We start from the raw sequence: 72,089 nt of genomic DNA, 5'->3' as shown, positions 1-72,089 counted from the left end.
TCATTTTATCTTTAGCATGCTCGTTTTGTACTTTAAAATGCTTGTTCTGCACTTTAATATGCTCATTTTATACTTTAAACACATTTGTTTCATCAAACACTTTTAATTTAAGCATATTCTTTAATTAACAAACTTTTTGAGCTTTCCGCTTGCCTGATAATGTGGTTTATGCCCTTGTAATGCCTTTTCTTGCCTCTTGCATTGAGTAAATAACTTGTGTTGCTTTTCATTACCTTTAATTCCTTCTGGTTATGTTCACAATGTTTTCTCTTGGTTTTACCTGCACTGTTGCCCTTACATCTCAGGACTCCATATGTTTTGTTCCTTTCCATCCTGGTTCTGGCATCATGTCACTTTTGTGTTGGTACACAAATAAATGAGTCTTTGTGGGTTCTGTTTAAGCAGCTTTATTCTATACAAAAGCTTATTTGACTACAACTAAGTAACTTCTATACAAACTAACTGCTGTGATCATACATGTGCATTGACTACAACTAAGTAACTTCTATACAAACTAACTGCTGTGATCATACATGTACACACATGGGCTGCTTCTTCAGAATGGCACCAGAGATTGCACGTGTCTGGAATTTATAAGTGCATGCACAGCCTTGCATGTTTCTTAAAGACACAAAGCACATATGCTACACTGTGATCTACATCCGCCCTCCAGATCAGATCCGATGGCTTGACCATCTTCAGCGCAGACTCTTTCCTTGGTCACTTTGAGTCTGACTTTTTCTGGGCTGTTTGGACCTCGGAGACAGAAGCTGTTGTTTCCAGGTTGGGGTTGACGATTCCTGTTTTGGAATCATCTCTTCCACGTAGGGCTTCAGCTTTGAACAGCTTGGATCCAATCTCAATATTGAGGTTAGGTGTGGCTCCCTTGTAATTGGGGTTATCTCTGGTAATTTCAGGTTCTGGGACCCTTTGCCCCAAGAGGTCAGCTTCAAATGTTGTAAAGACATTATCCTCTCAGGAGATGGATCAGATCTCTCCAGCTGGTGTCCCTTCCCTTTCTCATCAGTGCCTGTAACCAGTCATCAGTCTGCTCTGGACAGCCTGCATCAGCGAGGCTCGAGGCTCTCTGACTCTTTCTGTTCCACCCTGGCAGAACAGGAGGTTTTGTGGAAGAGAAAGTGTAAGCGGAAACACCTTGACTCCCTGAAGGAGTCTCTAACTGAGGATACAGAACTTGAGGAAGGAGAGGGATCCCCTAAGTCACTGTGGGAAGACTCCTCTTTTGGCGACTTATTGGAGCTACTTTGCCATGACAAAAACTGGACCACTAAAGCTCCCTCTCCGGAGGAGTCGGTGTTTTTGGATGCCTTTGACATACACCCATCCATGCCTTGGGTGGTCACCCCTCAACACTGTTTAGACCTAATGCCCTAAAGGGTGTGGAGGGAATAAAGGGTGTGGAGGGAATGCAACATGGTGGTGCCTATCCTCAAGAAGGTGGATAGGCCACATTGAAGTAAAGGTCTGGATGTCACTGTTTTTGTGTTGACAGCAGCCGCCAAGAAGATTTCTGAAGAGAGCACCTTGTTTTATCTCCTGAACAGGGAGTATCAGGCTTTGGATCATTTAGAGAAACATTCCTATGCCTCAGACACTTTTTCTCTGAGAGCTCTTATCTGTCACACTTGACAGGACTTACAAAGGGAATGAACTGTCTGAACTGTCAAGAAATCTCAAGACCTAGCAGTCTCCAGAGATGCAGGAGATACTGGAGACTCAATTGTTTACCTTACTTTCCATTGCTAATGTTTCCATAAGACTCATCTCAAACGCTGCTGATGGAGCATCTTGAGTATCTGATTCTGGTATTGCCATGGGGTGCCACGCTTGGATGTATTTATGTAACTTTAAGGATTGCTTTGAGGCATCCTTTGTCACTGACCCTTTTGACAGGTCTTCCTTATTTGGGCCAAAAGTTAAAGATACTCTTGACGAGGAGCAAACAGGATGGGAAAACACTGTCCACCATTGGAGTGCACCTTGCCACTTCTCAGTGGACCTTTTCAGGGAATCAGGAGGTGGGGTAAGCATCTCTTCTTCAGAAAGTCTTTGCAGTTTTCCCCAGGACTCTCCTTCAGAGGATTCCTCCTGAAGACAGTTGAGTCATAATGGATGCTGCCCATGGGGCAGAGGCGGGCTGCAGACTCAGTGTTTCCACAGGACTTTCTTTGACGAGCCCTTTTAGTGACACTAAACAGTTGCCAACTGCTGTTGTCTGGAGGCAGCTGGGGGTCATTTGGCTCTTCACCCAAAAGCTTGGGAGGCCATCACCTCAGATGCATGAGTGTTAAGTGTCGTCATTTTCACAGGTTATTAAATTCCCTTTTCAAAAGTTCCAGTTTCCAGACTGTCGTCAAAGATGCCTCGCAGATGTTCCACCCCATCAGAGACTATATGCAGCTGTAGAGATTCGCAGGCTGTTTGCATATCGAGCCATCCAGGAGGTCTCACCAGAACAACAAGGATCCGAGGTCTATTCCAGGTTCTTTTTCATGCCAAAAAAGGCTAAGAACCTCAGACCAATTTTTGGATGTAAGCAAATTAAATCAGTTTGTCAAAAAGACCAAGTTCTGGATGGTCACAGTGCAGTCCATCTTGCATCTTCTGAGGAAGGACAATTGGATGTGCTCAATAGACCTCAAGGACGCCTACCATCATATCAATATATACAGGTGCTCCAGGAGATTTCTGTGGTTCTGGCAGGGTGCCAATCATTGGCCCTGCCATTTGGTCTCACCACAGCCCCCTGGGTGTTTGCCAAGTGCACAGCAGCCATTGCAGCATGGCTCCAGCTGCAGGGATTTCAGGTCTTTCAGTACTTGGATGATTGGCTCCCCAACAGTGCTGCAAGAGCACCATTGACTACTGCTAGGGATTCCATGCTCCAACTGTGCAACCATTTAGGCATCACAATCAATTATCCCTAATCGGGCCTACAACCTATACAAGTTTTAGAATTCATGGGGTGGTGCTTGAGCACGGTCAACCAACTTGCCAGGCTTCCAAATTCTAGAGTTTTTAGCCTTCATGCTTAGGCCTTGTTGGTACATGCAACTTCAAAGCCCCTGGCTCACACAGTTACAAAACTGTCATTTGGCAGCATCTATAGGGTTGGTTCCTTTAACCAGATATGTGAGGGTTCTACTGTGGACTCTGGCTGCCCACTGGTAATTCTTTACTCCTACATTGGACTTTCCAATATGGTTAACGAAGGTTTATCATGACCAGATTCGTTGGTGGTTGCAGTATCCCTTAGTAACCAACAGGAGAACATTCGTAATTCCATCTCCCTAGGTTAAAATCACCAAGGCTACCTCCCTCCTGGGGTGGGGGCATTTCAAAGTGAGATTGGTTCAAGGGCCCTGGTCATCTACAGAAGACCATATTCACATCAGTGTTATAGAGATGAGAGCAGTCCTTAAGTTGCAGGCCTTTCGGGATGCACTTCCCAGAGTTGTGATTGCAATACAGATGAACACTGTTTGTTGTCTGGTATCTTAACAAGGCAAGGGGGGTATTCATCAGGAGGCCATGAGGGTCTGGCAATGGGTGATCTCTTCTCATTGGATTGTGGTAGCAATGCACATCCCAGGGATATCCAGCATTCTGGCCGACAACCTCAGCAGGATCATTCTGTTAGCTCACGAATGGTCCTTAAATCCAAAGGTTGCAGCTCAAATGTTGTGGCGTTGATGCACTCCATAGTGTGACCTTTTTGCCTTCCTGTCCAACACCAAGTGCAGCAGCAATTACGCCCTAGTTCCCCATTTGGGGGAGTTATCTAAGGATGTGGTGTTTGCTTGGGCCCCTGGGCTTCTGTATGCTTATCCCCCAGTTCCTATGATAACATTTCTTCAGAAAACAGCCCACTGCAGAGCTACTGTGATCCTCATAGTCCCCTTCTCATTTCTCATCCAGCAGGTCTGGATCCCCCAAACTTCAGTAACGCAGATTAACTGCATGGCTTCTCCAGTTCCTTTAATCGCCAGAAGTCCCAAGCTTTCACAGGCTGTTGCTCAGATTGTCATCTCAATACCAGTCTACTAGGAAGGTGTATTCCAGTAATTGGAGATGGTTCAGTATGTGTGCAGACTGTCAAGGGCTGGACCTATTTTCCACCCCTTTGGAATCCATTTTGGATTTTTTTCTCAGTTGTGTTAGTCAAGATTCCTATTTTTCTATGATTAAAGTGTGGTTGTTGGCTATCATTGACTTTCATTTCGGCAAGGATAATGTGCCTGTGGCTTCCCTGAAGATTTCCAAAGAGTTCCTCAAGGGTACTGTTTTGCTGTATCCTCCAGTTCGGGATCCAGTTCCTCCCCAGGATTTGCCTTTTCTCTTACATGTCCTTACAGGCCCTCCATTTGAATCATCAGCTACTTCTGACTTGAAGCTCTTATCTTGGAAAATTTCATTTTTTGTAGCCGTTACTTCCACAAGAAGGGTTTCAGAGTTGCAAGCTCTTGATTCTTCACCTCCTTATTTGGTTTTTCATAAAGACAGGGTTTCTGTTCATACAAACCCTTCTTTTCTGCCAAAGTTAGCTTCCAAGATTAACCTTAACAGTTCTATTCATCTTCCTGTGTTCTTTCCCAGTTTCTCCAATAAAGGTGAATACCTTTTGCATTGTTTGGTTGGATGTACACAGGCAATTGAGATTCTGTTTGGACCATGCCAAACCTTTCAGAAAATCCAGTCAATTATTTGTCTCCATTTCAAAATCCCATCTGGGCTGACCTGCATCTAAAGCAACTTTATCCTAGTGGCTGTCGGACTGTATTTTGTTTGCATATTCATTGAAAGTCAAGACTTTCCACAAAAGCCTAAGGGTCATTCATCAAGAGATATTGGCTACTTTTACAGCTTTCTTTTTGTTTGTGCAGCTGCTGTTGGCTGGGTCACTACAGTCTAGATCCAGGGCTTTCTTTGGCTCCACTGTGTTGTGGAATATCCTTCCTTAGTTCCTTCCAAGGAATTTTTTGTGGCTGGGGACTGTGTCCCACTGGTTGAAGCCAGATGGAGCAGACAGCATCAGATATGAAAGTTATGTACTCACAATAATGATAGATCCTTATTATCTGTCTCCGTGTAGTTCATCCTCCCACCTCTAACTTTTTGTTGGCATGTCAAGTCATCCTCTGTGAGATGACCAGACATTGGAGGTCATTTGTTCCTGATCTCTGGAGTCCTGCATCCTCCTTGGTTTAAGAATATTTTTTGAGTATATATCTAACAAAACCAAGAAAAAGCAAATAAACTAATAAAGAATAATAACGAGTGCAGTAGCAGCAAAGAGAATTTATTAAACGGATGAATAAAATAGTATTTAAAGCGCTTTTTCGTCAGCATGAATAGCTACGTACGGAGTATGTCTCTTTAAATAGAATGAGAAGGAGGTTCAGCATTTTACGTAGTAACTGGTACTCAATTTCAAATGTTTTTAAATGTCTTGTTGTAGTCTACCTTTTAACATTTCTGAGGAAGTTAGCTATTCATGCTGACGAAAAAGCGCTTTAAATACTATTTTATTCATCTGTTTAATAAATTCTCTTCGCTGCTACTGCACTCGTTACTATTCTTTATGAGTATCTACATATGTATATAAAAAGTGGTTGTAAATTTATACGCTCCTTTTTTCTTTGAGTTACTTGTTTTTGCATACATGCATATTCTTTTTGTTTCTTTCACTGGTTTTTGCATACATGCGTACCACAGTATTTAGCTATTGTGATCAACTAGTTGGCTATGGTATCATACTTCTTCTTCTTTCATCTTTTCCCGGTTAGGGGTCGCCACAGCGGAACACCGGTCCGCTAATGATTGGCAGTTGATTTTTACAGTGCCAAGGTGCCAGCCCAACCTTCAACGAAGGCACACCCATCCACGCAGGTCTATCGAATACCACTCTACCGCGGGGAGGACATGCAGACTTCACACAGAAAGAGCTCCAGCCGAGAATCGAACAGGAGAACCTCTTGCTGTGAGGAGACAACGCTACTGCTGCACCACTCCAGCTTTTTATCGTACTGAGTACGATAAATACACAGAGACCAACTGCTTCACTTAGCAATTTACTGTTAGAATTCTTTTCATCTTTACAGAATGTGGTCAATACATTCAGCTCTCTATGGCAAATTCCCTCCAGCTTATTTTTACATTCTTAGATTTATACAGTCTGATGTTTAATGTTTAACAGTCTCTTTGTTTCTAATTGCCGTTGATCCTGCTGATGTTCCATTTGTTCATCTTGCATGTTCTTATCCTGCTGACATTCTGTTTAATCATTTACAGCCACCATCTGCACACAGCTGATTTTACAAACTCTGTTTCTCAATAACACTCCTTACACATGCCAATTATCTAAATCTAAGCTATTTTTCCAGCACATTTACAGCTTTTAAATTAACCTTTTACATTTCATTCTGCTCTATATTACTCTCACAGTTCCCCCTTCTTATATATATTTTTTAAGGGAATGGACTAAACTTCTGTTAAAGAAAAGACTGCATTTGTTTCTTCAGTATTGCTATTTACAGCATTTACCACTTTATTCATACTTACAATCATAACTTACTGAGTAACTGCAACTCTTCACAACCAGCAGCATATACAATTGCACACAGTCATTATTATTATGAACCCTAGAACTACCAGTACAGGGTGTATTAACCAATTCAATAGTTTGCTTCCAGATGACGACCACCCTGTGAATATGTCCCACCAATTATAGGCAGTGTCAGTTTCTGTTTTTTCAGCTAATTTTATTAAAATTTGTCTTTTACTATTATACTATTTGCTTCATGCCGTAATATGCTGCGGTTACAGTGATCCAAATAGGTTTTGAGATTGTCTGTGTCTTTCATAATTTTCTTAACTTGTCTAATGAAAGGTAATGTTAGGAAATTGAATCATTTCATATTTCCACTGAAAATTTACCATTTCTTTAGTACTGGTGGAAAACACAAGTTTCATTGTTCTATGTTATGTGTAATATTAATGATCCACCCTATGAAGGGTATTTGTTGGTGCCTTAACACTGGTTTATTTAAAACTGCACATACAAATTGTGGTGCCACTTCGAAAACTTTTTAAAATTTGAAGGCAATATGGTCCATTTACACAAATTTACAGAATGTTGTAAAAAACAAAGTTTGCAAATAGGAGAATGTTGTCCACATATTAAACCATTTATAGTTTGTGTACAATTCTGTAACATATGCATTTTACTATCTGTATCTATGTCATTTCCTTCCAGTTGAGGTAACCAAAGTTCAGTATCGTTATATGTAGACTAAAATATAATGGGTAATACCATAGATTGACAAATCATTGTTTGTTTTGTTATATTGTAATACATACCTTTTCCAATAAATAATCTTGCTCATACTGAGTCCGCTCTGCGAACAATCTTATCCAGCTAGTGGACGTAATCCACTTGCTGAACAGTTGTCGCCATATATATTCGTTTTTTAACACGAACTTTGTACCTCATTTTGTTGTATATTAACCTACAGTGATTGTAAAATACACTTTGTCCAGTTTACAGATTTAGATACGTTTGTATCAAACTGTAATCTGTCTATTAAAGATACTTAATAATGACTTAAGAAAATATCTTGATATCGTACATTTTATGTGCATACCAAATTGTAGGGTTCCATTGTGCTTGCAAATGTACAATTTTTGCTGTGTTCTGTCCTAGTAATTTTAATTTACTTTGTAAAATTTCAACAGCCACAGCATTTAGGGTTCCCAAACCTGCTCCTACTCCCCCTAAAAGTGGGTCATACCAAACTCTTTTAAATCTGCATTCCATATGTTTAAAACTTGGAAACATAATATTGAAATGCAGTATTTTTTTTTTTTTTGGTATTGTTGTCATACCATAGTAGAAGTTGATGGTATTTTTACCATTTGATCCATATGAGTTACTGGTTTATTACCCAGAATGGTAAATTTTCAAACCCATGTTCCTCTCCCTTGTATCTCTGTGTCATTTATACAAATAAACAAAATATCGGTAGGAATTATACCACTTTCTTCCCTTGTTGAATTTACTTTTACTCTTGTATTATTTTTTGTACATTGTGATTTTTTTTTTGTATTATGTCTTCTTGTATCCGTTTAGTTACATCTTCAGAGATTAGTGTGCAACACCTAATATAAACTGAATGAACTATTTATGGAAATGTTTGTCAAACCATGGTTCTTCCAATTTTACATACATTCATCCTTTTTTAGCTAACCATGTTGTTATATTAAACGTTATCTGCCCAAAGGTACATTTTGTTCTTACCTTACAACTAAAGTTGTCCTGTGTTCTATTTCATGTGGCATTTACCCAACTAAGTGTTATTCCCCGATTGCTGTAATAAACAACCTTGATTCCTTCTGTTTGACCTTCTACCAAATGGAGTCCACTGAAGTCCACCGAGTACAATACTTACAATAACAGTTAAACTTTTCATTTTTATTAAAACTGGTTTGCCCTAACCACTTCTTTGGGAGTACTTTCAACAATCTTTGCATAATGCTTGGCATTCAGTCTTCTACATTGTTTCTAAAACACAGACTTTATTGAGCATCTGCTTCCCCTTTTTGTAAAGACGATGCAATTTATTGATGTTTACTAAAAGCAGTGACTCTTATTTGATCCCTAGGAACTAGCAACGTTTTGTTTTTCTTACTCTGACCTTGTATACTAAAGGTCCTATTTTGAAGTCCGCCGAGTACAATACTTACAATAACAGTTAAACTTTTCATTTTTATTAAAACTGGTTTGCCCTAACCACCTCTTTGGGAGTACTTTCAACAATCTTTGCATAATGCTTGGCATTCAGTCTTCTACATTGTTTCTAAAACACAGACTTTATTGAGCATCTGCTTCCCCTTTTTGTAAAGACGATGCAATTTATTGATGTTTACTAAAAGCAGTGACTCTTATTTGATCCCTAGGAACTAGCAACATTTTGTTTTTCTTACTCTGACCTTGTATACTAAAGGTCCTATTTGTTCCATTACTTTGAAAGGTCCTTGCCAATTACTATCCCATGGACTGTTCTGAAATGTTTTAACTAATACCTTTCTTCCAGAGGAAAGGTATTGTTCCTGTGGCATTATTGGAACCTTTTTCCATAAATGGAATGCTTGCTCCCTGGCCAAGTAATCACATCGTTCTGTGATATCTTTTAACCATTTTTGATGTTGTGCTACCTCTAACAAAAGTCTATTATGCCCAACTTCTGGATCAAAAGGTAACTGTGTGGGCATTTTTCTGCCTGTCATGATTTCAAATGGTGAAATCCCTGATTTGTTATTTGGGGTAGCTCTTACCGCTAACAAAATTCCTGGCAAATGTTGCACCCAATCCCATCCTTTTTCCAAACGTGCCTTTTTTAATCTTTCCTTAATGTTTCTGTTCATCCTGTTGACTATTCCATTGGACTGTGGATGGTAGGATACAGGAAATCTTTATTCTTTTCCTAACAAATTACACAGTTGTTTAATTATCAGACTGACAAATTATGGCCCATTATCAGACTCGTTAATTCGTAGCCATTCCCAATGGCAAAAAAATATTTTTCCACAAAGCTTTTGCTGTTGCCTTGGCTGTCATTTTTTGGTAGGAATTGCTTCCACCCACTTTGAAAACACATCTACTGCTACTAATAAGTAGCGAGACCCTCCTTTTGCTGGTGGTAATGGTCTTGCATAGTCTATCTGAACAGCATACCATGGTCCGTCTGCTGGCATGACCCTGTGCAACTGAGGCATTTTACTTTTGGAATTAACCTGTAAACAGATTAAGCATTCCTCTAAAACTAAACACAAGTAAACAGCCTTTGGTGTGTGCGACCATGCATCAAACTGGAAAATAAGGATATTTAACAGAATGTGACATATGTACTTCATTTTATATAGGGAAAACCAACAGGTCTTTTAGAACTTGGATTAGAGAACATTTGTATGCTATTAAAGTAAAATATCAAAATAATGCCTTAACCAAACACGTTTTGATGTTTGGCAATCAACATACATTTAAATTCATGGCCATAGATGCTACATTACCCATTATTAGGCAAGGTGATATTAGGAATAGCACGGAAAAAAGAGAAATGACATGGATTTTAAAATTCAGAGCAGACAGAGGCCATGGTCTTCATGAAAGGGCATCTCTTAAACCTATTTTGAAAGCCCGTTAATAAGTTATATATACATAAATTTACACATGATAATTTTTTATGCATAGAAGTTAATTGCATCTTTTAAAGTGAAGTATCTATTTATTTTTATTTTCATATATATATTTTTAATATATATCTTTTGAAATATATTTAATAAGATTTAACAAAATCGATGCAATACAATAATTTTCACAGTTTAGATATGCTTTTATATTTTAGTATTTCATTTAGGTCTATGTAATAAGAATGCAAGTGTTTTCTGATGCAGTGAAAAATTTTCACAGTCAATATAGTGTTAATAATTCATTTACATCATGATTGCCTTAAATATATATAGGTGTATTAGTAAATGTGTGCTGTTTGGTCTGATGAAGCTGTTGTGAAAGCGCTTACCTGTGCACTTTATTAAATTGTTATTTATGGAAGAAGAAGTATCGTTTATCCCTATTTTCCAGTTTGATGCATGGTTGCATACACCAAAGGCTGTTTACTTGTGTTTCATTTTTACTTATTTATTGATGTGAGGCGTTTACTCCGTTGAGTGTATTATTCTTTATTCCTCTGAAACTAGCTTACATAACTTCTTTAAAGCTGGATTCCAATACTTTTCTTTGACTGCTGGTCATAATTTTTCATTACCTAAATGTTTTAAATGCACCCTAGGGGTAGTGTATTGATTTACATTTCGAAGATCTATGACAAACCTGTAACTACCATCTTTTTTCTTAATTGGCCAGATGCGTGAATTTGTTGGAATTTCACCTTTTACTATTATACCTGCCATTTCCCAGTCCCCCATGCACTTTTGCATATCTTCCTCTGCTTCTTTTGGCACTGGGTATAGTTTTTGGAAAGGTGGTATAAAATCCAGCTAGTTTCCTATTCCTACTGGAATTTCCAGTTTTACACAATCTGTCGGTCCCTTTCACCAGAGAAGTGGAAACTGTGCTTGCAAAGACTGCCACGCATCCTGTGCATCTGTGTGTACTGTCCCTTGCAATTTCTTGTGTATTTCATCTATTTGTATAGTGCCATATGAAAATCCTTCTGCGCTTTTCCATATTATGCCATTTGGCACATCTGTGACCGATCCAATTTTATTTATAATATCCATACCTATAATGGTTGATGCATATGAAGGGTGCATTAAAAAAAGATCCCTGTATGCCGTCATCATTTGGTGTAAACCATATCGACACATTTTTACTACACACCACTGTTCAATCAGTGCCATTGAAACCTGAAATGCATGTTCTTTTTTTAGGATCTGGTGGGAACAATCGGCTCGTAACTGAAACAGCTGCTCCCGTATCCAGTAACACGTCTTTTCATAGGGACCCCTCTATCCAAATGTCAGTTAGGGGCCTTCCATCCTACCCCTTTGTAAAATATGTCAAAAAAGAAACTTGGGTAGGGGGGCACACCCCTATTGTATATTTTCCCAATCATCTGTATCTGACAATTTTTCAACTGCACACAACTGTAACTGTACCATCTCCTCTTCACCTTCATTGTCATCCCCCTCACTATCATCTACATACTTGTAACTTCTGCTTTCAAACTTTCTGCATGTTGTGGATTTACAGGTGTTTGAGCCTGAAAATCTACCAGACATACGTCCCCCTATGATGTCATTCGTTTTACCTTATAGTTATCCTTTCCCTGGTTATAGGGCCTTTGCACCTTTACTTGTTTTCCCATGTTTTCATCTGCAGTTTGCTTAGTAAACCTACCCTTTCTTTCCTGTGCTTCCCTCCATTTCCTATAATATGGGCAATCCTTTTTGACATGACCCTTTTGCTTACAGCAGAAACACCGTGGAACTCTCCTTTCTCCCCCCTGTCCTTCGGCGCTCTTTGGAGCCAGAGGTGCAGAAGCCACTCTCTGCTGCCATTGTCATCCTTGGTCTATCCAATGGCCTCTACCATGCCCTTTTGAACTAACTTCTCCAACCTCAAAAGGTCCTATGTCTTCATCTACTGCGAAGACATGATGAGAAAAAAGATTGCCATCATCACACATTGTCTTACCTCTCATTAATGTTTACACTAAATTATGTAAATCCTTTGAGGTTTCCTGATAAATGCACTTAATGTCACCTGGAGCTCTCTTCACTTTCTCTAAGAAACAGCGAATAAGCTGTTTTTGAGTGTCCTCATCTTTCATATCTCTGTCAGATTTATTGAACACAATTTGAAAAGCTAGCTGAAAGAGTTCAGCCTGTTCTAACATTTTGTCTGAGATGATAATGAAATTATCTAACAACCGAGTGGTTAACGGTTGTCCTTGTGTATACGCCTGTAATGCAGCTGCCATTCGATGCAGCTGAGTGTTAAGAAGATAGTTCTTTAGATGAATAAACATTTTGAAACATTTAGGAATAAATGTCCAAAAACACTTGGTCAAAGAATTATTCCATGCATCTGCGCCTGCCGTGTAACTAACCCATTCCTCAAAAGCTAACATATTGTAGAATATACCTTTTTTATCATTCCACTTGGGGAGGGTTTGTAATGCACTCGATTGCTGAAATAAATCTGTAGGGGTGCTGCCCCTATAATATTTATGGGCTGTTTAAGATCTTCCCATGCTGCACTTTCCAATTCCTTAAGACATTCTTTTAGAACATTTACCTCCTCGTCTAATGCCCTGAGCTGTTGTGTGTGTGCATCTATCTAGGTCGTACTGCATTTGCTTACACTTTTTATCTTTTTCTAGCCCTTCCTCTATCTCACGCTTTAAGACCTCAAGATGTCGTGTGCACTGCTTTAAATCATATTCCATTTTTTGATACTGTGCATTTTTTTCTTTCTCTTCCTGTAGTTCCCGTTTAAGTAATTCATACTTTACTTCCCAATCCTGGAAAGTTTTATCTTTATGTTCACTTGTTTCTAACCGACCTTCTAAGCTTTCCAAACATTGAGATAACAATGTTGCTATAGACTTACAGAGCACATTCCACTCCGTTTGTTTATCACTTTGAAATTTCCTGTACTGTTGATTTAATTTTTATTGAGTTTCTGATGATGAAGCCGAAATCCAATCGGAACAATAAGTAATGAAAGTAGTTACCAAATCAATGTCTGGGTCTTGTATGTGCTTATTGTTGAAATCAGAAATGTCTTTTAAAAGGGTCCCGACAGTACATACAGGAGAAGTGAGGAGGGTCTCTGGAGCAGGATACAGAGAAAAATATAAGGGCTGTCTGTCAGGGGATTTATCCCTAGATGTAACACGTGTGACAACCTTTCTGTTGTGTACTAGACAAATAGATTTATCATCACTGTCACAAAACACACACCCCTGTCAATATTTATAAACTTTGACATTAGATATGTACCAATCATAGGTAAATATCCATTTACATAAGGCATTGATATCAACTTTACCTAGTAAAGTACTACATGTCCTACAGTTCTTTTTATACCATTCTCTAGAACCTGACCATACATGTGCTGGACTATCATTACTGTCTACTTGAAAAGTAGTCTTACACGTAGCACTATGCTCCTTTATGGCATGCATGCTGTAGAATGAGAAACAAAAACAGAATTACCAGTTTCATATGTGGAAGGTGGCCATATCTTTCCATTAAGAAAGCGTGAAAAGTCTCTCGTTGATTCTCTCGAAAAGGTGGTCAAACGAAACTGGCAGATGCAGAAAAGGAATTATGTCAAGACCGGTGGAACTTGCAGAGATAAGCAGTTCTGCGAATGAATCCTTCCCTGAAGGATATAACAAGAAGGCAAACATTTGCACTGTAACTGGATTGGCTAACTGAATGAAAAAGAAGGCATAGTTGTTACTATAAAGGAAGCGGTTCATCAACTGTGGCTCACCATTGTAAATTTATAAGCTGCTGCTTCTTTTTGTTTCTTTCAGTTACTTGTTTTTGCATACATGCGTACCACAGTATTTAGCTATTTATTGTGATAAACTAGTTGGATATGGTATCGTACGAAGTACAATAAATACACAGAAACCAACTGCATGATTTAGCAATTTACTGTTAGAATTCTTTTCAGCTCTATAGCCTGTGGTCAATACTTTCAACTCTCTATGGCAAATTCCCTCCAGCTTATTTTTATACTCTTATATTTATAGAGTCTGATGTTTAATGTTTAACAGTCTCTCTTTGTTTCTAATTGTCCTTGATCTTTGAAACCTTGATGTTTTTGCTTCATCTTGATGATGTTTCATTTGTTGATCTTGCATGTTCTTATCTTGCTGACATTCTGTTTAATCATTTTCCAGCCACCATCTGCACACAGCTGTTTTTACAAACTCTGATGTTCTTCGTGTTTCACTGTTGCAGTCATCACATTTGGGTTATTTGCCTGCAGGTAGTTTTCAGCCGGCCTGAATACCAGAGTCTTCGGATTTCTGCATCTGATGCTGTCACTTCTTCCATGACGTCAGGTCATCAGGGGGTTAAAACATGCAGCCGACATCATTACATCAGTCTTTCTTGACATGCAGTGCCCGAAGCAGAAGCAGTTCGCAAGTGCCGGTCGGCTGACTCCTGAAATTTTCGTTTTCGAGTTTCAGACCTGAAGTCTTCAAAAAGATAAGTACCCTGTTGGGGATCCTTTTTTCTTGCTCTAACTAGTGTCAGAAAAAACTAACAATTGTCTTGCCTGTGGAAAGCAAATACCTCATAGAGATTTTTATTCTTACTGCGTCACCTGTTTAGGCCTAGACCACAAAGTCCCTCGCTGTTGGTTTTGTGCCTTATTAAATGCCCGAACTATTCGTCTTTGGGCTATTTTTGTAGCTAAATATTTTTGTAGCTAAATATTTTTGTTCTTGATCTCCGTACTCCGAAATGGCTCCGTTAAGCCATCCGTCTACCAATCTTCCGAAAAAACATAAGGATAAAGACTACATAGGTCCAAAACTGCCGACAATGCTTCCGACAAGCTAGCCACCAGTCTGCCTGTACTCAGTGAGGCGCTTTTGCAGCCCTGATACCACTACTACAGATTCGCAGGCCTCTACTGAGACCCATTCGGAGTCCGGTATGCCACGAGATGCTTCTTCGACTCTGGAACTTATGGATGCCTGTACCTTGGATGGGTCCGGAGCCGCTGTGTAGACACCGGCTTCTGAGGATGTATTTAGGCCTTCCAATTTTCATATCAAACCGATGACTTCATTTCAAGCTAAGAATACCAAATTCCTCAGGCCTAAGGCTCGCACTAAGCCTAGAAAACTGACGACCAAAGTGCATTCTCAGGCCCATATGCATCAAAAACAAATGATTAGAGTGGCTGAAGACCTTATTACCTTAATTAGGGGAAGATAGCCTTCCCCCTCTGAGAGACCAAGAACTGATTTTCTTTCTGATTTTTCTGATCAGGAATCTGATATCTCTGTTCCTTCTGACTACCAAGATTTACCATTCTCTACTTATGAGGACTCTGATGCAGAGGATTCCATTCCCCCTGCTTCCCCTCCAGAAGATTTTTCTTTTGGTGAAACCTTGCATACCCTTAGGGAGCATTTCTGCTGGGAAAGCCAGGGCTATTCTCAGTCCAAAAAGAGACATAGGGAATTTATAAACGTGCCTCAACACAGGCCTCTAGTTATCCCTCCTTTTCTGGAGATTGTAGATGATGTTTTCAGCCTCACCCTAGAGACTTTGCCTCCAGCTCCCAGGAAACCTGACAGGTAGGAGTACCTGACTCTCACAAATTCCTTTTCAAGAATCCTACTGTGGATCCAGAGACCATTTCCCAAGGACCAAAAGGCATTAAGGCTACTATTGCCAAAAATCCTACCCCTTCTGATAGGGATTCTAGAGCTTTAGACAGATGGGGTAAGAAGGTATATACTTCTGCTACTTTGGCCATTATGGCTTTAAATTGCCAGTTTCATATGTTAAAGTATCAGCAGCATATTATGGGATTAATTAAACAGAAAATTATGTTGATTCCTGACTGTGCTGAACATAAAGATTTACAACAGGTAATGCATTCTGCTGACCAAGTAGGTAAACATAATTTGCAATGTGGTTTTGATACTTTAGAAGAATCTTGCAGGGCTGCTGTCACTGGGTCTGTACTTAAAAGGCATGCTTGGTTTAAGAAACAAAACTTGCCAGATCATGTTAAAGCTAAATTACTGGATGCACCCTTATACCAAGAGCGCATTTTTGGCAACAAAGCAGAAGTCATCCTCAAAAAGATGGAGGAAAAAGCTACATCTATGCAAGCTGTTAAAGATGTCTTACAAGTACAGCCTCCTAGATTCAGTAGGCATTGGCCTTCAAAGAACTGGTCCTTTCCAGTCCCTTTCAGGCCTTCTCAGTCCAAACCCAGGAGCAGCAGACCACCAAGACTTCAGTCTCAGGCTATGTACAGATCTAAGCAGTGGGGGCCCCCCACTTCCAAAGCAGGGAGTAGTAAGCCACCCCCAATGGAAAAATGGCACAATGACTTATCCTTAACTCTACCAAGCCTTGCTCAACTACTTGCTCCCTTAGGAGGAAAGCTTGCCCTGCATGCAAAAAACTAGGAACTCATTACCAAAGACAAATGGCTTTTAAACATAGTTTTCCTAGGATACAGATTCCACTTCCACTCACTCCCAACCTCAAGTGGATGGCCAGACCTTCCCCCAAACAAGTGGATGGAGGCCCAAAAACAAGTGCTCTCACTCCTCAGTATCAGGGCTATTCAACCTGACCCAGCAGAACCAAGGGGACAAGGTTTTTATTCAAGACTGTTCCTGGTTCCCAGAAAAGAAAACTCCTGGTGTCCTATCCTGGACCTTTCTATTCTTAACACCTTTCTGGTGGTTCCAAAATTCAAAATGCTAACCCTTCAGCAGCTTCTTCCTGTGCTAGCCAAGGATGCCTGGCTGGCAACTCTAGACTTAAAAGAAGCTTACCTGAACATCCCAATAAGGGAATCCTGCAGAAAATTCCTACATTTCAGGACAGGCTCCATGCACCATCAGTTCTCGGCACTTCCCTTTGGCTTATCTACTGTGCCCAGGGTATTCACAAAGTGCCTAGCTCCTGCCATTGCATTTTGCAGGCAGAGGAATATTCAGATTTACCCATACTTGGACAATTGCTTGATTCAGGCAGAGAGTCAGGATTTGCTATTACAGCACCTGGCATTTGTAAAGAGACTTCTAACTTCACTGGGGTACACCATCAATGAGAAGAAATCACACCTATTACCCTGCCAACAGATTGTATTCCTGGGAGCAAGCTTGAACACAACTTCCCAGATGGCATTCTTCACTCCAGAGAAACAAGTTCATTTGGCAACCTACTTCAAACTACTGGCCACAAAAACCCAGCTATCTGCAAGGAAAATCCTGCAAGCACTGGGGTTCATGGCCTCTTGCATTCTGTTAATTCCATATGCAAGACTGCATTTGAGGAAACTTCAGTGGTATCTAAAAAGTCTATGGTGTCAGCATTCTAAGGACCTAGAAACAATGATTCCTATTATTCCTTGTCTAAGGGCAAAGTTCCTTTGGTGGGCAGTGTCCTGCTACCACAACAAGGGACTCCCTTTCACTCTACCCCCTGCCGCCCAAACCCTAACAACAGACGCATCAGACTATGTAGGGGGAGCTCACACAGTAGGGCAGTGCATTCACAGCCAATGGAATCCAAAACAGATGCACCTGCATTTCAATCAAAAAGAAATGTTAACTGTACAGAATGCTCTGACAGCCTTCAGAAACCTTATTCTTCTGGGACAACTATTGGTAAAGACAGACAACACCACAGTTATGTGGTACAGAAACAAGCAGGGGGGAACCCATTCCTTCCCACTCTGCAGACTAGCCATGGCTCTGTGGAACACAGCCTTGAGCTACCAAGTGAACCTACAAGCTCAATTCCTGCCAGGCATACTAAATTCACTGGCAGACGACTTAAGCAGAAATCTCATGGACCCACACAAATGAAACTGCAACCCAAAATATTCAAGCTCTTGAGAAACAAATGGGGGACACCAGAGGTAGACCTGTTTGCCCCCCCCCCCACAGAGCTACCAATTGAACAAATTCTGCACCAGAGCTCCCCACAGTCAAGCATGGAAAGTGGATGCCCTGTCCTTTACCTGGGAAAGTCTCTCAGTTTATGCCTTTCCCCCTCTGCCTCTCCTCTTGAAGGTTCTACTAAAGATCAAACAGGACAAGCTAAGGACAATACTGATTGGACCAGACTGGCCACACCAGCACTGGTACCCCCTTTTGTACAGTCTGACAGTGCTACAACCTTGGCACCTGCCTCAGACCCTTTCCCTGCTGTCCCAAAAGGTGGGCCAGATTCTGCACACTCAGCTTCAAATCCTGAACCTTGCAACCTGGCTAATTCCCTAACCTCACCTCCAGCAACCCTCAGTAAGCAGGTGCTGGATGTCATTCTTGAGGCAAGGAGGCCTAGTACTAGAAATCCTATTCAGAAAAGTGGAAAATATACCGTTCCTGGATCCAGGCTCAGAGGATGGGTACAATGGTGCCCAGCTTACCTCATATTCTAGATTAAACAGAAATGCTCCACAAGGGCCTATCTTTCTCTTCACTTAAGATTCATGCTTCTGCCATATCAGCACGTTATAATACTGAGCCACCCCTCTTCTCTCACCCCCTGCTAAGACAATTCCTTAGAGGGGCCAAAAATTTAAGACCCCCCCAGGAGGGCTCCCACTCCAGTCTGGGACCTTAACTTTGTAATGGAAAAACTCTCTCTTTCCCCCTTTGAACCAGCTGCTACAGCAGAGTTGAAATTCCTTTCTTGCAAAACAGCTTTACTTCTAGCCATCACTTCAGCAAGAAGACTGTCTGAACTGCAAGCCCTCATGGCAGTAGAACCCTTCATTATCTTCCATGCAGACAGAATTTCCCTCAGGACTAATCCATCCTTTATTCCCAAGGTGGTGTCTAGTGTGGCTCTAAACCAGTCCATTCATTTGCCTACTTTTTCCCCCTAATCCTCAGAATAAAGGGGAAAGGATGCTACATTCTCTGGATGTACACAGACAGCTTAGATTCTGTTTGGATAGGACTAAGCCTCAGAAAATCTGACTAGCTGCTAGTTAGCTTTGTTGCAGTGGCAGAGGGGAAGGCCATTTCAAAGCAAACCATTTACAAATGTATAGCACAGTGCATCCATTTCTGCTACAAACACCATGGAAAACCTACCCCACAGGGGATAAGAACACATTCCACTAGGGCTGCATCTACCTCTACTGCATTTCTCAGAGGAGTCCCTACCAGGGACATCCTGGAAGCTGCAACCTGGAGTTCTGTGCATACGTTCACCAAGCATTACCACTTGCCTATCTTTTCTAAATCCATAGCTGGGTTTGCCACATCATTCTTACCTGGTCTTATTGCTAGCCCTAATGCTCTTTAACTACTTCCACCCTTCCCTAGCTTTGGGAATCAACCCAAATGTGATGACTGCAACAGTGAAACATGAAGAACGTAGTACAGTTGTGTACACTTACCATAAATGTAGATGATCGAGTGTATTCACTTACAGTCCTGGTTACCCTCCCTCCAGCCCCCTGGCTTCTCTTGACTTTTACCTTTCCTCCTTCTTTGGCATATATTATATCATGTGTATTTGCTTTTTACTGGGGGTGTTCCATACCATATAATTGCTTCCTATTGTGGGGGCACCTGACATCTGGGGCAAGAAAAACTGATGTAATGGCATTGGCTGCATGTTTTATACCCCTGACGTCATGGAAGAAGTGACAGCATCTGACGCAGAAATCCGAAGACTCTGGTATTCAGGCCGGCTGAGGGCTACATACAGGCAGATAACCCAAATGTAATGACCGCAACAGTGAATACACTCGAACATCTTCATTTATGGTAAGTGTACACAACTGTACTTTTCTCAATAACATACTCCTTACACGTGGATGCCAATTATCTAAATCTAAGCTATTTTTCCAGCACATTTACAGCTTTTAAATTAACCCTTTACTTTTCATTCTGCTCTATATTACTCTTTACAGTTGTTATGGGGCAAACTCAATCTGAAGATTAGGGTGGGGAGTTGGGAGGTGGAGCTAAATGGGCTAAAAACTTTGGAATTTTCCAGTGATGGAACTGAGTTAGATCTGGAGACCAACATGTTCAACCAGATGGAGACAGACAACATGGATCTATCATTATGGTGAGTACATAACTTTCATTTTCAATGTCTTTTGATTCTAGGTTTTTAACTTAATTGCGTCATAAATCTTGCTTAGTTATTGTGCATTTCAAGCCATTTGAGTGAGACAGTTGCAAGGGCAATTTGCAAATATTCTATAATGCCTTAAAATGTTTACATATATTTGTGTAATCTCATTAAATGTGTTCATTCCTTGTAGTTGAAAATAAAATAAAATAAAAAAATCAGTAGTTTACATTCACCTGTCAAGTTGAAAAGGCTACTGTCCTGAACTCTTCTACTCTGTATTACAGTATAATTTAACAGGTTGTTCGTATTAACTGTAAAGTGATCTTGTTGTCCTATATGGTTATCATAAATCAATACAAGTGAAATGTATTTCCAAGTGAAAGGTACTTCTCATAGTTCCCCATTTATATATATATATATTTATATATATATATATATATATATATATATATATATATATTTTTTTTTTTTTATTTTTATTTTTGATTTTGTTTTGTTGTTTCATTTGGCAGTTTCTTTTATCATTTTGTGGAGGACAGGGTATATGACCAGTGTCAAAGGACTTAAATTCCTTTCTAAGTTGTATTGAGTTCATTAAGATTAAATGTTTGCTCTTATGGAGTTAGACATGTTCCTTCTCCAGAGACTTTTGTCCTTCAGACCCCTTCACAGTTCTATCTACCTTTTTTTTTTTGTTAATGGAGTCTTGTGTTTATATAAACTGATAAATGCTAAATATATATACAGAAGCATAATATCAGTTTTGGCGAGCTCCCATCTCCCAACTGACATCTCATCAGTGAGCAAACTTAAATTTGCACATTCCAACAATACATTATCTTCATGGTGTCCTGTGTAATTAAGCTATACTTTGCCATAATATAACTAACTACACCATCTCTCCTGATTGTTTGAAGCCACAGTTAGAGCAGAGTTTAGGTGGTTAAAGTTCTTTGAAGTAAATATCATATCAGTTTAGTTTTTCTTTCAGGATGTAGGAGTAGCTGGGAGATGTCATTCTGTTCCAATGTTGTAGTATTCATAACATGAAGGATTCCCCGCCTAGCTGACCTGAATGTCCGTCAGTATACCAAAGACTTAAGCTACTGCTAGGTACATGCGACGTTGCACACAGAAAGCAGCCATGATCCATAAAAGTGATGTCTGCACGTACCATCCTCTGAACTTCTCTACCGCCAGTCTGAACGACAGCTTCTACCATTCATCTGATAGCCAAAGTTACTCTCCATTCAGATAAATGCCCCATTAGGGAAAAGTTTTATTTGTGCTTTTGCTGCTGCATGCTTGTAAGAGGTTAATGTCATCCAAGAAGGGCAAGTGCCATTGTGGAAGACAGATTCCACACAAAGACAACCATGACCATAGTCTTTTCTGTCTGGGTTCTGATCACTACTACAAGGCCATGCCATGTGTCAGCCGTTCTTTCTTAAAACACTCCATAGTCATCTGTCTGACCTTAACATATATCTGGAGAACTGGATCCTAAAAAAACTTGCGCTTGCTATGGAAGGTACCCCAGGTCCATCGGGTGAGCCCCCAAAGGAAAAGGTGAAAAAGGTAAGGCCTGAATCCTCGGCGGCACCTCTGATACCATGTAACTCTCAAGGCCGGTGAAGACCTGGAGGTACATACAGTGCCTGGTCCACCTCCTTTTGCAGGTACTGATTTAAAAGCTGCTATGGAGGGTTGCTTCAGCATGTTTGAAGAGGTATCGCAGATGTCTGCTTTGGATGGCAAGGTGAACCACTCCTTCAGACCTTCCTTGCAGTTCCTCTCCTGCCTTTTTGATTGAGGTGTTACTGATGTCAGGGCCGAGCCAAGGCCTACGTCGGCCCAACCATCCCAGCCTAGAGTAGGCCTTCTACTCAAAAGGAAACACAAAGAAAAGCATGTGTCTCTCAGACAGGATCCTTCCCCAGACTGGTCAGGCTTTTTCTCAAGGAGTAAAAAAAAACACAGAGAAAGCAAAAAACACCAACTGCAGAAGCATAAAATCCAAAATTATTTAATACTTCAGCACTTCGGCTAGCAAGCCTTTCAGAGAGTTAACATCACAGTGGCCCAAGCTTCACTTAAATAACAAATATCACACCATTAATCAATTAACTAAAACAAACACAAACTAATAATTAACAGTTAGTGCAGAAAAGCCTTCCACTCCAGTTCTTTGTTTAAACCTTGAGGCACCAAAGTGCCAAACTTTAAAATACAGACTACTTCTTTATAAAACAGTTTATTTTTAAGTGCAACATCATCCTTAATCAGAACTTGTTCCAAAATACATGCTTTTAAACTGGTACAAGACCCCAAGTGTACTGCATGAAAATGTGATGCCACAGGGCTATCCAAATTTTGATTCTTAATGTCTCTAACATGCACTTGTATTCTGATTTTAAACCTTCTTTTGGTTTCTCCTATGTAGAAGAAACCACAAGGGCATGAGAGACAATAAACCACTCCCTTACACAGGAGAAAATAGCTCTAGGCTGAAAAAAAAATGCCATTTGTTTTATCAAAAGTCCTGACCACATGAATACAGATAGAGCATTTACCACAAGGAAATGTACCAGAATTTTGTAAAGGAATAGTTAAAATTTCAGTAGGCATAGAGAACAAATTATGAACAGCCATGTCTTTTATATTTTTGGTTCTCTTATAAGAGACAGTAAAGGAGTCAGGTAAATTCTTAATCCCAGACTTCCCCTTATGTAAGAATAGCCAGTAATATCTTAAGATTTTTCCTAACTCAGCACTATAAATATTATAAGTAGTGGCAAAATATATATTTTTATCACTAGTATTCCCTGCGTGACACTTATATTTATTCACAGACTTCATATCATTTTAACATTAACCACACTAATGGTATCCCTTCTCAAGCACAACAATTTATTCAAAGAATTAATAAATAATTTATTACTATAGCCCCTTTGTTTAAAGGCTATACAAGAATGCAAAATCTCTTCTTTGAGAGACTGAATGTTATTACACGGCCTATTTATTCTGAGTAACCCATTATAAAGCAAAGCCATTAAAATATAGGGGGGCAGCTCTTACTATCTAAAAAGGAGTACCATCATCAAATTTTTTATGAATCTTTGTAATAATCATATTATCAACAATATTTAATTCCAAATCTAAAAAAACAACAGAAGGGCCTTTTTGTACACCATCACATTGTAAGCCAAAAAGGTTTTCCTGAAGATAATCTACAAAAGAATCCACTAGCCCTGCACCGCCCTTACATAAAAAAAAATAAATCATCAATAAATCTATTATAAAGAACAACATACTTATTAAAAAACTCTAACTCAAAGAAACCCATTACCAAATTAGCATACATGGGTGCAAAGAATGCATCCATTGCTGTACCTTGCATCTGTTGATAGATGCAGGTGTTATATTCAAAAAAATGTATGGGTTAAACAAAAATATAACAATTCTATAAATAAGTACTAACCAGGCTAGTGCCTAGGAAAAACCTAAGAGCTTCAAGTCCCACCTGATGTGTAATACTCTTATAAAGGCTCTTGACATCAAGAACCAGCCAGAAAAAAAACTTCTTGACAAGTGATGGACTCAATAATTTTTAGAAAATGAAAAGAATCTCTTATATAACAGTCTAAACCAACACCATACCTAAGCAAATAAGTATGAAGAAATAGACCCATACTATGTAAAAAATAATTCTCAGCTGCCACAATTGGCCTTCCAGGAGGGGGGAAATCTTTGTGGATTTTTGGCAGGCAGTAAAATTTTGCCAAACATCTGCCTTCCACTTTAAATTTAACTTCCACATCTTGCTTGGAAAAGTAGCCAAGTGTGTAACCCTTATGTAACAGGTCTTTAAAGCTATCTATAGCTGCATAATATTCATGTTCACTAGCCACACGATATACATTACTGTCAGAAAGATGATCCATGCACGTTAAAATATTGCATATAGTGCAACACAACTATTTTTTGACATTTGTCTGAGGGCTTGATAACAATATCCCTCCTAGTACTAAGACATTGCAGTGCATTCCATTCAGTCTTAGTCGAATTATAACATATTTTAGATTTTTCTTTTTTAAAAAATACTCAGATTAACCTCAATAGCATAATTTATCATAGTTGAAAATTCTTGGATGGTATTAACAAAAGGGGGGATGAAATTGCTACTACAATTGGTACCTTAGAAGTATCTAAAAGACAGTAAGCATTAATGTCATCATATGAATCTGTTGATGAATTACATGAGAAAAAATCACATTCCCCATCCTCTTCATCTGTGTCAGTGGAGGGGGCATCCACAGACACAATCTTACTGTTTTCAAAATAATCCAACAAATATAATTTCCTAGACAGCTTAAACAATTCAATTTTACAGACATATAATTGTGGCAGAGATGTGGGAATAAATTTTAACCCACAATGTAATACTGATAATTCTGTACAAAACAAAGGGGTTACCTGTAAGGTTTACAATCAGGTTGTCACCACTGGTAACACTGGTCAATTTTACTATATTACAAACATTAATATAGTCAGTATCTTCTTTTCTTACTGTTAAAGTACTGTCCCTCCTTATTGTTCTGGAAATATCCCCATTTTTGATTATATTGTTGGTTCCTGGTCTGTTGTAACTCCAAAATTTCTCCTGTATATAGTTGGGCTGTTGGGGCTGTTGAAGGGGAGGAAAAGCCCTAGTTTTGTTGCACTACTGTTGACTTCAGAAGAGGCAAAAGAATCATTTACTTGCTGTTTCCACTTAACAGAAGCGGCTCCAGAGCCCTCATATGTGTTTTGTTTAACTGTCTTCTTGAAAATGTTTCCCAAACTGTAATCTCAGAGGTCCCTTATTAAATTTATGAATCTTCCTTTTAATGATGTCACCGGAATTCTCCTCAAGTGAAGCATTCATTGAGTATAGCAACTGCTCAAAACGAGCTGTTCCAATTCGTGCAGAGAGGGTAGAACAAGAGACAAAAATTTCTTCCCTTACTCTTTGTTGTTTAAGAACACCTCTTTCAAGTAAAATTTGAATCCATTCTTTAACACAATGATGGGCAGCCTCTACCCATCTATTTTCAAACTGTTTATCAGCAGGATCAGTAGAGTTAAAAGGAGTAGTGGGGCATTTAACAAAACACAGACCCTTGGGTGTAATATCAAGATCTAAATATCTCTTAAACTCCAGAATGTTATAATAAATCACATTTTCTTTGTTAAGCAGCCTCTCAAGGCAATCAATATTACTACGAACCTCAGTGGAAAAATTATTACCAGCCATAAGTCCACCAACATTTTGAAATGGATTGTCACCTCTCCTGGATGTACCTTCCTCCAAAAATATTTCCCAGGACACAGGAGGCTCTGCATGCTGAGCTGAAGTGTCTTCCAGCACTGCACCTGGTTGTAAATTATTCCTCAGGGAAAACTGAGCAAAAGACTGTGCAGAATCAATAATATCATCTTGAAATAAACAACGCAACTGCAGAAGTGAATTGCTGGTCATGTTCACTTAACAACAAAATAAAAAATTAAAAAAAAATGCAGAGAAAGCAAAAAACACCAACTGCAGAGGCATAAAATCTAGAATTGTTTAATACTCCAACGCCTCGGCTAGCAAGCCTTTCACAGAGTTATCACAGTAGCACAAGCTGCACTTAACAAATATCACATCATTAATCAATTAACTAAAACAATTAAGCACAAACTAATAATTAACAGTTAGTGCAGAAAAGCCTTTCACTCCAGTTCTTTGTTTAACCCCTGAGGCACCAAAGTGCCAAACTTTAAAATACAGACTTCTTTATATGACAGTTTAAGTGTAACATCATCCTTAATCAGAACTTGTTCTAAAATGGTACAGTATTCCAAGTGTACTGCATGAAAATGTGATGAGACAGGGCTATCCAAATTTTAATTCTTATTGTCTCTAACATGGTCTTGTATTCTGATTTTAAACATTATTTAGGTGTATCCTATATAGAAGAAGCCACAAGGGCATGAGAGACAATAAACCACTCCCTTAGACACACAGGAGAAAACAGATCTAGGCTGAAAAAAATGCTATTTATTTTATTAAAAGTCCTGACCACATGAATTTCAAGGAGTCTTGAATGCCTTTTTGAAACTTAGGCCTTCCAATTTGCAACCTCCTACTCCAGCATCTCTCCCCCCCCACCCCACCCAGGAGTGCCACTTTTGAACAAAAGGCCTCTAAAGAAAGTGATTCATCTTCAAATGAGTCTTGGCTTGTTCCACTCAAATTGACTCACCTCCGAGTTATGCCTCCCCTGAACTTGATTCTAATGGTGGAAACTCCCCTGAAGAGGATATTACTTTTGGAAAAATCATCTCCAGAATGAGGGTTTTTTCAAGTGGGAAAGCTCTCAGGTTTTGGAAGTACAAAAGATGTACTATGTCCTCTTACAAATAGACTGTCCTACCCCTTCAGCTATCCCACTTGTTTTACCAGCTTTTCAAGATGTTTTTCTTTTGGCATCCAAAAATCCTGACTCTCAACCTCCTGCACCCAAAAGGCCAGACAGGTTCTATAAAGTCTCCGAATACAGCAGCTATCTGTACAAATGTCCTCCTGCAGATCCAGCTGTGATTTCACACTCTGCTGATAAACCCTCTAAATTACTGTCCTCCATCAACCACTTGCTCTCTGTCAAGGATGATAAAATGATGGAGAGGATTGGAATAAAAGGTCTACACCTCCTCTACTCTGGCTTTATAGGGCCATTAATTATCAGACACACATGTCTAAGTATGTACTGGCCCTACTTTCTCTGGCCTTTTAATTGCTGACAGATTTCCCAGATTCTGCAGCCAAATTCCAGCTATCTTCCCTCTTGACAGTTTATTCCCAGGTTACCAGACACTCCATAAAATGCAGATGTTCTTCATGTTTCACTGTTGCAGTCATTACATTTGGGTTATCTGCTTGCAGTAGCCCTCAGTCAGCCTGATTAGCAAAGTCTTGGGTCCTTCGTCGGTTACTGTCCCTTCTTCCGTGACATCAGGTCGTCAGGTGTATAAAACATGCAGCTGATGCCATTACATCCATCTTTCTTGCCATGTGGTGCCCGAAGCAGAAGCAGTTTGCAAGTTCTGGTTGGCCGACTCCTGAAATTTTTGTTTTCGAGTTTCAGAGCCAAAGTCTTCAACTAAAGCTAAGTACCCTGTTAGGGAAACTTTTTCATGCTCCTTGCCGATGTCAGTAAAAGTTAATAATTGTATTTCTTGTGGAAAGAAAATACCTCACAAAGATTTTCATTTGTAATGTATTCCTTGCCTAGGCCCTGACCACGACGTACCTTGCTGTCAATTTTGTGCCTTATTTAATCAACGCACTATCCGTCATCGGTATATTTTCGCTTCCAAGTATTTTGGTTGTCGGTTCAATTATCCAGAAATGTCATCGGTTAGCCATTCGACTACCGGAATTCCAAAAAAGCACAAAGATAAAGACAGAGACAGGCCGCCAAGGTCCAAAGCTGCCGACGATGCTTTTCCTAAGCCAGTTGCCAGTTCACCGGTACTCATTGAGGCACTTTCGCAGCCCCTGATACCTGTTACTTCTGATTCACAAGCCTCTACTGAGACCCATTCGGAGTCCGGTATGCAGTGAGATGCTTCAACTGTGGAACCTGTGGATATCTCTACCTTGGATGGGTCCGGAGCCGCTGTGCAGGCACCGGCTTCTGAGGGTGTTTTCAGGCCTACGGACTTGCATATTAAACCAACGCCTCCGTCTTCTTTAAGGCCTAAACCTCGAACCATACCTAAGAAACCGATGCCCAGGCCGCATGCACAGGCATCTATGCCTAAAAAACAAATGATAATAATGGCTGAAGATCTTATAACTCTAATCAGGGGAAGCCAGCCACCCCCTTCTAAGAGACCTAGGACTGAATTTGTTTATGAATCTTCTGACCAGGATTCTTATTTTTCTGATTCTTCTGATTATCTGGATTTACCCTTAATCTACTTATGAGGATTCTGATGCAGAGGACTCTATCCCCCCTGCTTCCCCTCCAGAGGATTTTCCCTTTGGTGAAACCTTGCACACTTTAAGGGAACATTTTCACTGGGAAAGCCAGGATTTTTCTGATTCAAAAAAGAGACTTAGGGATTTCTTACTTCTGCCTCAGCATAGGTCTTTAGCTATACTTCCTGTACTAGGCATTGTTGATGATACCTTTTCAGAATCTAGTTTGGCCCCTGATTCTTTGCCTCCTGCTCCCGGAAAACCTGATAGGTATTACAGGGTCCCTGATTCTCACAAGTTCCTTTTTAAAAATCCTATTGCCATCCAGAGACTATTTCACAGGGACCCAAGGGGATTAGGGCTTCTACTGCAAAAAATCCTACCCCCTCTGATAGGAACTCCAGGTCGCTGGATAGATGGGGTAAGAAGGTTTACACTTCTGCAACCTTGGCCATTAGGGTCTTGAATTGGCAGTTTCATATGTTGAAGTATCAACAACGTTATTGGATTGCTTAAACAGAAAATGATGTTGATTTCTGACTGTGCTGAAAATAAAGAATTACAGGATTTAATGCATTCTGCTGAACAGGTTGGAAAACATACTTTGCAATGTGGATTTGATTCATTAGAGGGCTCTTGCAGAGCTGCTGTCACTGGGTCTGTACTCAGAAGGCATGCTTGGCTTAAGGAACAATCTTTGCCTGATCATGTTAAAGGTAAACTGTTGGAATCTCCCTTAAATCAGGACTGCCTGTTTGGCAACAAAGCTGCGGAAGTTCTTAAAAAGATGGAAGATAAAGCTAAATCTATGCAAACTGTGAAAGATTTTTTACAAGTTCAGCCTCCAAGATTTAGTAGGCATTGGCCCTCTAAGAATTGGTCCTTTCCGGCCCCTTCCAGATCTTCTCAATCCAAACCCAAACACAGTAGAAACTCCAGGTTTCAGTCACTAGGTACGCACAAGACTAAGCAGTGGGGGGCTTCTGCATCCAAATCTGGGAGTAGTAAGACTCCCCGCTATGGAAAATTGTCTCAATGACTTGCCTTTAAAACTTCCAAGCACTTTTCAACTGAATGCTCCTTTAGGCGGAAAGATTGGTCTGGAGACCAAAAACTGGAAACTCATAACCCAGGACAAATGAGTCTTAAATATAGTGTCCCAAGGATACAGATTTCACTTCCACATGTTACCAACACCAAGCAGGTGGCCAGATCTACCACCAAATCAGTGGTCAGAGGCCCAAAAGCAAGTACTTTCTCTCTTAAACATGGGGGCTATTCAGTTGGTACCAGAAGAGGAAAAGGGACAAGGTTTCTATTCAAGACTTTTCCTGGTACCCAGAAAAGGCAATTCATGGAGTCCTATCCTGGACCTTTCTTCTCTAAACACCTTTTTGGTGATTCCAAAATTCAAGATGCTGACTCTTCACCAGTTGCTTCCTATGCTAGGTAAGGATGCTTGGTTGGCAACATTAGATTTAAAAGAAGCATGCCTGCACATCCCTATCAGGGAATCTTGCAGAAGATATCTATGCTTCAAAGCAGGCTACACGCATTATCAGTTCTCTGCACTGCCCTTTGCCTTATCTACTGCACCCAGGGTATTCACAAAGTGCCTAGCCCCAGTTATTGCATTTTGCAGACAAAGAAATATTCAAATATACCCATACCTGGATGATTGTCTAATTCAGGCAGAAAGCCAGGACATACATTTGAATAATCTGGCCTTTGTGCAAAGGGTGCTGACTTGTCTGGGGTACACCATAAATGAAAAGAAATCACACCTGGTACCCTGTCAACAAATTATATTCCTGGGAGCAAGCTTCAATACAACTTCCCAGATGGCTTTCCTCATGCCAGAGAAACAGATTAATTTGACAACCTACTTCAAAAAAGTGGCAACAAAAACCCTTGCTATCTGCAAGGCAAATTCTGCAAGCCTTGGGGTTCATGGCCTCCTGCATTCTTCTAATTCCATATGCAAGACTGCATATGAGGAAACTACAATGGTATCTAAAACGCCTATGGTGTCAACACTCTCAGGATCTATAAGCAATGATTCCTATTATACCTTGCCTACGCCTAGCGTTCTTTTGGTGGGCAGAGGCCTGCCACCAAAACAAGGGATTACCATTCACGCTACCCCCTGCTGCCCAAACCCTAACAACAGATGCATCAGACTATGCATGGGGGGCTCACCTGGCAGGGAAGTGCATTCAGGGCAAATGGAACCCAAGTCAAATGCACCTGCATATCAATCAAAAAGAAATGTTAGCTGTACAGAATGCTCTGACAGCCTTCAAGAATCGCATTCTTCCATGACAACTAATGGTAAAGATGGACAACACCACTGTTATGTAGTACATAAACAAGCAGGGAGGTACGCATTCTTACACACTCTGCAGACTAGCCATGGCATTTTGGAACACAGCCTTGGGCTACCAAGTGAATCTACAAGCTCAATTCCTGCCAGGAAAACTAAATACACTGGCAGACGGACTAAGCAGAAACCTCATGGACCCACACGAGTGGAAACTGGAACCAAGGATTTTTAACATGTTGACAAGCAAATGGGGGAGTCCAGATATAGACCTGTTTGCCTCTTCCCCAGAACTATCAATTGGACAAATTTTCTACAAGGATTACCCACAAACAAGCTTGGAAAGTGGATGCTCTGTCCTTCATCTGGAAAAATATATCAGTTTATGCCTTTCCTCCTCTGCCTCTGTTCTCCAAAGTACTACTAAAGATCAAACAGGACAAGCCAAGGACGATTCTGATTGCACCAGACTGGCCACGCCAACACTGGTACCCCCTCTTGCACAGTGTGTCATGGTTGGCCCCATGGCACCTGCCTCAGACACCTTCCCTGTTGTCTCAGCAGGAGAACCATATCCTGCACCCTCAGCTTCAAACACTGAACCTAGCAGCCTGGCTAATTACCTAATCTCTCCTTTACCATCCCTCAGTAAACCAGTGATGGATATCATTTTAGAGGCAAGGAGACCTAGTACTAGGAAATCTTATGCTGCGAAATGGAAAAGATTCTGTGCCTGGAACCAATCTCAAGGGATGAGCACAGCAGCACCCAATTTACCTCTGATTTTACAATACTTAACTGAGATGCTTCACAAGGGCTTGTCCTTTTCCTCCATCAAAATTCATGCCTCTGCCATTTCAGCTCATTATAACACAGAACATCCCCTCTTCTCTCGCCCACTGCTCAAGCAGTTCCTCAGAAGGGCAAAAATTTAAGGCCACCATGGAGAGCTCCAACTCCAGCCTGGGACCTTAACTTTGTCTTGGAGAAACTCACTCTTCCTCCTTTTAATCTGCAGCTGCTACTGCAGATTTAAACTTTCTTTCATGGAAAACAGCATTCCTTTTAGCAATTACTTCAGCAAGAAGGGTATATGAATTACAGGCCCTTATGGCAGTGGAGCCTTTTATTACCTTTCATGCAGACAGGGTGTCCCTCAGAACCAATCCCTCCTTCATGCCCAAGGTGGTATCCAGTGTGGCTCTTAATCAGTCCTTTCATTTGCCAACCTTCTTTCCTAATCCACAGAACAAAGGGGAATGGATACTGCACTCCTTGGATGTGAACAGGCAACTTAGATTCTACTTGGACAGGACTAAACCTCAAAGGAAATCTGAACAACTGCTGGTGACATTTGCTGCAGGGAAAGAGGGGAAGGCTATTTCAAAGTAAACCATTTCTAAATGGATAGGCCAATGCATTCATTTCTGCTATAAGCATCATGGAAACCTATCCCGCAGGGCATCAGACCCCACTCTACCATGGCTGCATCTACCTCTACAGCCTTTCTCAGAGGCGTCCCTACCAGGGACATCCTAGAAGCTGCTACCTGGAGTTCTGTACATACTGTCACCAAGCATTATCATTTACCAATTTTCTCTAAGTCCAGAGCTGGCTTTGCCACTGCAGTCTTGCAGGGCCTTATAGCTGGTCCTAATGCTACTTAAATTCCTCCTCCCAACCTTAGCTTTGGGAATCTACCCAAATGTAATGACTGCAACAGTGAAACATGAAGAACATAGTACGGTTGTGTACACTTACCATAAATGTAGATGTTCGAGTGTATTCACTGTTGCAGTCCTGGTTACCCTCCCTCCAGCCCCCTAACTTATTTTGACTATATCTCTACTTTCCTTTACTATGCTTAAAAGCTTTTTGGTGTATTTGCTTTTTTGTTGGAGGTATATCCTTGTATTTTTATAGATTTAATTGCTTCCCATTGGGGGGCATCTGACATCTGGGGCAAGAAAAACTGATGTAATGGCGTCGGCTGCATGTTTTATACACCTGACGACCTGACGTCACGGAAGAAGGAACAGCAACCAATGCAGGACCCATGACTTTGTTAATCAGGCTGACTGAGGGCTACTGCAAGCAGATAACCCAAATGTAATGGCTGCAACAGTGAATACACTCGAACTTCTACATTTATGTTAAGTGTACACAGCTGTACTTTATAATGCAGCTGAGATTTCTGCAAGATCAACAGCATCTGGTTTTGTTCTCAGGAGGTATTCTTGGCTGAGATTACTCCTTTTCCTGAGGATTTCAAGGCTAAACGCATGGATGCACCCTGGACAATACCATCCTATCTGGTGCTAATGCTTTCAAGAGAAAGGAAAAGAGCTATAGGAACTAAAACATATTTTTGTCTCCTCATTTCCTAAATTCCATAGGAAATACCCTTCCAAGCCTAATTTTGTAAGGAAAAAGACCTGTGCTCCTTCCCATCCACACAAGAAGGGTACAAGCAGGCAGACTCCTCCTAGGTCACAGCCATCATCTGCTCAAAAGGCCCCCTTTCCCAACAAGCCAGGTAGTCTGTGACTACCCAGCCACTCTCTCAGAAATCCCTCTTTCCCAGTGCCTTTCTCATATCCTTTCCTCATGGACAAGCATTACGACAGACAAATGGGTCCTGTCTGTTGTCCAAAACGGCTACTTTATGACTTGGAAAACCATCCCTTCTTTCATGTGCATCCCACAACCTCCAAGGGACTACTGTCATCTTTTCCCACAGGTCATTCAAGACTTGCTATCACAAGGGACCACACAAGTGGTTCCCTCCTTGGAATGAGGAAAAGGGTTCTAGTCCAGGATGTTTTAGTTCCCAGGAAAGATGATCCTTGGGGACCAATTTTAGACTTGTCCCAGCTCAATCTGTTCCTTCAAGTCCCCACCTTCAGGATGCCCACCCTGCAAACCCTGTTTCCCCTCTTGCTCCCTCAGGCTTTCCTGGTGTCCTTAGACATTAAGGATCCATACCTCCATATACCCATCCACCCTCTATTTAGGAAATTCTTATGTTTTTCTGTTGCTTCCTCTCATTTTCAATACTGTCTTTGCCTTTTGGACTCTCTACAGCTTCAAGGATATTCACAAAATGGTTGGGTCCTGTCATTGCCTTTTGCAGACTCCAGGGAATTCTCATCTATCCTTACCTGGATGACCTTCTCATTCAAACAGAACTTCCAGACATCTTACAACAGAACCTTCAAACCACCATTGCTTTACTCCTCAGTCTGGTGTTCACTATCAACTATAGCAAGTCTTCCCTGACTCCTTCTCAGGATCGGGTTTTCTTAGGGTGCAGGGTAAAGACATACCTTATGATGGCCTTTCTGCCTTTGCAAAAAATGCAGTCCCTGCAGACTTATTTCCAAGAGCTGCTTCCTCTATCCTCTATGACTGCCAGGGAATTCCTCAGGATGCTAAGGTTTATGGCTTTAGTTATACCAGTGCTGCCCCTAGCCAGACTCCACATGTGAAAGTTCCAGTGGTACCTGAAAACCCTCTGGTTCCAGCATGCTCATCCACTAGAGTTTGTCCTTCCACTTCTACCCTGCCTAAAAAAGGAATTTTTTGGTGGCATCAACAAATATCTCTGAATCCAGGACTTCCTGTTCAGCCACCTAATCCAGTACAGGAATTGTTCACAGTTGCTTCAGATCTGGGGTGGGGAGCCTAAAGGTCCAAGGCCTGTGATCTCCTTCAATAAGGAAGCTACACATCAACATCAAAGAGATGAGGGCTCTAATTCAGGCTCTTCAAGCCTTCTGGTCATCTCTTCAAACAGGTCCTTTGAAACTGTTCACACACAACACCACAGTTCTCTGATATGTGAACAGACAGGGGGGAACAAAGTCTTATGTTCTCTACAGATTAGCAATCAAAGCCTAGGAGATTGCTCTACAAGCAAAGTTAATTTTGACAGCTGTTTATATCCCCTCAGTTAAAATGTTCTAGCAGATGCACTGAGCAGGCCCATGACACAGGACCATGAATGGATGATCTACCGGGATGTGTTTCTGGACATTCTCCACCGGTGGGGTATGCCTCAAGTAACTCTCTTTGCTTTCTCTATGAACAGACAACTTCCAATGTTTTGTGCCAGAGTCCCACATCCTCTGGGTTGGAAGGTGGCACCATATCATTTTCATGGAACAGGATGTTTCTCTATGCATTCCCCCCTTTCCACTAATTCAGAAAGTCCTGCTGAAGATTCAGGAAGCCAACCCAAAAATCTTTTGGTGACCTCCTTTCAGCCAAGACAGCATTAGTTCCCTCTTCTTCTGCAATTAGCCAAGGACAATCATCACAAGTTACCTCACAGGGTGGATCTACTCATGCAAGACAAGGGATCTTGTATTGACACACATTTAGCAACACTCAAGCTGACTCTCTGGGTGATATGCTTCTGATTCCTTTCAGACACCTTTTCTCTGGGGACTTGCCTCTAGTCCTGCAGGAGGCCAAGAAACCCAATACAAGGAGATCCTATTTGTCCAAATGGAAAAGGTTCTCCATGTGGTGTCTTAATAAGCAACTAGATTCATTTTCAGTGGATATTCCTCTAGTACTGTCTTATTTGTGTGAGCTGATGAAGACTGGACTGAGTTATTCTTCTGTTAAAGTTCATTTATCAGCCATTTCTGCATATCTGCCTTTATCTCCCCTCCTTAGCTTATAGGCTAGAAGTTAAGCTTTTTTAAAAAGGCACCTTCACATAAGACCTCCCAGGAAATCTGTTCCTCCTACCTGGGACTTAAATTTTGTTTTGGAAAAACCCGAGTCAAGATTCCCTTTGAGCCTGCAGCTTCAGCTTCCCTGAAAGTCTGCACATGGAAAACTGTTTTATTGGTAGTCATAACTTCTACTAGGAGAGTTTCTAAACTCCAAGCTGTAATGGCTTTGCATCCCTTTCTGATTTTCCAAACGGACAGGGTCTGTATTCATACCAACCCTTCTTTCATACCAAAAGTGGTAAATGACTGGTCCCTAACTCAATCTACTCACTTACCTACTTTTTCCCTTCTCCTCAAAACTCCAGTGAAAGGGTGCTGCACTACTTGAATGTATATAGACAACTTTGATTCTACTTGGATAAGAACAAATCCATTAGAAAGTCTAAGCAACTGTTTGTTTCCTTTCAACCTAAGGCACTGGGAAAACCTGTCTCCAAACAGACTATTTCATCTTGGATCTCTAGGGAAATTTCTTTCTGGTATGTATCTCAGGGGAAAACTCTTTCTTCCTCTGTTAAAGCCCATTCCACTAGAACTGTACCTTCTTCTGGGGGCTTTTTAAATGTCTGGACACTGCCTCGATACTGGAAGCAGTTACTTGGTCCTCTGTCCATACATGCACAAGACACTACAAGCTGGACTCTGTCTCCAGATCAAGAGCAGGATTTGCCAGGCCAATTCTGCATGGCATCATAGAGAATTCCTGTACTCCTACCCCCCTTTCCCACTTGAGCTATGGTATTCTCCCTCCTGTTATGAATACTGCAACATGGGTGTAGAAGGAAATAGAATAGTTGCGTAAAATCTTACCATAACCATAGATGTCCTTCTTTTCCATGTTGCAGTATTCTATCCCACCCTCCTTCCCCTTTAGTTCATGCTTTTCTTTGGATATTACCCGCTTGCCTCTTAACCTTGGACTGGTGTTCTGACTGGGGCATTCATTTCTGAGCATGGTACATGCAAGATGTTACTTTATGGCTGATGTCTGTTTTCTATGTGCAGCGTCGCATGTACCTAATAGTAGCTTAAGTCTTTGGTATACTGGCTGAACATTTGGGTCACCTAGGTGGGGAATCCCTCATGGTATGACTACTGCAACATGGAAGAGAAGGACATCTATGGTTATGGTAAGATTTTACATGACTATTCTTTTTCAAGCTAGGCTTCAACAGCCATGAATGACTCGTGTGTTTGCTGTTGGAGATCAGCTAAGTTGTTGACTGAACAGATAAGTGTGGAGTTGTCTGCATATTGGACTATTTTGGCATATTTGATGCAGGTGTGGATATCATTGATGAAAATATTGACTAGCAAAAGCCCAAGTAGAGACCCTTGTGAGACTTCCTAATGTTAAGGGGGGGGGGGATAATTCAATTTGCCATTTAACTGCTTGTTCTTATTCATTTTTTATTTATTTGCCATTTGTTAACTGGGTTAGTCCAACTGAGCCATTTGGCTCGTTTTCAGTGGAGACCCAAGGAGAAAAGCTTCAGAAAACTACAAAAACTTTACAGTAATGATTACAATATTGTTACAATACAGTAAGTTATAAGAAGTTAAGTATATTCACACAGTAGAAAAAATGAATAGAGATACATAAAAAATAACGTAGTGATGTAGAGTATACAGTAAAGGTATAGAAGAATCATATATATGCAAAGAAATGCTTAACAAGTTAAAAAAAATATATTTTTTACATTAGAGGTACAGATGAATCCATGTATAAGCAAATATTGAGTTTAGCAACTTAATATGATTGACATTCTCTAGTCTCAAACCACTGGTAATTAAAAGTGAAGCAGTATGTTTTTGGTAGATACTCTACATGGAGAAGTAGTTTCTTGTGTAACACTTTGACAGGGTAAAGCATAGAAATGAAGAGATTATGTATTGAAACAGGTACTTGTGTTCATGGAGGATTCTGGCATCAGCAGATTCTTGAATTCAGGAGGTAGGTTTTGACTTCAGCTTTGAAGCAGGTGGTGCTAGGGATGTTACAGATGTTAAGGGTAGCCTATTCCAGGCTAGGGAGACTGAATGTCTATAAAGGTGAATGTCTATAAAGGAGTTTGCCAGCGTTTTTGTGAGCTTTATAAATATCAAGTAGGTTCTGCTCTGAGCTACAAAATGGGCAAGCTGGAGTATAGTGTGATACTAGTGAAGAATGTGAAGTACAGGTCGAGGACTTGTTTAGTAGGAAGTGAGTGAGCTGTAGCTGAGAGAGAAGTAGGAGCTGGGGGAATTCAAGACATTGGAGTTGGTTTTAGGCAAGACAATGATGAGGTTTGTAGTGGCGAATCTGGCTATGCTACTATAGGCTTGCTCAAGTTTGGATAGGAGTGATGACTGGACATGAGTAAGAATAGGAGAGGCATAGAAAAGGGAAGAAAGGAGAAAGGCTTGAGCAAGAGAGGGTCTAGTTATGGGGGCTAGAATTTTTCTGTTTCGGTAAAGGAGTATTTTTTGGTTGTTTTTTTTTTTTGTTTTGTTTTGTTTTTTTTTTTTTTTGGATACGCTGTTGTATATAAATGTCAAATTTTAGTTGGTCATCAGTTATAGTTCCAAGTAGTTTAGTGTGGGGATCAGGTGTGCTGGGGGTTTGATTGAGAGAGAATGGTAAAAGTGGATTTGTGGTGAAAGAAGGATTTGGGGTGGAAAAGTAGGAGCTTAGTCTTTTTGGGGTTAAGTATAAGTTGGTGTTCAGTTAGCCATTTTTCAACAGATGAGAAAGTGTGTTGTGTTAAGGAATGGAGGTTAGTGATGTTATCAGAGATAGAGATGACAGTAGTGTTGTTGGCGTATTGTATAAGTGTAGAAGATGTGCAGGAGGAGTATAGATTATTATTAAAGATGTTGAAAAGGAGAGGGCCAAGGATTGAGCCCTGAGGGACACTGGTTTGGATAAGAAGGAAAGGGGAACAGGCAGATTGCCACATAACAGACTGGAGTCTGTTTGAGAGATAGCTAGAGAAGCAGAGACTAGTATGGGGGGGTTGAGGTTGGTTAGTTTGGCAATAAACTTAGAATGGGACACAATGTCAAAAGCTTTGGAAAGGTCGAGAAAGAGACAGGATACAAGATGGTTGTTGTCAATGGTTTCTGCAACAGTATGTGTAAAGGGGAGCAGGGCAGTGGAGGTAATGTGATTTGGTCTAAAGCCATGCTTTGTAGGGGCTATGAGACTGCCTTCAATTAGGTACTTAAGAAGCTCCTTATCTATACATTTTTCTAGGATTTTGGAGAGTGGACAGAGAATTGAAATGGGTATGTAGTTGGAAGGATCAGTGGAGTTACCTCCTTTGTGTAGTGGTATTGTGGAAGAAGATTTCCAGGAGTCAGGGATGGTGGATTCTTGTATGGAATGGTTACGATAGTGACAGGATAGGCTATAGAGTGAGCTGCGATTTTAAGGAAGAGGGGTAGGAGGTTATCAGTAGAAGGAGAGCAAGGTTTTATTTTAAGGAGGGATTTTATGTAGATGGTGGAAACATGTTGTAGAAAGAAAGGGTGTTTATGTTTGTTCTTTGGTATGGGAGGAATTGACTGCTAAATAATTTTGAGTAAGTTTTTGAATAGATTTGATGAAATGAGTATTGAGCAGGATTGTGGTTTCCTAGGGAGAATTATTTGGGTAGGGGTTGGGGGTAGTAGGATTACCTGGGTATAGTATTTTGTTGATGGACTGCCAGTATTTTTGGGGGGTTTGAGATCTGGGTGGATTGGGCATTATAGTAATATATTTTCTTGTCCTTATTTATTTTGTTTTAGATAGGCTCTGGAGTTTATACTTTTGGAGAAGTGTTGATTTAGTTTGAAGCCATTGTTTCCAATAGTTGTCCCTTTTTTCGTGAGGGAGAGGGTATATTTAGAGAGCCAAGGTGACTAAGTTGTTTTAATCCTAAATTTTTTTAAAGGGGCTGAGAAGTTAAGGATATCCAGAAAGGTGCAATTGAAATGTATAACTGCGTCATTGAGGGGAAGGTATTTAAGGAGAGACCAGTTGATAGAAGATAGCCTATCATTGAAGATATTGGCATTAAAGGAATAGAGGTTTCAACATACTTTGTAGAGGTGGGACTTGAGTATTTGGCGGGAGTGTCTAAAAACTTTGGTAGGGAGGTGGTCACTTAGAGAGTTGGGTAAGATGCAGGAGTTGTGGTATAGTATAGGATCTGAGGTAAGAATCCAGTCTATATATATATATGTTTGCAATAGCAATTTTTTTGATGGGATTGAGATGGCACTTAAGTATGAGAAGCTCAACTGGATGAAATTCAGGTTGAGGTATAGGCAGGGGGAGAGGGTCAGGTGTTCGATGTACATAACTGCAAAACCGCCACCTTTTTTGTTAACTCTGTCCAAGCACTATATATTATAGTGAGGAGGAAGTATTTCGGTATTGAAGGTGTGTGGTTTTAGCCAGGTTTCTGATAGTGTTAGGATATCAAGGGAGTAGCGGGTGATCCAGGAATGCAGTGACTTTCTTGGGTAAACTGTGGATGTTAATGGCATAGATAGAGAGGTGTTTGGCTATGTTGGTGTTGGTTGTGGATGGGGGGATGGGCCAGGGTTGGGATGAATATCTCCATGTAAAAGTAGGGGTATAGGGGAAGAAAATGGTTTAGTAGTAAAAACATATGAAGTATGAGGATATTGTTTTGGCCTATGAAAGTTTATTGAGTGTGGAAATAATTTAAGTTTGTATAAATGAACAGAGTAGGAAACAGAAAGGGAGGTTGAGATTAGAAAGGGCAGGGCTGGTTCCCTATGGTGGAAAGGAACAGTTTGGGAAGGGGTTTCATAAAATTGCTTAAAGTTAGTATGATAGGAGGTAAGAGTTGAAATGTGTAGAAGCAGAATTGTTATAAGGTAGAAGGGGTGAAAACTGTGTGAGGGGCATGGGTGCGGGACAGCAGGGAGAAAGATGTGTTGGGAGTTTGGGATTATAATAGGGGTGGTGTCAGACAGGGGGTGGGGTAGGGAAACAGTTGTGGGAGAAGGCAGTTAAGTGAGCTATGTGTGAAGAGGTTTGGGGCAGTAATTCAGCTATAAATGTGTTGGAAATAGTGGGGAAGTGATGTAATGATATAGTAGTAATTGAGAGTTGGGTGGAGAGGGGTTGGGTTGGATAATTAGGGGAAGTGGTAGGGGCTGGAAACAAGGAGTGAAGGTATAAATGTAATGATATAGGGGTGGGTGGGAATGGGGGGTAGGGTAGAGGAGCAGAGTGAGCCTGAGCGTAATGAGGGTGAACGGACAGGGGCTAGTCCAAGCTGGAATCAGCTGTCAAGAAAAAACAATCAGTGATAACCAGGAAGGAAAGGCTGGTGGGTTAAAGGTAAATTATGAGGGAGTGAGAGCTGGAGGGATTCTGTGGATATAGGGATCCAAAAAGGAGAAGAGAAAAAGGAAGAAGAAAAATAAAATGAGAGAAAAAAGAGTGTGTAGGGTAAAGTAAGGCTGTGGAGAAGAGGCTAGAGATTAAGGTGGGAAATAGGCTGCATTCTGGCAGTACTTTAAGGCTAGGAACAAATGCAATTTTTATTTAGGGTAAAATAAACCCCTTACTTTAGGAAACTAGGAGACTAGGGAGCTTAGAAAGGCATCCAGGAGGTCAGGACTTCTTTGTAGTGCTTGAGTCTGCAGGCACCAGTCGCACTGTAGCAAGCAAATCTTTTCTTGTAGTGAGGAGAAACACTTAAGGCTCTGGAAAAATAAATAGGTGAGGTTAGGTGAGTGGTTGAGCAGGTGGCCAGAAATAAAACAGAACTAAGACTAATGGTAGGGGCTTAGGAGGAATCCAGACAGAACAAAACCTAAGTGTGTGGGGAACAGGCCGGTTGCACAAAAAAAGGAAAATATGCAAACAAAAATAAAAGTGGAAGCAAAGACAGAACTTGTAAGTAAAATAAGTACTGAATATTCAACACATTAACATAGTTCCCTAATGTAGATTGTAACAAAATAGCATCAAGTAATGTAACAGGGTAGCGGCCTTTGTGTAACAGACTAGCAATATCAGTTGCCGCTGTTCTGATCCATTCCTAATCATACCATGTAGAGAACTAGGTTTGCTAACATTAGTAATGCATGATGCAAGTTGTTTCTTTGCTGTAGTTACAAATAAAAATGAATAATGGCATACAAACAATAAAAAAATAGTGTACACCACTAGGAGTCCAAATGGTAATCCTATGCTTCTTTCAGAGTAATTGGTGTTATTCACGTAGTACTGCAGTTGCAATTTACACAGTGTGATAACAGGGACGCTGTAACACGGGCCTATTAAATTTAAGTTATCTGTTAGATAGCTATAAAACCAGTGGAGGGCTGAATAATTGAGGGCACTATGAGATAATTTGAGAAGAAGCTTTTGGTGAGACACCATGTCAAATGTCTTAGAAAGGTCAAGGAATTCAGAGGAAACTAGCTTACCATTGATTCTGTTTTGTTTTACATGATTTGTGAAGCTTAAAAGAGCAGTAGCAGGTCTATGAAAACAGCAGAAACCACACTGGGTAGGAGAGAGAGAGAGCTGTTTGTGGAGATGTGTTTTAAAAGTTGGGTGCGAATACAGCATTCAAGGATTTTGGATAAAAGGGAAAGGGTGGAAATGGGTCTGTAGTTTGAGATATCCCTTTGATTACCACCCTTGTTTAAGGGTAGTATCAAGTATTTTTTTCCCAGAGTGTGGGGACATAACTTTCAGACATGGGTTAGTTGATAGGAATAGAGATGGGGTAGGCTGCTGCGTCAGCAACCATTTCTAGGTACTCTGTGGGAAGGTTGGTGCCATAGTTGTTGGTTAAGTTTCTGTAAGTAATTTTTGTGGTCTAGCTTGGTATTGATTTGAAGTTAATCAGATTATGAAGATGAGGGGAACATGAGTAGGAGGGTTATTGAAGTGTTTTAAGAGAGACAAGACCAACTGAATAAAGTGTTGTACTGATTGGAGAGGCTGTTTCTCTAGTTTGAATTGAGTGTGGTGGGTTGGGTAGTTTGACCAATATTGAGAAGGTTGTTAATTGAAGCTCAGAACTGTTTAAGATTGTGTTGATAGGTATTTTAAAGTTGAGGTACTTATAATATGATTTCTTGTCAAGCTTTTTTATGTTTATTTAGGTTTCATAGTGTTTGTAGTAGAATAGGTTGAAGTGTGATTTGTTATTGGACCATCCATTCTAAGCTTTATTTCTTTGTTTCATGTGAGTGACTTATTTTTCCTAGCTAATGATTGAATCAGGCAAGATTTAGCTCTTTGTTATAAGTGTAGTAAGAAAGACAGTATTGAATTTAGAGACTACTAGAGGAAGAGTCTTTAGCATAATCCAGTTAAAGAATTTGTATACAAAGCTTTCTGACTGGAATACAGAAAGTTTCTTACTTGCTTATTTTGATGCTGCTTGTATGAATGACTTTGGTGTCTTATTCATGTGAATTCTACTTTTTTGGGAAGGAGTTGCTGAGGTTGGTAATATCTAAGCAACCACATCTACCCTGGTGTGTGTGACCAAGTGAGACAAAACTCAAAAGGCCAGGTAATCCACTTTGCACAAGAGCAGAAAGTGATAGGCAGTCCACTGATTGAACAACAAAGTGATACAGAAAAGTTCCTGGCATCTCAGCATATGGGGGTCTGGATTGTTCAAAATCCACAGAGAGCCCTAGATATTTATTCAAAGTTGGTCAGAATACCATGAATATTTTTCAGTGATGCCTCAGGTAAGTGCATCTTAACATGGACAAGTATCTGCTATATTAAGTAAAGTTCTAGTGTAGTACAACTTACAAACATAAGTTCTTTTTTGCAGAAACATCTGGGCTTCAGGTGCAGAGGCATCAGCACAAGATATGTTACTTATTAATTTCCTCTGCCACTATATTAAGTAGCAATATTTCATTCACTTGGCTTTAGCTATTGATGAAGGGTCTTAGTTTGGGTGATTATTTTGATGTTTTCAGAGGTGATGTGTTATCATGGTCCTTTACTGTGGATATACAGCTGCCTGTTAATGAGGAAGTGTCCGCTTCTGATGATGATGATGATAGCAGACAGGTCCCAGCATGGTCAGAGGTCATGATATTGGTGCTGGACAGATGTAATGTGATGAACACATCCCCACTGTGTTCCATGAACATAGGCTCTGTGCCTGTGGAACCTACCCAAAAACACATGATGACACACAAGGAAAGGACAGTACAAACAGTTCTACCCAGTGAGAGATGTCTTCAGCTGTGGCACACCCCATTGGTTGCCATAAGTTCCGTAGTGCAAGAAAAAGTGCTGTTGGATGTCATGCCAGTGGCCAGGCTTATCATAGGTACCATCCACTGTCAGAGCTAGGTGTGTCTATAGCCACAACTCAGTGTATTACAAGGGCAGACAGACACCAACAAAGGTCTTGCTGAGCTAGTGGGGCTATAATGTGGACTGTGTAATGACCTCAAGGAGTGCATGGGTCACATGTGCAACCTCATGGATATGTGGAATAGGAGAGTGCATGAAGCAGGTGCTCCTTTGTTGCCAGACATCATGGCTAATGCATCTCTTGTGGCCAGCCAACCTTTGTTTTTGATGGGAAGGGCTACCATGGAAGGAGGAGACCATGGTTAGGCACACATAGCACTACTACCACCACCTCCATTCCACCACCACTTCCATTCCACTATTCATTGTTGAGGGAATTATGTTGCAGCCTATACATCATGCAGGAGGAATGTTCTTGCAAAGTACACTCATGGCATGGGCCACCATTCTCTGTCACATAGTACTCTATCTTCTCAAAATGGTGTGGATCATGCCTGTGAACCTCCCAGAAAAGGTCACTCACTTGGGCAGGGACATGCATGGTCTGCATATATTTTTCAGAAACCAATTTGCAACACTTAGAACAAAATTATTGGCTACACCAATAGTTAATAACCAGAGTGGAAGTGGAGTTTTTGAGTTTGATTCTTGGAAAGTAAATCAGCTCGAGTTTTCATCTCAACCAAGATGAAATTATAATCAAGAACCTAAAGGTGTCTGTTTTTGGATATTTTCAAATGGGGTACAAGTAAGGGCTGAATACTATTGTGATTTAATCAAAGTTTTCAACAGAGCTGGGAGTGAGTTGTGTGTTATAATAAAGCATAATGATATTTTTATAGAACAGCTATTGAGAGACAATGATGCATTAAACATGTCCATCACTAAGGGCTTATTGTTTGACCATTTTGAATATAACTATATGAACATTTTTCATTTGGTGGATAAAACTTATGATGAAATTCTAAAAAGAAAACTTTCAAAATTCCAAAGGGATAAAGAAAGCTATAAAAAGGGTGAAGCATACACTAAACCATCCAATAGCTTTTGCAATAAACTATTCACCCCCAGCAAATGGCCTATAATAAATCAAGAGAATGTTCCATCTACAGAACAAGTGAATAAACATCAGCAGGAGAAGGGCTATTTAGAACTAAGGCAAACAGAGAAAGTGTGGAACAAACAGCAACAGCCAATAATGGAGAACCACCAATACAACAAGGATTATTACAACCAACAGGGGGCCAGACCAAAGAGGAACTTTTCTAAATCGAACAAATACAGGAACTGATGACTGATAGTAGAGGAAGAGATTTATTGGAATCTCATTCAGTTTTGTTAATTAGCAATATGGTAAAAGACTTTTAAAATGTATAATTTTTCTAACAAAAACGTAAATTCATTTCATGCTGATGTACTGTCCAAAGGGTTAATGTTTGTACCTACTTGGAGGGCGAATATTGTAAATTCTCTGCTTTAAAATGCTTTTGCATAAGCTGAATTTGTCACTATGGTTTTCAAATGTCAATTCATTAGCTAACACTGATAAATTAAAAAGACCAAGTTGTTTTAATCCCCCACTAAAAAGTTGTGTTCACATGTACGAAAAAGAATGTGAATTTGAAATAAGGATTATTTTATCTCAACCATGTACAAATAAGTTCTATAGTATGACTGGCAAGGAAGTCAAAGTATTTAAAAAAGTGTGCATGGATAAAAATCTTAGAAGTATGAAACCCGACAAAGGGGGAGGGTTAGGTATAATGAACAGCAGTGACTATAATGATAGAATTAATAATTTATTTATAGGTGAAGAGTATAGAGAAATATCTTGTGGTGAAATTGCATCAGCCTTTGGTAAGATATATAGTACACTGATGTGTTATTTCGGGGACAGATTGAGAAAAGTGATTTTGACTATATGGTAAATGAAAAAACTGTTATAGCTGCAATATTTGGAGTCCCTAAAATACATAAAAATATTAAAAAAACTTTGAGGCCCATAGTAGATGCTACAAGATCAAAGACTTATTTTCTAACTAAATATCTAGATCATCTACTAAAAAGAAGTTTGGAAAAAAGTTTCACACATTTGTAGAGATTCTTGGGAGTTTCTTGCTAAGGTCAATAAATTAGAAATTCAAGCTGACAGCATTTTGTAACCATTGATGTTAACAGTCTTTATTCTGTCATACCCCACAACATGGAGTTGTTGTGGTTTGAAGAGCAATTGTCTCATTTGTCAGAATTGGGAACTGATGACATTAATGTTGCAACAATACTTTTGGAATTGGTTCTTAAAATTAATTTTATTTTTTTCACAAACATTATTGCGAGCAAGTTACTAGGGTGGCAATGGGGGCAGCATGTGCCCCTAGTTTTGCTAATCTCATAATGACATGTTGGGAAAATAAGTTTGTTTTTAATAGTTTACAAACTCTTGGACTGTTTATACACGCTTCCTGGATGACATTTTTATTTGATGGAGAGACACCCATCAAAAATTATATGAATTCTTGAGTTATATAAACAACGCAAATACATTTTTGAGGTTTAGTTGGAATTTAGCTATGGATAGAATTGTTTATTTAGCTGCGGAATTCACAAAGAATATCTCAAAGTCATATTTTATTTCAAATATACATAGAAAAAATACATTTTGAATATGTATCTACACTTTGATAGCTGCACCCAGTTTCTCAAAAGAAAGCAGTGGTGAAAGGACAAATGGTCCGAATAGCTTGTATGGTATCAGAATTTGAAACATTTATAACAGAAATCGAATTATTAGTGGATATGTTGTTGAAGAGGGGATACCCATTTTAAGTTCATATTGGACATTAGGAATGAAGTTTGCAACAAAAGGGAAAATGGGTTTTATGCCCCCATCTTAAATAATGAAACAATAGGACATAGTAGTAAACCAGTAATAAATATGACAAATAATGAGTTCAAGGGTGATGTTCAAAAGTTAAATGTTAATACTTATACAGTTGGTAGTAAGTTAATAGGAAAGTGTTTAATATGTAACTGGAACATTTTCAGAATGGACAGCTCCCTGTACAATAAAATGGGAGGGAAACCAATCTTAGTGTATAGGAAGGATTTGTTAGAATGAAGTAAAGTGAATATTGAAAGGCCTATTAGTAATACAAAAAGGGGATGTTTAAATGTGGTTATTGTTCCCAATGTCCGTATGTTAAAACAAACGATTATTTCAAAGTGAAAGATAAAGTTTATAATATCAAGAAACATTATTCATGTAATTCAGAACAAGTGATGTATTTAGCCATCTGTGAGCAGTGCCCTGCATTTTATGTAGGAAAGACTTGCAGAAGGCTGAAAAGTAGAATTTAGGGACATATGTTGGATGTAAGAAAGGCAAAATTAACAAATGCACTTCATAGGCGCATCCAATAATTCATAGAACATAAATTCAATGCAACTGAATGTAAAGTACTGGACTGGCCACCAAATAAAGAATACAAGCCCCCGTGAAGGCTAAATCAAGTCACAGTATAGAAGCACTGCACTGGCACGTAGTATAATTTAAGACTCTCTTTAATTCACACTATTTTCACATAAAACTCGACATATGGTTAAGCGCTTTCATCTAACACCGTAGATTTCATCAGAACCATCACCCTTTGTGTCTGACTCTTTATATATACATATCATTTAAACAATTAACAATTCATTAAAAGTCATGTGATAAAACACTCTTTCAATTACTCATTAAGTCCTTAAAGTGCACAGTGCTCAATTCCCTATATATGCCTTTCAATGCTTGTTTATATTATTTTAAAAACTGGATTATTAAAATTACTAATAAATACTTTTAAAAACTGTCCTAAATTCATGTATATAATACATTGTTATGCATTATACTTAACATACTATATTAAATTCTATAAAAAATATATGTATTCCTATCATACTTGAACAACCAAATTACAATAATACATTCTCAATATACATTTTCTGTTTTATGTGCTACTATTCCTCTCTTACTATATCACTAAAATAACAGTCTGCTCTTCTGATATTTAATATTTAACTTGCTCACTCATAAAATAGTTTTAATTGAAATATATTCATTTAACCCCGGGTATACTGAGGCATTTAACTTAATTTGCCACCTTGTTTCTTTTTCAAGTATTTTTTCCTTTATATTCCCTCCCCTGGGGTTAACCTTTACCTGTTCTAAAATTGCAAACTTGAATTTTCTACACTTTGTACTAGCCATGCAATGTCTCCATAAAGCATTATTTTCGTCCTGCTTCCTTATTCTATAGTAGTGCTCATATATTCTATATTTTTTTTTGGTTGTTCAAGTATGATAGGAATACATATATTTTTTATAGAATTTAATATAGTATGTTAAGTATAATGCATAACAATGTATTATATACATGAATTTAGGACAGTTTTTAAAAGTATTTATTAGTAATTTTAATAATCCAGTTTTTAAAATAATATAAACAAGCATTGAAAGGCATATATAGGGAATTGAGCACTGTGCACTTTAAGGACTTAATGAGTAATTGAAAGAGTGTTTTATCACATGACTTTTAATGAATTGTTAATTGTTTAAATGATATGTATATATAAAAGAGTCAGACACAAAGGGTGATGGTTCTGATGAAATCTACGGTGTTAGATGAAAGCGCTTAACCATATGTCGAGTTTTATGTGAAAATAGTGTGAATTAAAGAGAGTCTTAAATTATACTACGTGCCAGTGCAGTGCTTCTATACTGTGACTTGATTTAGCCTTCACGGGGGCTTGTATTCTTTATAAATTCAATGCACTTCATAGGCACATCCAATAATTCATAGAACATAAATTCATTTTTTTTAGCATTGGATCAAGTGAACAGTGACTTAAAGGGTTTTGTTACAGAAGAACATTTAAGCAAACAGGAATTAGAGTGGCAATTGACATTCAATGCTACAAGTCATCCAGGATTGAATGATTCAGTTTCCATTAATTCTGTTTTAAAACTGAAACATTTAAATGCTTAAAATAAACAGAGGTTCTTAGTGTTGGTAATTACCAAGTTAAGTGTTGATTTGATTAATAATGATTGTATGATTCATTGCTTGGCAAGAAACACGTGATCATATTTGTTTTATTTAATTGTATGATTTTAAATGTTTTATTAGTTCTGATGAAATTCCTTACATAATGGGGAACAAAAGTACTTAACTATTTTGTAATAAATCAAGTTTTTATGAGTAATTGTCTCTAGTGTTGTTCTAAGTGCTACAGGTCGGTTTCTGAAAAGATTGTGGCTTTCCTGTGGCTTACCAGTTTGTATTGTGGTCTGCATATGTGTTTCATGTAGTTGACCTGTCCTCCATATCCTGACACAGAGCTGCAACATCTGCTGGAGTTGTTTCCTATCAAGCAGTCAGACGTCTTCGCTGCTCACCTCCACACACTCGCACATCAATGAACACAGCACTCCCTCTCTTACCAGTCTGCCTTAGTCTCCCAGATCACCAACGCATCTGAGTTCACATCAAAAAATATTATTCCAGTACACTACCACACACACACACACACACACACACACACAGTTTCCCCCTGATGACTCTGTGACCCCTCCTCATGTGTGCATATGATGACTATGCCCTACCCTCTCTACTTGGCTACTTGAGTAGCATATGTCTGATGCACAATGTGATCATTCTATTGAAGGTAGAGCACAACTTGGATATAGGTATGTATACATCATTTTAATTTTGTATAATAATTTATTCCATCCCGTATATATTTATTTATTTATTTTATTTAACATTTGTTTACCAGGAAAGTCCGACTTGGAACAAAGCCAATTTTCAGTGGAGGCACAGGTAGAAATGCTCCAGATGCCTGTCTTTGTAACGTGGAAGGAAACTGGAGCACCCAGAGGAAACCCACATGAATGCAGGGAGGGTGTGCACACTCTGCACAAAAGGCACCCCAGCTGAGAATCAAACTGGAAAACCTCTTGCTGCGAGGTAACAATGCTACCACTACACCACTGTGCCATCCAATATGAACCAGATGCTGCCTGTTAGCCAATACTACAGCATGCTGTGCCTGCCTCCATCCGGTATTACCGTCCTCTGCAGCCAGGTCCTGCACAAGCTCCTCCTCACACACCTCCTTCACTTCCTTCACTTGAACTTGTCTGCCCTGCTGTAACTGATTGTATGTACTGATGCTGTGTAACATTATTTTATTGCATGTGCCAGAGTTATACTGCAAGACTCCCCAGATAAATCCAGAAAGCAGAAAGCAGGCCTTCTATAAGCCCATAATACATTCAGCAATGACACAGGTGTGTGGCAGGATATTGTAGCTATTCTCTGCCATGCTTTGGGATTTCTGAATAGTGTCATTAACCATGGCTTTAGGACATATCCTGCATCACCAGTAAGATGTCCATGGGTAAAATCACCCTGTACAAAGTACTGATATAAATGTGTACCATATGTGGGAGTCATAGGCATTCCCTGGGTGACCTGCAGACACATTGTATGTATGTAATACCCTATGCATTACAGACCACTTGGCAGTTTATGATAGAGTGGAACAAGTGGGGCCTTTATTAAAATGTTTGTGCAAGGAAACTGGTTATATAATAAAATGCCCACGGGATGTAGGTTTTCTCCTCCCACATATGCTTCTTGACATACTGCAGCATAGCATCTCAGAACTGGCAGAGTATCCTTGAAGCAGATGCCTGGGATACCCTCACCATATCCTCCACTGGTCATTGAAAGGTCTCTGTAGCTATTATTCTCAAAACCACACATTCCTTAGTGAGCACAGGGATAGGTACCCCGCACATCCAATGGGCCTGCACATGAGAGAAGCCCATTTCAACCAGCTCCTGTGTTGTGCCTCTGTCACAGTAGTGGTCCACAGTTGCAGGATCTTGGAGAGCATGATATGTGAAGCATGGCTGGATGATACTGCACCACCGAGGATGATGTTATACAACACCATGTCTACTGGTTGTAAGTACAACCTGTTGCATGTAGAGGTTTATCAGTGCAGCAACTAACCCATGCATTTTTTCATGGTTATGGGATACTGAATTTTCTTAAAACAGTGCACAAGAAAAACAGAAGTAACAGCTACTTCAGTTATCATGAACACACTAGCAACTGCGGAAGTGGGCTTAAATGCATTGTGAGATACTGTATGCTCTTAAAACAATACTGTACATTACTCCCTAAGTGGCACTGTTATAATACATATCCACAGTATGTGCAAGCACTGAACTTTTATTTATTACTTATCACAATTATGAAGGATACTTTGAAGAATAGAAAGCACTCAAATGAACAATCTTTCAGCTGAATAGTTTGTTTAACTATCAGGATAATCTAACTGTCCAAAGTGTTCTGCATCAGGATTCCCCCTCGTACTAAATTAAGGAGAAAACTTTTTGATGCTATTTCTGTTTCTGGTACCTTTCAGGTCTTTCCTCTTCTTTCTGCAGTATGGAAGAGCGTACATTAAAGATTAAAGTTCAGACTCCTTGTTAGAAGTCATTAGACTTAATCAGACAGAAGTATTTCCCCTCATGTTCAAACATCTAGGTCAGCTTTTTGTGAATCTGCATACTGTACTGCCTTCCTTACCATTTGTTATGACAGATTCGCAGAGGTCATATTAAGGGCTCAGGACAGACATTTTCTTGTCCCTTCTCCTGCCCCATCTGTTGTATGCAATCACTTACATTTGGCCTTTTCACTGTACCATAGAATGACAACAGAAAGACCTTTGTAAATTGACAGGGTGCAACTTTTACAAACTAAATAAAAGATATCAATAACAAATATATAATTATGTGCTTTCTAACCTAAAAAAGGATATGCACTTCTGTATGAAAGTGATCTGTTTATTCTTCGTATATATTGAGGAATAAACAACTAACATTAAAAATCTTTTTTCCATTAAACTTCATGGTGTAGCTGCTCCTTTGTCTTTGAGGGTAGGGACACAGTATAATATTTTATAGATAATTATGGCAGTGGATATACCCTTGAATTCAGAAAGGGTTACCATGCGTGGCGAACTCCCAATTTAGAGACTGCTCTCTTCCTCTGATTTTCCATGAGTGGAAACATCAAGAGTGGAGGGCAGCCCACTGTCCATGCTGCATGGTAATTAGGCATTCTGGGGAAAGGGCTTATGCTACTTAGTCATGTACTGTTCCCTAGAAATATACATGGCTGCCAGTTTACCCTGATGAATGGTTGTATAAACAATCATTGTCAGCTGAAAAATGTAAGGAGTGAAGTTAATGGAAGAACCTGCAGTGCAGGTTAAGTTTAGAAAAGTTCTACAGAGATGTAGAGAAAGGGGTGTGCGTGTGCGTGCGTGTGTGTGTATGTGTGTGTGTGTGTGTGTGTGTGTGTGTGTGTGCATTGGTTTGTGTACACGCTTTGGTGTGTGTATGTGTAGTCAGGTTGTGTGTGTGTGTGTGTGTGCGTGTGTGTGCGCATGAGTCTAATCAAGTGTATTAGGGGTTGTGTGTGTGATGTTGAGTCAATGTCTTTGCATGAGTGCTTGTCTGTGAATGTCTGACAGAGAGAGAGAGTGTGTGTGTGTGTGTGTGTGTGTGTGTGTGTGTGCGCACGCGCGCGCTCTCACATGAATGACTGAATGTTTTTGCGAGAGTGTGGGAGTGCTTGTCATACTTCTTGTCATTGTTCAAGAATTCTGGAGAAAGCCAAAATAATGGAAGATATAAATGGCCACAGTCAGGGACAATTAAATACAACTCTAATTCACTTAAAAAGTTAATAGAACAACAGTTTTTGCATTAACAGGCATGAGCTAAAGAATAAGAAGCATATCTTTAATGCCTGATATTGTTGAATGACTGTAATCTTCAATGATTTACCAGAAAATGTAACATTTTGCAAGAAAGAGAACAAATAATGTGAGGCAATGTCAAAGATGTGCTACAGACTTCTGGACAGTTGACAGTTATGGTGCCTTTGCATGGGCTGCCAGAGGAACCTACCGCTGCAAAGTGCTATTACCATGGAAAACTGCAATTCAGAGACATAGATAGCCATATTAGCACATCTTAGAAACACACATACATATCACCAACAAATCACTCCAGCTTTATTTGATCATTATCATGTATTGATTGACCTTGCGCTTTCCAGCACAGCATACATCCTTATCCCTTCCCCAAAAATACATCCAACTTCTGTGTAAGCCTCAGAAAAAATTTATTATGAGGAAAGTAAATGAAACAATGACCACAGTAATTTATTTCAACCTGTTTTCCCCCAAACTGGCCACATTAATGACTGCATAAATCATGTAATTGACTTTTGCTTTTGTACACAGCCTAGCCACTTTCTGTACACATTTTTAGTATGCTATGAAGAAAGTGAAAGGCAATGTGGTCTCAATAATGAATTTTAACTTGGTGTTCATAAACACATGAACTGCCCTTAGGCTAGCCAAATCACACAACTGTCCTGTGTTTTTCATATGTATTCTACCTCCTTACCTCCACCCCCCAAAGATATTCATTTTCTATGTTTCCTGATGTTAAGTTACAAAAAAAGTTATCACAGTTATATATTTAGCTTCCAGACACTCTATACTCTCCTCAACAAGCCACAGCAATGACCACCTCATTGGTACCATCCTAAATGTTCTTTGCTTTCATCTACAGATTAAGCCACGAGCAACCAGACACTTCTAGCATGAATAAACTGACACAGTGGTGTATTTTACTTTGCTTCTTTAGGACAAAGCACCCATTCAGGAAGCCATTTGTGCTAAAAAAATAAATAGTACAGTTTTGTGCTGTGGGAAATGTCTACTATTACCACTGTCAAGAAATCCCTCTCGTTTTCTGCCAGTAAGTAAGACAAAACATACATACTTGCAAGAGAAAACCATGCCTGATCATCTTTTTGCAATAGTCCCTAGTATTATGATTAGAGATCACTGTAAAAAAATAACTAAAATGAGTTGCTGAAAGAAGCCAATTGCCATTGTTGACTGCTTTACAATAGGATGTGAATTGGCATTCCATGTCCTTTTAATATTTGACTATTAATATATGAGTAGGGGTAGAGGTGCAAAGTCATAACAATAAATAGGAAGACCTCTCATTTCTGGCTTACAGTTCCCATTTACTTTAGTGGGAACCTGTGGAGTAATTATTTGGGTAGTACAGTAAATAAATATCCAGTAGATCTGGCTGCTAAATAAGAGAAAACGTAACTACTTTTAAAATAAAAATACAGTAAAATCAAGAATATTCTGCAGTTGGCACCCATCCTGCTAATGTAAGTGGTTTCCAGGTATTTGTGCTTCTATGCAAGATTGAATATGCTATAGTGATTGTGTTGTCTGCATGGATAGAACTCCTCCAGTGAGCTAAGGACCCTAGAAAGTTACCAAGAAAGACTTGTGTTAGATACTGTTATGGAGGGTGGTACTGAAACTGTACAATGTTTGCAGAGTGTTGTATACGTGAACAAAATCGAGAGTAACTGGGAAATAGTGAGAGTTATTAAATATTATTGGAACAAGCAAAAGCAAGTTAAGTGGGGAAGTAAATGAGAGATGATAAAAATATCCAATGTCATATTATGAGAATATAAAAAAAAGCCTATGAGCACATGTGTCCTTTAGGGTTACATGTGTGTGTACTGTCTCGTACTGACAAATTTGTAAACTGATTTAAGGTATAAACTAAATAGGTTACCCACTTCTGTAGCAATTATCTGCTGTAACATTTCAGAGTAGCAGAGTAGTACTTTCTTTTTTATCTACTTAAAACTGGACAGTGCTTCCTCAGACTATTGATTACATTATTTTGACCACTGCAGTCCACCCCTACTTTAATCAACTCTGTGTTCTAACCAATGCTAGTTTCTTATTTGAATCTGAATGTTTTGTGAAATCTTGATGGACTGGGTTTGAGACTTCCATCTTGTCAGATTCAAAATAGATTGCATCATCCAGGAAAGTGTTTTGATGATCATCCTACTACTCTCTCTTTGCAAAAAATATTAGCTCACAAGTTAGAAATTTGTGGTCCTTTTGTTTCATCTAACTGGAAACATTGTTGTAATGCTTACAAAGCATATACTGTATTGTATGAACTTAAATTGTTTTTTATTTAAGCTGGCAAACGGTTCTTGTGGACCTCATTAATGATTATTAATGAAACAATTCAAACAAGCAATAGTGGAGGTTTGTCACTTACACACACACACACACTTTCCCCTTTTTTATCTCATTGTGATTCTTTCTTGCTAAGAGCATAAAGAAACAAATATAGCTGGTTGTTGAATTATCATTTTATCAATATATGAGCATGATAAGTGGGCTGAGCCAAACAGTGGACTCCCTCAGTCCCTACTCTGGATACATAAGAGGAAACTGTTAAAAACAATGGCTGCAACAGAGTATTATAAATAACAGAGTGGTATTCATACAGAGTAACAAGTAATAGTGTGCTGAGTCAAACTAACAGTAAGAAACAAGAGGAATTATCATTTCCTATCAGGTTATTTTATTCACTGATGCAGCAGCAATGAGAATTGATTTTGATCTGATATTTTACATCAGTGGTAATTGCTCTGAGGATGTCTAGTAGAGTCCAGATGTAATGAGGTGTGCTATTCCATAGCTTAGTCCCCCAAACCTGAGAGCCCTGTTGCTAGTATGTAGCTTTTGTGAGAGGATAGAAAGCTTTAGTAAGCTGGAGAAGGACCGCATACTTCTTGGCTATAAATTCAGTCAGAGTACACAGACTATGCTGTGAATGCAGGGAGAGTATAGAGACTATGATAGGACAGTAATCTAGGCATCTTATACAAAAAAAATAAAAAAAAACACACACATCTGGAGATTAAGCCAAGTATATCACTTATTCCCTCTGATGCCACATTGTAGGAATGTATGGCAGCTTTTTTTTTTTTTTTTTGAATAGTATAACATATTATATGAGGGACATTAATTGTCCAGAAGTGGAAGTGCAGTAATTTTCTTTCTTTTTTTTTTACTTTGTATTTTTTTCACACTTGTAGCTAGAATTAGTAAACTTCATGAGTAAATGTTCCATCCATGCCTTTTTTAGGCAAGGCTCAAAAGACAAACCCACCTCCATAGGTATCACAAGGGATAAGAAACTAAGAGTAATGCTACTCAATGCCAGAAGTCTAAACCTCAAGATGCATGCACTCGAAACTCTCCTTAGCATGGAGAACATCGATATCTGTGCAGTAACAGAAACCTGGTTCAAGGCTCCCGAGAGCACCCCAGCACTACCAGGTTATACCTCATACCATGCTTTTCGGCCCCAAAACTTGGACCAAACCAGAAAAGGAGGGGGAGTATCAATATTCGTCAAAGATACCCACACCTCCAGGTTGGTGGCACAGCACGAAGCATCAGAGACTATCCATGTGCAACTAACGGTAAAACTGCCTTCCAGTTTATAGCCTGCTACAGACCACCCTCCCAAACCCAGGAACCCCACTCGGCCTTCCTGAGAACACTGGAAAATATGAAGGTCTCTCCAAACACCATTATATTGGGCGACTTCAACTACCCAAACATAGACTGGGAGCATTACTCTAGCTCCAACACCCTAGCTCAAAGGTTCCTAGAATTTATAAACGCAAATGCTATGGAACAACTTGTTACCACTCCCACAAGAGGGGAAAACATACTGGACCTGATCATCACCAACATGGGGACTCTATGCTCCAGACCAGAAGTGTATCCCTCACTGGTAAGATCAGACCATAAACTAATCTCACTGGATATTCACATCCCGACCCCACCCCCTGCCCAGAAAACCACAGTGAAAAACTTCTCTAAAGCAAATTTCACACTCCTCAAAACCGAGGTGGAATCCTTCAAAGCCCCCGGGCCTGTGGAAAATACGGCCCAGACCGCAGAATCCTTTATAAATGCATTCTATGAACACCTTCAGGAATGCATGGATCATGCAATCCCAAATAAAACCAAGACCCAATCCTCCAAAGGCAGACGTCCTGTCTGGTGGACCCCAGCCATAAACAAACTATACAACAGAAGGAGGAAGCTACTACATAATAGAGCAAAATCCCAAAAAGGGAAGGCATCTCTGATCAGTGTTAGCAAAAAACTATAGGCACTCATAAAATCGTCTAAGGCCAGCTTCGAGAGAAAAATTGCACAGGACACTAAGGATAATCACAAGGCTTTCTTTAGTTGTGGGAATTCCCAGATATGCTCAGAATTAGTCCAAAATGACAAAAAATATATCTGTCCCAGCAGAGTGCTGCCCCCCTGACATCTCAGATGCTCAGGTAAAAGCCGCCCACTCCAAAGCAAAAACCACAGCATCAATGGGACCAGACGGTGTCCCGGGCTGCGTCCTACATGAACTCCAAGAAGAGCTAAACCCAAACATAAAACTACTGTTCAATCTCAACCTTACCACAGGATATGCACCCAAAGAGTGGCGTACAGCAACAGTGGTCCCTCTCCACAAAGGTGGTGCCTCAACGGATCCTGGAAACTATCGCCCCATAAGCCTGACTAGCTTGGTCTGCAAAGCTATGGAAAGGATCATCATAGACCTCATAAAAAAAGATATTGTGGACCTACAGACACTGGATCCTACCCAGTTCGGCTTTGTTAAGGGCAGATCCTGCCTCTTAAACCTGGTCAATTTCTTTGAAACAGTCACCAAGGCCATTGACGAGGGGAAGGTGGTCCACACAGCCTACCTGGACCTCGCAAAAGCCTTCGATACAATACCCCACTCGGGCATTATAGCTAAACTCACCAGCTTAAATATAAACCCCTATGTCACTAGATGGGTTGCAAACTGGCTCAAGGACAGAACCCACATGGTTAAAATTGCTGGAGCCATGTCAGACTCCAAACCAGTTACAAGTGGCATCCCACAAGGCTCAGTCCTGGGACCTCTCCTGTTTGGTATATATTTCTTGGAGGTACAGGCCAACACGGAAGGACTGTGGCTGACCACGTTCGCAGATGACTGCAAACTGGGTGCTATAATCGACTCTCCAGCCGACACAAGCATCATCCAAAAGGGCCTCATAGAAATAGACAACTGGTGCCAGAGCCATGGCCTCAAGCTAAACGCCAAAAAGTGTATAGTCATCCCCTTTGGCAAAAACAAAGTGCCCACAAATTACCACATAGGTGGTAATCCATTAAGTACGGAAGAAGTAATTAGGGACCTGGGGACCCAAGTTGATAGCAATCTCTCATTTGACAACCACGTGGCCAAAGTGGTTAGAAAAACATTTTATATAGCCCACCTAATCATGAAGAGATTCACATCTAGATCAGGGGAGGTCATCATGCCTCTTTACTCATCCCTCATCAGGCCCATAATTGAGTACAATGCCCCTTTTGGGATGTACCTTACCAGACACCTGCAGCAACTGGAAAGACCCCAAAAGTACCTCACCAAGAGGATCAAAGGGCTCAAACAGATGCCATATGCTGCCCGGTTAAAGAAACTCCAGCTCTACTCAGTGGCATACCGCCTGCTTAGAGGCGATCTGTGCCTGACGTATAAAGCCATGTCCAACCTGGAATTAATGGACATGCTACACCTCAGAAAATCCAAATCACATCGAGCTACGCTCTCGAGAGACTTGAACCTCAGCCCTAAAATAAATAGGACATGCTGGAGGGACAGATTCATAACCCAGAGGCTGCCTTCACTCTGGAATAAAATCCCAGTCCAGGTTAGGCATAGTCCCTCATTGACTCTTTTTCAAGAGGAATCTTGATGAGTGGATGGGGGATCGTAGGTTTACCCCGGGTATCACTTCTGTGTCACTGTTAGACAGAGGCACAGTATACTAACCTTGAGAAAAGGCATAGCAAAATTAATTTAAAATGGGTGGCGAAAGCCAAACACACTCTGGCTAGGCTTATAAATGCCCTAGGGCAGATAGCCTAGTATGAACCTATGAACCTATGAAACAAATAACTTTGTGGCTATAAAGTACAGTTGTGTACATTAAATGTACCATAACAGTAGATTTTTGAATGATCACTGCTGCAGTAGCCATAGCTATATGAGTTATATCCTGCAAAGGATGTAACAGCCATCCAGCTTCCAAAGCTTGAGAGCACCTCATACACTCCCAACCTGCCAAGCAGCTCAAGCTGAGCTGATTAAAAGACAAGTCTTGGAGGAAAGCCCTTCAGAGCTTTCTTGCCAGCAGAGAGAAAGAGGCTGAGCCCTGAAAGGACTATGCAGGGAGCAACAAAACATATGTCCACATCCCTGCATAAAAAAACACACCAAAAGCAAGGGGGTGGAGGGAGGGAGTGTCTACTGCAGCAGTGAAAATTCAAATATCTACTGTTATAGTCAGTTCAACTTTAACGCCTGCTATATGGATAGATTACCATAGCTAACTACATTTGGGAGGTGGAAGGAGAAGAGTCCAGGAACCCCTAGCAAAGCTCGATCTGGACCTGGAGACGGAATCAAGCTTATTATATTTTTAAAAGTATGTACAGAAGACCAAGTAGCAGATTCTAGAATATTTCTATAATCCAAATGTTTCCAAAACCCATAGATGAAGCCAAGGCCCTGGAAGAGTGGGCCTTGAGCCTACCTGGAATAGATATGTTACGGTGAGTAAAACAAAAGTTAATAGCCTTAGACAACCATTTGGAAATAGTCTGTTTTGGCACAGGTTGCCTAGTCTTCTTACCTTCACAAGAAATAAACAATGGATCTGAAGATCTGAAAGATTTAGTTATGTCAAGATAGTATCCTCATTGTCTATGGACATCCAAGGAATGAAGTATCCTTTCTCCCTCATTTTTAGGTTCGGTAAAGAAAACGAAGAGATGGATAATTGGGCTTAAAGTAAACTTGAATACCACTTTATGCATAAAAGAAGGATTACATTTCACAGAAAAGTTGTCCTTATGGAAAATGAGATAGGATTGACTCATCATGAGAGCATGCAAGTCGAACAGTAAAACCGTTTTCCATGTTAAGAACCTCAAGTTAGTCAGCTTAGCTGGTTCAACTGGATCAACTGCTAGCTTTTCTAATGCAAAATTAAGATCCCAAGGAGGGGCCACTGGTTTACTTGGAGGCCTCTTACGCAAAACCCGTTTTGAGAACATTTTGACATGAAAGAGGAAGATCCAATGGCAGATAAGCTGAAATGGCCAATAAATTAACCTTGATAAAGGAATGAGAAAGGCCATATGATAGTAACTCACACAAATATTGTAAAAACAGAGAACAACCAGCCCTGAATGGGTGCTGGTTATGTTGTTGGCAGCAACTAGAAAACCTTTTCCATTTACTAATATATGGTTTTCTAGTAGCAGGCTTTCTTTTCTCCATTAGTATCTGCTACACATCCTCAGTAAACAGGTGCCTAAAATGAATTAAGACCCTATCATCCAGGCAGCCAATTGAAGATTGATGTCAGAGTGTGTCAAATACCCATGTTCTTGTGTGAATAGATCCAGTCTGTGAGGAAGTTTGTGGTGATTGCCTCTGACTATTTCCAAAAGATTGGAGAACCATGGTTGCCTGTGTCAGAAAGAAATTACCACAGTGATCTTGGGGGGATTCCTTCTGAATCTTCATAAGTACACTGGATATTAGTGGAAAAGGGTGGAAAAGCAGGGGCTCCAATATCCTAGACCTGGTCATTACCAACATGGGAAATCGATGCTCCACACCTATGATCACCCTCACATTGGTCAAGTCTGACCATAAGCTAATCACCCTTGACATCCACATCCCACCCCCACCCCCCAGTAAGGAAACCTCAGTAAAAAACTTCTCCAAAGCCAACTTCATGCTACTCAAGTCAGAAGTGACAAACTTCATGACACCCATGCAGACTGGAACTGAAAGTTTAACTGCTGAATCCTACACTAAGGCATTGTACGAGCACATCCACTTGTGCATGAATCGTGCCATCTCCAATAGAACCAAGACGCTCTCCTCCAAAAAAAAGGAAGCCAATCTGGTGGTCCCTTGCCATAATCAAACTTTGCAACAAAAGAAAGAAAATGTTGCAGAAAAGAGGAAAATCCCAGGATGCAAAAAATTCCCTTACCAGCCACAGTAAGAAGCTGAGATCCCTCATAAAATCTTTCGAAGCTAGTTATGAAAATAAAATTGCCAAAGGTTCCAAAGACAGCCACAAGGCATTCTATAGCTATGTCAAGAATCTAAATGGCAATGCTCAGATTTGCTCTGAGGTACAACAGAATGGCATTAAATATACTTATCACAAGGATATTGCCAATATCCTGGCAGATCAATTCAGTGCAAACTTCACCCCCCTCTCACCCCCTAAAGGGCCCATCTCAATACCAAAAGATTGCCAAATTCCAGTAATAATGGCAACACAGGTAAAAAACACACTCTCCAAAGCTAAGAATACAGCATCCATGGGACCAGACAACATCCCAGACTGTGTACTACATGAACTACAAAATTAACTGGTACCTCACCTAAGTGTCATGTTTAATCATAGCCTTACCTCAGGCTTCCTGCCCACTGAGTGGCTCACAGCTACAGTTATCCCACTCCACAAGGGGGGATTCACCTTGGATCCCGGGAACTACTGCCCCATCAGTCTGAATAGCCTGATCTGCAAGGCCATGGCACATATTATCATGGAACTTACAAACAAAGACATTGGCAACCTTCAAACACTGGAACCCACCCATCTTGTCTCCTGAACCTGATCAACTTCTTCGAATCAGTCTCCAGAGCCATGGACAAGGGTAAGGTGGTCTACACAGCCTATCTGGACCTTGCCAAGGCCTTTGACACCATCCCTCACTCTGAAATCATAGATAAACTTACTAAGCTGGGCATTAATCCCTACGTCACTCAATCGGTTGCCAACTGTCTTACTGAGAGAACCCACACTGCAAAAGTAGCAGACTCCAAATCCAGCTCCAGACAAGTGACAAATGGAGTACCTCAGGGTTCAGTCCTGGGGCCGCTCTTGTTTGGCATCTACTTCTCTGAAGTACAGGCCAACACTATGGGAATCTGGCTAACAAAGTTTGCAGATGACTGCAAACTGGGAGCCATTATTGAATCCCCAAATGATGTGGATATTCTACAAAAGGGCTTTACAGAAACAGATGCTTGGTGTCAGAGCCATGGCCTCAAGCTCAATGCCAAGAAATGTATAGTTATCCCCTTTGGGAAAAAACATGTACCCATGAATTGCCACATAGGTGGCAGTACACTAAACACTGAAAGTGTGATAAGAAACTTAGGGACACAGGTGGAGAGTGGTCTCACCTTCGATAACCACATCACCACAACAGTCAGGAAATCCTTCTGTGTGGCACACCTCATCACTAAGGGCTTTTTATCCAGAAAAAAGAAAGTCATTGTCCCACTGTACTCATCCCTCATTAGACCCATTATAGAATACAACGCCCCATTTGGTATGTACCTCTCAAGACATCTGCAACAACTGGAAAGGCAGCAGAAATACCATACTAAAAGAATCACAGGCCTAAAGCAGATACCCTATGCTGACCGTCTAAAAAACTCCACCTATACTCTGTCACATATCGTCTACTCAGAGGTGATCTCTGCTTAACATATAAGGCCATGTCAAACCCAGAGCTGTTGGACATGCTACACTTAAAGAAATCCCAATCCCTCAGAGACACATGCTCCAGGGCTCTAAACCTTGTCATCACACTGAACAAAACATGCTGGAGGGATAGGTTCCTGACCCAGATACTCCCCAAACTCTGGAACAGACTGCCCATACATGTCAAGCAGAGCGCCTCTTTGGCCCTCTTCAAAAGGAACCTTGATGATTGGATGGGAGATAGGAAATTCACCCCAGGGATCATGTCAGTCGCCCTGCTAGACAGGGGTCCAGGGAAGTAAATACTGTGGGAAGAAATAGCCAGGGAATTGCTGTGGCTAGGCTTGTATAGGCCCTAGGGCCAATAGCCTAGTACCAACCTATGAACCTATATAGGAACATTCCAGTTCAAAGAACAGAAAAAGCATCTGTCTTCCAGGCCTTCTTGCATAGTCCTGGAACAGAATCATGCCAGTTCATAGTTCAAAGATGAAGCAAAAAGTTCTGTTTGAGGAACGTCTCACAAATCGATGAAATCTTGGAAGACCCCCTGATGTAGTTTCCATTTGTGAGGGTCTGCCATGGTCCTGCTCAGCATGTCTGCCACACAGTTTTGCTCTAACTGAATATAGGATGCCTGTAGAGTGAGATTGTGGTGTGAAAGTATATCCCAAGCTGGTTTCCCATTGCTTGATGATATACCACATGAGTGTGATATTGTCTGAAACCACGTGAAAAGATCCTGGGGACAAAGGAGGGGTCAGAGAGTTGAGTGCCTTGGACAGGGCAAGCATCTCCTCGGTATTTATGTGCTTGCATCCATCCTTGGTGTCCCACAATCCCCTGCACTTTTATCCTTCCCTAAACTGCTCCACAAGCAAAATCTGAAGCATCTGTGGTGACTGACTGCTTTGGAGCAGAGAGGGAGAAGTGGAGACTTGGATTCAAGGATATCTGTTGTCTCCTTCAAAAGACATTTTTTTCTAATTAACCCCAGTACTGGAGTTTGAAAAGGTAAAGGGTGTTGATGTTGGGATCAAAGAGGTTTCAGATACTGCTTTATCTTTCTCATATGGAATCTTGCCAAGGGTATTGTGAGAATCATAGATGCCATGAGACCCAAAACCCTGAGGTATTCCCTCACAGTGACCAAAGTCTGAGTGGAACAACTTAGAAATAGATCTAAAAAAGATCTTTTTTTTTCTCTGTAGAAGAAAACTTCTTTGAATTGAGGTATCTAGCTGACATCCCAGGAACACAATCCTGTGTGAGAGAGCCAAGAAAAGTTTTTGAATATTCTCTTGTAATCCCAGCTTGTGTAAGACATAAAACCCAAGACAGCAATTCCTAACACTTTGAAAAAGATTCTGCCAAGAAAAGCAAGTTATCTAAATATGTAAAAAAGTAGATACCCTGTAGCCTGCAATGAGGTGTAACTGGAGCTAGACAGTTTATGAACACTCTTGGTATAGAGGATAGTCCAAAGGGTAAGGCAGAAAATTGATAATTTGATCCAGATACACAAAACCTAAAGAAATATCTAAAGTGTGAATGAACAGGGATGGGGAAAATGTGGAAACAAACAAATCTGATCTGTGGGAAGAGGAATGACCCCCTGGAAAGGAGTACACTTGTAACTTTGATGAATGATTTTCAGAACTCACTTGTCTGAAACATTTTGCCTAAGAGAAAAATGGAGATTCAGACTTTCTGGAGAAAAAAGTGACAGGGAAGGTGGGGATCACACAGTCTCTTGAATAGTCATTCAGACCTGCTGGGACTGTCTGTGGTTCTGGGAGGGTCAGGACTTCTTGTTGGAACCCATTTGCCATTTCTTCTTAAACATCTGTTTACCTGAATTTGTTGAGACTGTTTAATCTGTTTTTGCCAAATTTGGATAAGAAAATGGAAAATCCCTTGGACAATTTGAAAAGGAGGGCCGAAAAATCTTAGAGATTCCCTGGATTAGCTTGCCCATTTCATCACACTTTTGATCACCTCTGCAGCAGAAGGGTCAAACAGTAAATCTCTATCAAAGAGAGAATTTAAAATATCTTTTTAACATCATCTGGGAGGTTCTGAGAATGCAGCCATGCAAACCTCTTTAAAACAGCATCAGTGGCATAGCAATGGTATCAACAGGATCATACACACACTGAAACAATGAGTAGTGACCTAATAGAAGAAGCTTACTTATTTAAAGCAGAGTTTTCCTCACAAGAAGAAACTGCAGGTAAAACATTCCTCATTCTTTCACAATTTGTCAGAACAATTTTTAGCATATGAACCTGACAAGTCAAAATTTTGAAAATCAAAGCTGCAGAAGTATATGCATTGCTCCCTTACATTTCAGCAATTTTCCCATGCTTACCAAAAAGAGTAGAATTGGAGTTGGCTAAGTGATTTGCATCACCGGAAACAACTAAAGCTGTAGCTGCTAGGTCAGGTTTGGGAATAGTGTATAGAATTTAAAAGACTGAGGAAATCTCAACATCCTATCTGCCCTTTAAGGAGTAGCTGGCTGATTATCAGGAAACTTGCAGGCAGTAACACACACATCCTCTCAAGCAGACAGAACAGGATTATTAGGTGTGGTTCTGTAAAATCCTTCTGTAACAGCTTGTGGTATTTTCTCTGTGTTCTCCCACTGAAAAACACTGACACATTTTAACAATTGTCAGAAAAAGAATCCCCCCCCCCCCAATTCGGAGTATCAGACACTGAGCTCTCCTCTTTCTGAATCAGAATTCCTGCATCTTTTTATTCAAATTCCTAATGTTGAATCCATCCATTTATCCACAACCCCTTTACCCCATTTTTGCACATGGGGTCAGAATCTGTTCAGAAAAAGTGGACTACTTCCTTCTTTTACCAGGAACTACTTTACAAGAAGGAGCGATAGTCTAAATTAAGCCCTGAGCCAGACCCAATGAGCTAATTGTATCCAAAGAAATTTGAAGAGTAGATACATGCTTGGTTTTCTTTTCCTTTTTGACGGGACAAATGGGACCAACTGCATTACTAATGGCAGCAGATGCTTCCTCAGGGATGGACATAGCATTCTGACACAACAGGGAAACCTTCCCTGTTCCCTTTCCCAGGACTAACAAGAGAGACTTTCCCTTGCTAACTGAGGTGACTTCATCAACTGCAGAAGATGTGGCTAACTCCCAGTCCATAGTGACTGTAGGTGCTACATTAGAGGGATTTAGGGAAAAAGATGAGTGGTCTGAGGTACAACAAATGGCCACAGCAGAGTCATTCACCAGAGGCTGAGACAAATTGCTAGCCTGTTGTGGTGGCGAAGGCTGTTTGCTTAACTTCTTCTTCTGGCTGGAAGAAGGACTGGCCATGAGTCATCCACCAGAGGCTGAGACAAATTGCTAGCCTGTTGTGGTGGCAAAGGCTGTTTGCTTAACTTCTTCTTGTGGTTGGAAGAAGGACTGACCATGATGCCAGTAGTCTGTTCCACGATCAAACCAAAAATGGTGCCTCTTTTCCAGGAAGGCAAGCAGCAATTCCCTGGAAAATGCCAGTCCACAAAAGTTGCTTTATGTATTTATGTACAGTATGTATGTATTTATTTAATTTTTGACAGAAAAAATGCAGTAAAACCAGTTTACATCACTACATCAGCTCTAGAAAGGAAAAAAAAATAACATTTTCTTCACGGAAAATAAGATTTTGTTTTTTTTACACTACTTTTAAACTGACAGAAAAAATGAGTGCTATGTTTAAAAGTATATTAGTTTTTAAACAGTCTGTTAAAACACACTTCTACCTTTAAAATAACTTGTGTGAAGGGGAAAGTAAAACATCTATAAAATTAGGAATTGGAAGTCCCCCCCCCAAGGGAACTTACCTGCCCAACAAAGGAAACCACAAGCTAACCATAGATCCTCAAATGCCTCAGGAGAGTGTACTCTTTGACAGCAGTAAAGCACAAAACATCTTCATGCCCAAACTTGTCTTTTAGTCAGCTCAGCTTGAGCTGCTTGACAGTTTGGGCACGTGGAAGGCACCCTGATGCTTTGGAAGCTGACTGGCTGTTACTTCCATGGCAGGATGTAACCCTGCTGTTATATCCTTGTCTGGCTGTAAACCATGTAGCTAAGGCTACTGCGGCAGTGATCAATATGATGAACATCTAAAGTTTACTACTATTAAAGCATTCCATTTAACAGTGAAATAGCCACATATCATGGCTGTTTTCAGTAAATTTGTTTAACAGACATTCATATATGTATGGTCTCTGTTCAGATTTTAAGACCACATCAAGCTAGCAAATTATTTAAAACTGTTTCACAAAAATTATTTCAAGTCTGTCATTAAAGTCAATGTTAAGGCAAGACGAGTGCTTTAATTTATGCCTTTCCCGTGCTTTTGGCAAATTGGTTAAATATTTGTGGGTGACTTTTTTCACCCTACCTAGCAGTGCCTGTGCATTTCCAACACTCCACAATAAGCTTGTTAAGGTAGTGTAAATGCAAGTAAACAAGCTGCTCTTTCACACACCCCTGTTAGCTCTACACAATATAATACCAAACATTTTTATCTGCTTTAGTGGAAGTATTTGTCTTATCAGTAGTCACATGTCAACAAGAATCTTGGCAACTGGCTCAATATTTTAAATGAAATTCCATTCTCATTCTGTATGTGTGAAATACACAGTGTGCTTAGGAAAACTGGGAATGCGTTTGTCAGTTAAAAATGCAGGTAGTTGTCAATTTAATTTTGGCATGAAACTGATGTTATGTAATTATGTGTAATGTGTGCAGTAAAACACTTTTTCCCATATGCTGCTGGCAACGGTGTACAGAGAAGAAAAAGCTGCTGCAAAACTCTAACTTGGAAATACTGATTTATCTGCAAGGTTAAACTCTGAATATCTGTAACTGGCCCTGAGAAACTTATCTTGAGATGTCACGTATCCATCTCAGCAACAATTGCAAGTACAGATGTTAAACCATTAATATTGTAGATGGAACATTAAATCACATCTGTACCAATTTTACATAAGAGATAGTTTTAATTACACAATGCTGATCTATACATTAAAAATGGTAAGGTGCTGAAGAGTACACAGGAATTTGTTTACTTCAGTTGTGCACCTTGGAAGTATAGTCAGAAAAGGACCCTGAAGGACTTGAGTTCAAGTCCTAGGTGTAGTATTGAATTTTCTCATTTTTCTATATGCTTTTTCCCTATGCCTACTGGCCATAAAACCTCCATTCATCAGTCTTGAGCATGTTCTTTTCTCCATATGGGGTACCCCAACATGGGGTTGACAGCTGCCCAAAGTACTGTACTCCAGTCAGCCGTGTGGGTGGTTTGTACCCTGATTGACATCCCAGCAATAAAAACATAAATGTTTTGGGCCCTAGCTGAGTCACAGCTTCAGTCTGAAGCTTTTTCATGTCAGGCTTTGCAGCTTATTTAATAAGTTAATTCCAAGAATAATACTAGCCCAAAGTTCCACAAGCATTCCATAAGGTTTACTATCATAATTGCGAAAGGCACAATGTAATCCATTCATGTGAGCAACTCAAACATCGACAATGACAGAGGAAGTAGGTCAGTATGTTGAATGTCATGCCACGTATTAGAATTCGGCATTATTCAACATCCTATTTCCCCTGCACCTTTCACAACAGTAAGGTAAGTCCTGTTTTTCAGCAGTATGAGCATACAGCACAGCACTGAAATTCACATTTTTGCAGAGGGCCAAGCCCCTCCTACACCCCCACACCCCCTGCGAATAATATATTCCAACTCCAAGATCACACTACAGTGAGGACAAGGATACATTTCCCAATTCACACTGTACTGCAATCACTATTTGTAACATTGACCACGTATCAGCGAATGCACAGTGGCATTCGCTGCACTGGACACTCATAAACATGAAGATCGGCAATACAGGATTCAGCCAACTGTCATTCGACATCCCATTGTCGCCGAACTTTCATTTTTTATTTTGATAGTAAACCATTCCATACTCTTCCTCAGCTTTATTAAGAACAAAAGACCAGACACCTTGAACCAAAAGGTTCTTCCAAGAGCAATTATTAGCATCAGACTAGACATTTAAATACAACATTGAATCAATTAAAATTCACCAATCAACACTCAAATCAAAGAATGCAAATTTAATCTCTTGTTAAGTAATCAGTGATTAACCACCACATTTAATTAAGTCAAATTCTCAGTGCACATTTTTTCAGATGTACTTGATTGTTTCTAGAACTACTCCTTTTATAGATTTCTACTTTTGTATCCAAGATACTGTTTTCAGTTCTTCTGTCATCCTTGCTTTTTTCATGGTTTTATTTTTATGCTACTGCTGGTCTTGTTTGCCAGTGACCATCTGTACATGGACCATGCCCTTGAGCTTTCTGTGTTTGCCTCTGGCCCAGCCATCATTAAAAGAACCACTTGCTCATCCACTGTAGGCTCCTAACTCTGTAGCCACCTGATCTCTGTTACTACATGTAACATGCAATTCTTTGTTTCAAAAGTCTTTATTAATTCTGAGAAAATAAACATGTTACAATCCCTTAACAGGCTGTTCTGTCAACTCCTGATGAAAACACACCAGGCTTCCTACAAAAGACTTAGAAACAGTGATTACCTTTAAATGCTTGCTAGCATGGTTCATAGGTTAGTACTAGGCTAGCTGCCCTGTGGGCCATTTTAAGCTGAGCCAGTTTTCTTCAAAAGTTAGAATCAAAGCATGTACCTTGTGTCTTTGAGGTAAACACCTCAACTATTATGCCAGCACCCAACCCCATGTTTCATTTACTGTTCATATCACTGCAAAAACAGATAAGATACTGAACCCAAGTCAGAGCTTACTATACACTCAGTAAACGTTTTATATTGGTGTATTGAATGGCATAGATTCATAGGTATATACTAGGCTAATGACCACAAGAGCCTTTAAAAGCCTAGCAGTGCAATCCAACCCAGTCATGTCCTTATGTATTGTAGATGTCAATTAGGAGTGGGTATGTTAATTAGGATGTTTTTAGAGGTTTTATGGGGGGTATTTTAGACAGAGGCAGACAGTAATGCTCAAACTATCAGAGACAAGAGGGTGAGACCTGAGGTGAATTTCTGACTTCCAATCCATTGATCAAGGCTATACATAAATAGGGTTAGGGACGGACTCTGTTTTGCATGAATGGGAATCCTGTTCCAGAGGTCATGGGGATCCTCTGAAGCACATATTGTCTCACCAACATGTCTTATTTATATATCAAGCAAAATTTAAATCTTGTGGTCTAGTGGTTCTGATACTGTTCATTTTGCATATATCCAAAAGGTCCATTAGAGCTGGATCCAAGGATGCCTTGTATGCCAGGCATATATTGCCTTTCAGTAACCTGAAGGAGACACAATATAGAGATAGGGCTTTAAGGCAATCCATATAAGATAATGTGTTTATGCCCTGTTTTCTCCTGGTAAGGAACCTTTGTGAGCATTCCAACTGTTGCATATGTTTGTCAGGCACATGCAGAAGGAGGCATTATACTCCATGGGTCTGATAGCAAATAAAGTAACACTATGATTTCCTTTTCATAAATGCCATGCCTTACTTATAAGTTGGCCAGCACTGAATGATTTTCTTACTACCTTGGTCACATGTTGGTCAAAGGCCATATTATTGTCTTCATATGTTCCCAGATCCCTGACTAAGAGGACAACTGTTAGGGTGTCTTACTGATGGAGTTATTTGCATGGGTGGCAGTTTTCCCCATATAACACATTTCTTGGCATTGAGTTTTAGTCAGTGACTTTGGCACCAGTCATTTGTCTGTGTTAGGCCATCTTGTAAGATGTTTGTGTCATGAACAGAATCTGTGATAGCTCCCAATTTGCAGTCATCTGCAAACTTGCTCAGCCAAAGACCCTTCACATTAGCCTTTGCCTTCGAGAAGTAGATGTCAAACAGGAGTGGTCCGACCAGGGAGAGCCGAGGTACATGACTGGTGACTTGCCTTTTAGTGGAGATGTTATCACTAGTCCTGACTTCTTGGGTCCTGTCTGTGAGCCAACTGCTAATCCATTGAGTTATGTAGGGGTTTATGCCTAGTGCAGTAAGTTTGTGAACTATACCCAAGCAGGGTTATTATATAGAATGTCTTAGCCAGATTCAGGCAGGCAGTATGCACTGTTTTCCCTTCATTTATTGTCTTAGTGACCTTCTCAAAGAAGTCCACCAGGTTTAATAGGCATGGCCTTCTCTTGACAAAGCAAAACTGGGTTGGGTCCAGTGTCTGAAGGTTGTCTGTGTTTTTTCTGATCATTTCCCTGCCAATTTGTTTCATGGCTTTGAATATTAGACTGGTCAGGCTAATAGAGCTGTAGTTTCCAGGGCCAGTTGATGATCCACCATTGTGAAGTAGGATAACAGTTGCAGTCCTCCATTCTGGTGGTGCAAATCCTGTTTTGAGCCTATAGTTAAAAAGTGACTCAAGTTTTCCTGATAGGTCATGTTTCAAGCTATTTAGGAGGCATCCTAGGATATTGTTGGGGCCCATTGAGGCTGTGTTTTTGCCCTTAGTGAGTGTACTACCCGTTAATAGTTGGGGAGAAGTTATCCTATTATGTATTTCATGGAGGAGGTAGGGTGAATGGGGAATGAGGTTTGAGCTGAATTTGTCAGCCAAAAAATTTGCTACATCACTCTACTCAGTGAAAGTAGCACTATTGTCCACCTGTTCTGCACACTGATATCTGCTGACTTTTAAGATTTGGGCATACCAGTAGAAGGCCTTGTGGTTGTCTTTAACCTATGAGAATGTCTTGACCTTGTAATTTGCCTAGCTGGACTTAATTAGTCTTCTTAGTTTCCTGTCAAATTTAATTAGAGAGCTCCTATATTTATGGGAATTGCTCTTCCTGATTTCTGTCATGACTTTTTTTCTTTTGTTGTATACCTTATTAAGGTTAGGAGCCTACCGATGTAGTTTGTTTTTAGAGTTTGTTTTGGGCTTACTTCTAGTAGGTACTGCAGCCACTATACAACCATTTACATGGTTGTACAGGGTCTCTGTGAAAATTTTTGCATAGGTTGCTGTGAACAGGGAGTTGGAGGAACACTGAATTTTGACAAACTATAGCCACCCAGTGGTGTTAACTTTGGCTGTAAATGATTGCACTGATGAAGTGACACCTGACCCCACATGGAAAATGGGAAAAAAGGGGTTGTGGATGGATTGCTTAATAGGATGTAGTTTGCTTTGGAGTAGTTCCTAACTGTTACAGGGTTTACTGAGGTTACTGAATGGATTTTTATTTCAAAGGAGACAAGTTTGTGGCCCAACCTCACCAGGGAGGATGCGACACTGGAGAGGATGCAGTGCTCTCTCATATTGGTGAGCACCAGATCCAGTATTTTGAACCTCTGGTGTGTGTGTGTGTGTGTGTGTGTGTGTGTGTGTGTGTGTGTGTGTGTGTGTGTGTGTGTGCGCACGCATGTGTGTGCGTGTGCGTGTGTGTGTGTGCGTGTGTACTACCTGATCAAGGGTATTTGTGTTAATAAAGTTCAGGAATCATTCTGCCTGTGAGTATGATGCAGTGTATGTTTCCCAGTCCACATAGAGAGGTAAAGTCTCCATGAATAGGGTATATGGTTTCATGGTGACTGTCTCTGGTAGGTATTGCTGCAAGTTATGGCATTCTAGGGACATAG

The sequence above is a fragment of the Protopterus annectens genome, chromosome 13.part0 (genome assembly GCF_019279795.1).
Source record: "Protopterus annectens isolate FY-2018-M chromosome 13.part0, PAN1.0, whole genome shotgun sequence".
Taxonomy (NCBI): Eukaryota; Metazoa; Chordata; order Ceratodontiformes; family Protopteridae; genus Protopterus; species Protopterus annectens.
Note: the sequence above shows the minus strand (reverse complement) of the source record.